Raw genomic sequence first — 72,089 nt, 5'->3', positions numbered from 1 at the left:
GTGATACGGCCTGTTGCCTGTTTATTTTTCCCACAACCCCCTATGTGACCGTGTTAGAGGAAATTGCATAATAAAGAAACCTTTTTATGGATGTGAGTACCGATTTTTTCCATTCTAAAATAGTATTCAGTAAGAATAGAGATTACTGAAAATCAATGGCTAAAAAAGTCCTGCAAGGAGGACTTTTTTATTTTCTGCCGCTGTCAGTTTCAAAACAGAAGACATGGATATGATATAAAGGTTATAAGTGTTTAATGCATCTTACCTGTCTTTTACTCACATCCACCCATACCCTTAATTACCTTGATCGCTCTCCTCTGTACCCGTTCTAGTTCAGATAAGTAATTTCTATCTTTCCTTTGGTCTGGCCAGTGATTTGTACAGAACAGTGATGGCGAATCTTTTTGAGACCAAGTGCCCAAATTGCAACCCAAAACCCGAAAAATTATCGCAGAGTGCCAACACGGCAATTTAACCTTAAAACTCTTTGGATCCACAATTGCGGACAATTATGGACACACAAATTACATTTGTGTGAATGGGGCTTTACAGAGCTTGTACTGAAAGGTAGAGGTCTCTGCATTTGGTACTTTTCAACAATTAATGTTCACTATTTACATCACACAGGATCTGTTTTATAGTGACGGTGCAATGTTATAACAGCCTGTACTAATATCACGTCTGCTATAAAACAGATACTGTGTGATATAAATAGTGAAGGGGCCCCCACACCGTACAATCTACCCCACAGTGGCCCCCACACCATACAATCTTCCCCACAGTGGCCCCCACACAATGCAATCTACCCTGCAGTGGCCCCCACACACAGTACAACTTGCCCCACAGTGGTCCCCACACACAGTACAAGCTGCCCCGCAGTGGCCCCCACACAGGATTATACCTGTATACTCCACAGTATTCCCCCTCCCCACACAGCATGAAATGGTCCACAGTAGCCCCCTCCCCACCCATCATTAAATGGTCCACAGTAGCCCCCACCACAGACAGTACACACACAAATACACTTACCTGAAGAGCTGCCCGGCGTCCTCTCTTCTGTTCACTGTGGGCACTGATGACTTACGTCATCGTGCCTGTGCCGGTGCAAAGTTAACACTGCAGTACGCGTGGCCTACACTAATGGCTTTCAGCTGTATGTGCATTTGCACAACCAGCTGAAGGCAGCGATTGCTCTCTAACGGGGATTTCTGTTCCGGATTCCCCATTGGTGAGCGATCAGGGTGACCACACATGTGCCGGCAGAGGTGGCTCTGTGTGCCCTCTCTGGCACGCGTGATATAGGTTCGCCATCACTGGTATAGAGGCAGAACTATATAGCCAGGGCCTCATGTGGCATTCCCTGCAAAGTGAATGGGAATCTAGAAACTCCTATCCAAACATTGTGGGAAAATATATGCTGCAAACACGTTGCGATTTCCAAAACATTGCGGTTTTGGAAATTGCTTCATGTCAATTAAATCTACAGAAACGCCAGTGGTTTCCCTATAGGTATAATTGAAGCGGAACATCTGCAGAAAACCTCTGTGGACTTTCTGTGAAAAATGCTGCAGGAAAAAACCGTGAATTCATTGCCGTTGCAGTTTTTCCCGCAGTGCTTTTCTGCAGGAGTCCGCTGCATGAGGTGTTAGCCTAGCTTTGTCATGAGCATCTGCTCCTCGAGTCCGCTGCATGTGGTGTTAGCTTAACTTTGTCATGAGCATCTGCTCCTCTCTTGATGCATCCTATAATTTTGTCTGCCTTAGCAGCAGCTGCCTGGCACTGATTGCTAAAATTACATTCGGGGTTGTGTGACAAGACCAGCCCTCATAAACCCATGTTAGTACTGTGTTATAAGTTTACTATCACTATTATGTGTATTTTAGTACTTTGAGCTGGCATATACATTTACATGTTTCAGTTACAGCTAATAATTTTAAGGGAAATATGCTTCCTCTTCTATGACCCCAGCCTTTAATTGGATTGATCACTTTTTAAAAGTCTAAAATTGAACGAAGTTACAAATATAAATGTGCATATAATGTGTGTGCTATGATGTTACTGTATCCAGCTTACACACAGAATCTATGTAGGGGGGAAGAGGAGGTTGCTGTCAGATGGTTATTTTACTTATTACCACATTCTGTGCACTGTAGTGTCTATTCTGGAAAATATGGCGGTGTCAAAAGAGCTTGCCTTCACTCACCAGGTAGCAGAGTATGGCAGTGTGTCTTTTCTAGCAGCCTCATAAACTTGCATTAGACAGTAATTCAGCCTGAAAAATGGAGAAGGAAACAGATTTCTTTAATAAGATATATTGGAAAGTTTCTTATATTCACATGCACTATTGAGTTATGAAAAGTTATCTGTAACTAGAGGTATACTTTAACTACAACGTACTTGAGGTAGTGTCTGTGAAACTCATCGGCTTGGGTAAAAGGAGGAAATAATCAAGAATAAAGTATTTTGAAATAGCTGTGGGAGAAGTGTTGACACACTGAGCAGGCTGTTTCTAACAATTTCTAAGGAAGTAGGTAAAAATAATCTAGTAAGAAGAATACATGCGAATGGAAACTGAAGAAAAGTTGAGTTTACAGCATGTGCAGGGAAGACATAATAGAAAATGAACAATGTTTGTACAAAGATCATCTTAGAATGATGTCATTTATGCTGCTATTAAAGGGGATTCTGAGCTTTTGTTATTGATGCGCTATCTTTATGAAAGGTCATCTACAATGAACCAACACCTGAGATAGAAATATACAATGAATTGAACCAGATACAGACAGAACCATGTATTGTATAATGGTAGTGCCGGGTTACCGCAGCTCATCCCTCATTCACTAGAATGGGAGCTGAACAGCCGTAAATTACTTATGACTATTACACAGTGGATGGAGCCATCTACTTCCAGCTACATTTACTATATTATTCTGGTGACTGTAACTTCCCATATCAGGTGATCAGTGGGGGTGCCAGGATATCTTATCGATATCAAAAGCCTGGAAAATAGCTTTAGGGCCCCTTCACACGAAGGTTAAGCCCCGTGTATTCTGTATATGCTCGGTGTATTCTGTACATTTTACACGTGTAAAAATACACGTATAAAATCTAGTTAGACATTGAGTTCAATGGCATGTTCGTATAACCCGCGTCTTTTTGTTTTGTAAAAAACAATATACTAATGAGGCTCACCAAGCACCCTGGGTATTCCCTAGGGCCAGCGTGCACCCCCGTGTCATACCTCTGAAACGCCCCTCGGTGGCTTGTGCTCAGTTATGTCCTCCTCCTCCACACTTGTTGTACCAACCACATCCTCTATTGTCTTGATGCTGGTGCTTCAAATCCCGTGCTTGCGCAGTAACGCTCGTTTCTGAGCGCTACTGCGCAAGCCCGAGAGCCATTTTCTTGTAGCTCGCTATAGAACAGTATAGTGAGCAATATTCTGAGTTCTATAGGTATCTACACCAAAATGGCACCCAGGCATGCACAGTACTGCATTTAGTGTAGTAATATAAAGAGCTACAAGAAAATGGAGCTCGGGCATGCGCAGTAGCGCTCAGAATGGAGCGTTACTGCGCATTCACGGAATTTGAAGCACCAGGAGCGAGACAACAGAAGATATAGGCGGTACAGCAAGTGTGGAGGAGGAGGTCTTTTGGACATGGTCATAGATGTCATAGATGTATGGAGTGGACAAGTTTTGGATGGCTTTGTAGTGGAAAGCATAAGCTGATACAACCGAAGAGTTAGAATCCATTCACATGACTGATCTTCCTGTCCGAGGGGGGTTCTGATGCTCAGTTCTAAGGAGTATGGAGCATTTTCTCTCCAGCCCCATGACAATGGAATGGAACACCCCATTGAAATCAATGAAGGACAGAAGGCACTTGGAAGACACTCAGATGTCATCTGAGTGCCTTCTGTTAAAACCTCATAACCCGCTTAGTCATGTGCATAAAGCCTTACAAATTGCTGAAGGAGATTATTCTGGTTGAATAGAAAGGTGTTATTACACATAGTGTATTACTATTTGCTATGTATGAGGCTTTTTACGGTATGTGCTGGCCAAACTTCATCATGGATAAATAGAAGAAGGTGGAATGGTCTGATGAATCACATCTTCTTTTACATGTGAATAAGCAAATAGTGAAGAGAAGATACTAAGATGCACCATAGGACCACATTTAGCTGGTGGAGGCAGTGTGAAGCTTCTGTAGAACCTTGGGTTTAGGGTGTCATGCACAGTAGATGGTACTTTGGCATCTCATCAACCTAAAAATTGTTGTAAACTCTTTCATGGCAATTGGATTTCCTAATATCAGGGACTTTTTTCCACAAAATAATGCTCACGAATGGTTTGAGGAACATTAAAACAAAGAGTTAACTTGGCCTCCAAATTCCTCACATATCAACCCAATTGAGCATTGAACTTACACAAATAGAAGGAGCCACTACTTACATGACAGATACCACAGGACACTATCAAAGGTAGAGTCCATGGCCCAGTAGGTCAGAACTGTTTGGTGGGATAAGAGAAATCTACACAATACTACACAGGTAATTTTCATTGAATTTGAGGCTAGTTCAGGTCAGATGCAAACATAAGGTAAATAGCTGAATAGTCCATGTTAAATATTATGCCCTATTTACTTCGGCCCTGTTAAGTTGTTTCCATTCCCACATTAATTTATACAAATACCTCAAGCACACACCACACACCTGAAAGAACAACAACGGAAGCAGGCAGCAATATTTGTGTTGGCGATAGGCCCAGTTTAATCCCTTCATAGTAGCCAACATTGAATATATGTTGCTAAGGGTTTAGTGCTTCATAAATTACATATTAAAAATCTTCAAGTGACATTTAGATAATAGCAGAAAATAGTGTAATGCTACCTATAAATACCACAAACATGTTATATATACGGACAAAAATTCACTAGTCCCTGTATGTAGTTATATTAATAAACTAATATATCTTTCCAAAACAAGAGGATACCTAATTCTGATAACATCCTGTGAGGGGCAAGTATAATCATGTATCTCTATATACTCCATTGTGTTCTATATACTCCATTTTGTTCGATATACTCCATTTTGTATATGTCATCTATTTTGACAGTTGAGTAAGGGAACAGTAGGATTACTCGAAACGCATAAGCTTGTCTGCTGATGTTTTTTATATTATGGATCCATGTTTGTATTATTTTAGCATCATTTAGTAAAAGTTATATATTAATGAGTGCTCTTAATACTGAGCGTTTAAATACTATCTGGATATACAGTATATCCATATACTTACCTCACGTGATCAAGTAACTAATGGACGGTAGCTGGGTTTTTATCTGGTGCGTTCCAGCAGTATCTATCTAATTTCCACTGCCTATATCTGACACAGAAGTATGGAGAGCCCTCTTATCAAATGAGAGCTAATTCCAGTAACTTATTTAATAGGGGGTTGTAGGTGTGAAGAAGTATATTTTGTTTCCCATAGGGGTCACACACTACTTAGAGGCAATGTAAATAAATTTTAATTAAATTGAATAAAGGTTATATTTACTTAGTGGGGCTTTCCCTTTTCGTGATTCATGTTTGATACAGATTGCCCGAGATCCTGTGTTATATTATATATTAATGAGACTCATCAAGAACCCTGGGTATTTCCCAGGGCCAATGAGCACCCCCCATGTCATATCTCTGTAATGCCCCTATGTGGCGCGGCTTCCGCCCCCGGCAGCTCCCTCCTATGTCGGCTCATTCATTTGAGCCGACAGCGGAGGGGAAAGCCGCGACCGCGATGGTCGCGGCAGGCGGGTTTTGACAAGAGAGAGACGTGGCTCACCGCGTCTCTCTCGGTGTCAAAACCCGCGCGGGCAGTTCACGTGTGAACTGACCCTAAAATGCACTGCGTGCCACAAGAGAAGCTAAATATAAATAAATATACAGGGTGGGTCATAAGTATGGATACACCCAGGTGGCTCACAAGTATGAATACACCCAAATAATATGGAAGTGGTTGCTGATATCACCTTACCATTTGTGGCATATTAGTACATGGGAGGGGGGAAACATTGCAGGCTGGGTGGTGCCCATGGTGGCCATCTCCAAAGCCACCATTTTGGATTCAGTGGTGTGCTCATATTTAATGCTTTATTCATTATCGAGTTATTGACACATTTGTGACACAGAGCAACGACACTAAAGGATGTGCTCAAGGTACACCACATCCAGGGTCTTCACGGAGTACCCCTTTGCCTTGAAATGGCCCACAGAGATAGAAGTCCAAGGGAGTGAGATGCGGAGACCTTGGGTGTATCTATATCTGGGTGTATCCATACTTATGACCCACCCTGTATCAATAAATAAATAAATGTTATCCAAAAGCTATTCCCACTATATATATCAGTCTGCTCAGCTCCTCCTGCTCCATAACATGCTGCCTTGTAGATCACATTTCTTTTCCATGTGTTAGGTTCTCTTTAATAACTCAGCTGCATTGCATCTGTTACATTTAGCCAAAAAAGTTACTTTTTAGATTTGGCTTCTTCAGTTTTCCTACTTTTCAAACAGAATATAAACTTTCAGCTATTGGATGAGTGGTGTGTGCATTCGGCTTGCAGTATAAGTGCTGGTGGAGCAGATGGTGCGTGGATTACTTGTGAAGACTCCATGTAGTCATATAGCCTTGCGGTACTTTATGAATTAATTAACAAGTTAGACAGCTGCCTATTATTTCTCAGTGATATTGTTTCTGAATCCTGTCCCTGGTCTCCAGCTGTATAAATATCAGCATCTATCACGCCGCCAGCCAGTGAATGGACATAATATACTGCAGGTTTGTAGAAGCTGAACACTAAGACTATAAATCAGAATAAATAAGCCATAAATGTATGACTTTATCAGTATGGGTTTTGAACAGAGGTCTAGACTCAGCAGGATGAAAGCAATTTGTCTAGTAAATTATTTGGTAGGCAAGAGTCGCTCGTACCCTTTATCATTTTAATTAGCTAATTTAATAAAGTGACACAGGATCCATATTCCTTCAATGAAACCTTAATATTCATACCAAAGAATGTTAGTGTTCATGTAATACAAGTTCTATACCACAATGCAATTCCTTACTGCTAAATATAGGAAAAAGTCAGGGCCAAGTTGAAGCAGTATTGTGTAAGAGGGCTACAGATGTCACAAGGGATGTTTTGCTTCTGTATCTCTATTTTTTGCAGAGTACAAAAATAATGGACATTGTGTCACTCCGCACGACCTGTTGTGTAAAACATTAATAAAAATGACATTATGCATTATGGAAAGTAAAAAAAAATTGCATTGAAAAACACAAGTGTGTTCCTCAGTAGCAATGCATACATGGATACCTCCTAGGGCTTTGCAACAGCTTTTTCTGCAGTATGTGAATGGGATCTGTTGAAATCTCACCCGATTTCTGGGTCTCTCTATGAATTCCTGGTGTCTTCTGCATTTGTTTACATGGTTCAGATTCTTGCTATGTAATTTCCTCACTAATCACTCTCACCTCACTCCCCTCTTCCTCCTTTCCTTCCATACACCCTCTCCCTATCTCTTTAGCTAACCAACCCACTACTAGCCCTTCCCTACCTACTCAGCTCAACCCCTGACCCCATTATATACTTACCTCTCTTGCTGCCTTCCAGGCTTCTACCGACACGTGCTCTTGTCCCAGAGCTCTACAGTGACAATCCACCTCTACCGCGCAGGCGGGGGAGTTGCGCAGGAGAGGTGGATTTTTGGCAACAGAGCAGTGCTGGGACAAGCACCCACAGTCAGAAAAGAAAGAGGAGCCATCCGGCAGAAAGAAGCCTGGAAGGTAGGTTTGATGGAGTGGATGGGGAGAGTAGTAGTGATGTTCTGTTACCTGAAATGGGGAAATGGATTGTAACCAGATAACCAGCAAATGTCCCTGGGGAGAAGGGGGGGAGGGGTCAAACGATTCCTCCAGGAATATGGGTAAATACACATTTTTGATTATGTTATGTATAAAATAGGAGGGGGCAGGGTGTTTAGATTAATGTAGGGATTTCCATTTATCCTGGATTACCCCTTTAATATATTTTGCATGTACATGTCTTTCTGGTGCTGGGGTGTAATTGCAGGGGCTGTATTGAAAATTAGAAGGTTTATCAGGGATAATGCTAGCAACCATGAGGAATGAAGATAACATAATTCTACAAAAAGCGAACATATGTTGTCTACTACGGAAACATCTATGACCGGGGCAACACGGTGGCTCAGTGGTTAGCACTGCAGCACTGGAGTTCTGGCTTCAAATCCCGCCAGGAACAACATCTGTAATGCTAGGTTCACACCTGCGTTCTTCTTTCCGTTCTGTGCTTTCCGTCTTCTGCATGAAAGAAGACGGAAAGCACAGACCGGGTCCGGCCGTGTGCGGCGGTGAGCGTTTTATGCTCTCCGCCGCGAAACCGGATTTTTTTATCCGGACATAGAGTACTGCATGTCCGACTCTGTGTCCGGATTATAAAACCCGGTTTCGCGGCGGAGAGCATAAAACGCTCACCGCCGCTCACGGCCGGACATCTCTCTCACCCATTCAAATGAATGGGTGAGAGAGACTCCTGCAGGTTTCCATCTCCTGCCTCTGTTTTAGGCAGGAAACGGAAACCTGCATAACGGAGTTCACAACACTGATGTGGACGAGCCCTAAGGAGTTTGTATTTTCTCCCTGTGTTTGCATGGATTTCCTCACATTCTAAAAAAACATATTGATAGATTAAAAAAAAATGTACATTGTGACCCCTATCACATAAAAAAAAAAGAAACATCTATGACCTCTCTGCAGTTACTTCAGTAGGTAATGGCCTATTTAAAACAAACAAACAAAAAAAAACATCATAGACCCTTAATATCCTGGGTCCTGTATCAGCTGCTACTGCAGCTACCCCGGTAGTTACGCCCCTGATTCGCAAACAAGCAAGTGACTTTACTGACTGTGCTCACTCATAGATAGCTTTTCTTATATTTTATCTGCTTCTTCGCATGTATTTGCCTTCCAGTGTTCCTGGACTTTGGTCACTTGGGTTTCCTGGATAATATGGCAGACTGCTCCTTATTGTACACGGCCTTGTACATCCTGAGACAGAAATACTAAATGTGTTTCAGCCATAATCTAATTATTAGCAGCAGAAAATCTGATAGGACATCATGTAGGAAGGCTTATCCTATTAATATTATAAATGTGAAAGTTTGTGAGTTTGTGGGTTTGTGTGTTTGTGTGTTTGGATGTTTGCATGTTCGGATGTTTGTTCCTCAATCACGGAAAAACCGCTCCACCGATTTGGCTGAAATTTTCCACAAACATAGTCATTACACTCGATTAAACAATAGGCTACTTTTCGTCACAATAGCGCACATACGTTTGTGCCAGGACCCCACAAAACCCAAACTCACACCACCATCTCTGCAATCTCACACACTTTGGACCATAGCAAGCCACAAAATTCATATTGCCCTCTACAGCCTAGCCCCTAACCCCACACAATCACATATACATATACTTTACCACTTTGCCCCTCACCTTAACGATTCTCCAGGAGGCGCTCTTTAACGCTCCAGAGCAGCCATGTTTGCCGACCCCCACCACTCTGACAATCCGCAACACCGCCCACCCATGTCAATACCCCTAGGCGGTCTAATAAATGCAAAAAAAAAAGTTTAAAAAAAAGTAAAAAAAATATAAAAATAAATAAATAAAAAGGATTAAAAATTCAAATCACCCCCTTTTCCCTAGAACACATATAAAAGTAGTTAAAAACTGTGCAACACATACATGTTAGGTATCCCTGTGTCCCAAATCGCCCGCTCTACAAAGCTATACAAATATTTTTCCTGTTCGGTAAACGCCGTAGCGGGAAAAATGGTCAAAAGTGCCAAACCCCCGTTTTTTCACTGTTTTGATTCTGCTAAAAATTTGAATAAAAAGTGATCAAAGCAATAACATTTCCCGAAAATGGTAGAACTACAAAGTACACCCGGTCCCGCAAAAAAAGACGCCCCATACATCCCCGTACACGCATGTATAAAAAAGTTACGGCCGTCGGAATATGGCGACTTTTCAAAAAATAATTTTTAACACAGTTTTGGATTTTTTTTAAGGGGACAAAATGTAAATAAAACCATATAAATTTGGTATCCCCAGAATCGTAACGAAGCACAGAACACAGGGGACAGGTCATTTTGGTTGCACAGTGAACGCTGTAAAACCAAAGCCCGTAAGAAAGTCGCAGAAATGCATTTTTTCTTCAAATCCACCCCATTCAGAATTTTTTCCCTGCTTCCCAGTACATTATATAGAATAAATAATGGCGGCATCATGAAGAAAAATTTCTCCCAGGAAAAATTAAGACCTCATATGGCTCTGGGAGCGGAGAAATAAAAAAGTTATGGGGTTTAGAAGGAGGGGAGTCAAAAACGAAAAGCAAAAAATTCCATTGGCGGGAAAGGGTTAACTTCAAATACCTCTGTCCCAAAGTCACTATGCAAAGTTTATACCAACACTGTATATATAGCAGCTCAAATACAAATTACATGCAACACAAAAGTCTCACGTATTCTCTGAATTAAAGCAAAAACAATATACAAAGTTACATTTCATATACCATCCCTTATACACAGAACGAAAACCTTACCCGTGCCTTACCCGTGCCTGTACCTTACCCGTACTACTATAATCACTGCAGACGAAGTCGCGGGTACCAGCTAGTACAGTCATAAAACAGACTGCCCAGCAAGACCATGCACATATTCAACTTTTCATGAAAACGCAGGTACCCTTTAACCAATTGCAGAAGTTCAGGTTAACTGTGCTACCAATATATATATATACAGTCCTATGAAAAAGTTTGGGCACCCCTATTAATCTTAATCATTTTTTGTTCTAAATACTTTGGTGTTTGCAGCAGCCATTTCAGTTTGATATATCTAATAACTGATGGACACAGTAATATTTCAGGATTTAAATGAGGTTTATTGTACTAACAGAAAATGTGCAATATGCATTAAACCAAAATTTGACCGGTGCAAAAGTATGGGCACCCTTATCATTTTATTGATTTGAATTCCCCTAACTACTTTTTACTGACTTACTGAAGCACAAAATTGGTTTTGTAACCTCAGTGAGCTTTGAACTTCATAGCCAGATGTATCCAATCATAAGAAAAGGTATTTAAGGTGGCCAATTGCAAGTTGATCTCCTATTTGAATCTCCTCTGAAGAGTGGCATCATGGGCTACTCAAAACAACTCTCAAATGATCTGAAAACAAAGATTGTTCAACATAGTTGTTCAGGGGAAGGATACAAAAAGTTGTCTCAGAGATTTAACCTGTCAGTTTCCACTGTGAGGAACATAGTAAGGAAATGGAAGACCACAGGGACAGTTCTTGTTAAGCCCAGAAGTGGCAGGCCAAGAAAAATATCAGAAAGGCAGAGAAGAAGAATGGTGAGAACAGTCAAGGACAATCCACAGATGACCTCCAAAGAGCTGTAGCATCATCTTGCTGCAGATGGTGTCACTGTGCATCGGTCAACAATACAGCGCACTTTGCACAAATAGAAGCTGTATGGGAGAGTGATGAGAAAGAAGCTGTTTCTTCAAGCGCGCCACAAACAGAGTCGCCTGAGGTATGCAAAAGCACATTTGGACAAGCCAGCTTCATTTTGGATGAAGGTCCTGTGGACTGATGAAACAAAGATTGAGTTGTTTGGTCATACAAAAAGGTGTTATGCATGGCGTCCAAAAAAACAGCATTCCAAGAAAAACACTTGCTACCCACTGTAAAATTTGGTGGAGGTTCCATCATGCTTTGGGGCTGTGTGGCCAATGCTGGCACCGGGAATCTTGTTAAAGTTGAGGGTCGCATGGATTCCACTCAGCATCCGCAGATTCTTGAGAATAATGTTCAAGAATCAGTGACGAAGTTGAAGTTACGCCGGGGATGGATATTTCAGCAAGACAATGATCCAAAACACCGCTCCAAATCGACTCAGGCATTCATGCAGAGGAACAATTACAATGTTCTGGAATGGCCATCCCAGTCCCCAGACCTGAATATCATTGAACATCTGTGGGATGATTGGAAGCGGGCTGTCCATGCTCGGCCACCATGACACTGAACTGAACTTGAATTGTTTTGTAAAGAGGAATGGTCCAAAATACCTTCATCCAGGATCCAGGAACTGATTAAAAGCTACATGAAGCGAGGCTGTTATCTTTGTAAAAGGAGGATCTACTAAATATTAATGCCACTTTTCTGTTGAGGTGCCCATACTTTTGCACCGGTCAAATTTTGGTTTAATGCATATTGCACATTTTCTGTTAGTACAATAAACCTCATTTCAATCCTGAAATATTACTGTGTCCATCAGTTATTAGATATATCAAACTGAAATGGCTGTTATAAACACCAAAATATTTAGAACTAAAAATGATTAAGATTAATAGGGGTGCCCAAACTTTTTCATAGGACTGTATATATATATATATATATATATATATATATATATATATATATATTATACTGCACAGATCCCTCTAGCAAAACAGTATGGATGACATCTAGAGGGCATAACATGGTATTACACAATATGTAGCCTTAAAGGGAATTTACCACTACGAAAATCGCTTCATAACATATGATATACTGTTATAAGAGTAGGCAGTGACACAGTGATTATACCTTATTGTATCAAAGTTTTTGCTGCCAAGCAAATCAAATGAACTGTTCTCCGTGTGACCTCCTGACATAGTCCCTGCTTTCCCCTGTGGTCCCCATCCAGCACTACCCTATAACATGAACGTTGAAATGTCCCAATGCATGGCAAACACATTGGCATACAAAATAAAATTAGATTTTCTTTTTGGTAAGACCGTACTATAACACAAAAATGGTATGGACATAATGCCACTAACAGCATGTAAGTGGTTGAGGATCTTGGTCGCGGTAGGGTCCCTTTAAATTGTGCTTACAAAAAATATGATAACCAGAAAACAAGGAATTTTAGGCTCCATGTTTACTGCACACACTAACATCACAGATGTGAAGCTTGAGCAAACACAGGCTTTGTTTACCTGGAGATTAACTCCTATATGAAAGGATGTAGCCGATAAGAATATAGCACCTCTATTGAAGTATATTAATATGGGAGACATCCTGATTGAATGTATAGAAACTTTCCTGGAAAGCTATTGTCAACAATCAGTACGTGACTTACATTAGTTACTCGCTCAGGACGGGCTTGTGTATACTTTATACATACGCAGGTGCTGTCTATTACCTGTGCACTATGTTCGTGAAGTGTTCTGCTGTGTATTTGCTTACATTATTGTGACCGCTGATGATTTTTTCCTGCACTGTGTGTTCTTGTATCACCGCCATAGTAATTGTTGCGCTGGTCAGTCTCATCTTCTACTGTTTTGGAGCTTTACAGATGGAGAGTGTTGCGATGATGTTTCCAAGTGGGTAGAACCCTATTGCATCCTTTGAGCAGTGAGTCTTTGTACAGCGAGTGTCTTTGTGCAGCTTGCATTAAAACTTTTGCAGGACTTTAGGACTCCCATGCTGTTAACCTATTTAGACCACCTCAGTAAAGTGCCAGTGACAAAGTCACCTATGTGTGTTTGCGCGCTTTTTTGCATAACTGTTGGAGACCCTGGAGAAGTTTCTCTGTTCATTCCTTTGGGTAGGCTGGAGTAATGGACAGTGTAGTCACAACGCCTTGGACCGTTACATCTCTTCAGATCTTGCAGATGTACTGTTGACTTTTTGCAGCATGATAATTTGTTACAGTGTGATATCTAATTTCAGCACTAGAGGTGGGCGAAACAGATTCGACCCAAATATTCCAAATTGTTTCACTTTTAACAAAACAATTAAAGATTAACCTGAAATGGTGATTGCCAGTAAATTATTATACTCTGGTGACTCTTCAAACCCCAGAATATAATAGCTGGAAGCCCGAGGAGGTGACAAAAATAAAACATTTATACCCTCCTTTTGTTACCTGTTCTGGGCCCCCTCGTGGCATCCGGTGCTCTGTGTCTTCCTCCTTGTGGTGTCTGACACTCTTCTGTGACATTAGGGTCACCACTGAGTCCTGTATTTGTACCTCAGTGGTGACATGGGCATGCTGAGTATCATGACAGCCATTTTGGTTTATCTAAGGTAAATCCCCAATTTGGGATATCCAGGTCGATTCTGGTTCCTTGTGAACCAATTTGTGTATCTCTTGTGCTGAAATAAGACATCAAGCTGTAGCAGGTTATCATATATTAAAACTGTGAAACAATGTCTAGAACCTATATATTGGTAAAAAAAAACAAAAAACAAGATAATCTCCATAAGACTATACTAGAGCATATCTTGCATATTGATCAGTTTACATTTGCCTTTCTTTGAACTACAGATAGCAGCCAGCTCATTCCAAAGATATTATGCAGAAATCCCATAACAACTGATCATAAAAAAAATCTAAATATATTTTATGATGTGTTTATGGACTTATCACTGTGTAAAAGCTGCCATTTTATCATATTCATTTTCAGACTCTAACACCATCTTCAATCAATTTTTCAGCCAAAAATAGGTACTGCTCTACCGCTCCTGTAACCAACTCAGCCTGCCTGATGTTCCCTTTTGGATTTCCCACTGCGTATCTCTCTTGTTGATGACCCAGACTGTACGACTACGATTCACTCTCTGCTGCCTTCTGCTGACACCCCGCCACATCCTTCTAGATCCCTGGACCTGCACTGCAAACCAAAACATCTGCTGGTAAGAGATCTCAGTGTCTGGTTTAGCGTGATTTGTGGTGCGCTGTGTGTTTGGCATTTCCCGACCCGTGCCGCTCTGTTCAGCAATGCATCCCCACCAACTGAGGATCTGGTGAACACCATTGTGGGGTTGGAATTGGTGTGGCCTGGGTGGTGTTGGACACACAGTGCCATATTTAACCATTTATATTGGTGTATCTAGTACTGGTTGTCACTATTGGCTCAGATCTGCATCTGCTATCCTAACAATAGAATTGTAGGGAATTTGAACAGAAATAATAGGGTCCCATAACAGAACACAGTAGACTGCGGCCTCCCCCAAATTCTGAAAAAGCTTCAATTTTTTTAATTAAATGGGGGAGTTTTCTTAGGTTGGAAAATAAGTGGAATAGATGCTTTAGAAAAATGATGACCATTCTGATTACTTATACCACAAACTGGCATAAAAACATTGAGAAATTTCCCCTGCACAACTGAATGTCGAGCTTTCTGCTACTAGGGGGAGCTCAGTGCTTAATTCATTTAGCTGCTATTAAACTTGATAGAATCTGAAAAAAAATCTTTGCTCTGAGTTCCCCTTAGTGGTGGCTACAGGAAACTGCTGTGGATTTATGCCACTAAAAAGTAGTACTTTTTTTCCTGAAGAAATATCATCATATATATATATATATATATATATATATATATATATATATATATATATATATATATAGGCTTTGCATTCCAGACCAAGGAACTATATTGGCTACTGAATATTAGGAAATGCCATAAATTTACAATAGCACATAGTCCACTGACTCATGGTCCCCGCTGATCTCATCCTCTTACATCTCTTTTGCATCTTTTATTGCTAAGGAAATTGTGTATTTTTTATATAAATCAATAACATAGACAACCAAGGTAAGAGAGGGAAGAGCATCAAAATAGCATGGCCAGAATGGTTTTCCTAAATTGTGTGCTGCAATTGTACATAGCGATGATACAAGATCAGAATAGTCTGACAGTGTGGTCCAGAGTCATGAAGGGAGAGGTCCAACAAGAATACAGGATGGAGTGTCCAGGAGGAACTGGGTATTATTGTGCATAAGGACTCTGGGTGAACTGGAGGATTATAGGAGGTGGCAGATATTTATCAACCTTGTCTTCTTCTTTGGTCCTATTGGCGGTATAAGCTGTCTACTACTACTTGGATTTAAGAAGGGAAAATTAAAAATAATTTTAAAAAGTGTAAGGGGGAGGGGAGACCCAGAACTTCCTGCTGTAAGGGGGAAGTATAAACACTTAATACAGGTTTATTGGTGGGTGACCTCAATCAGATTGTCCTAAATGCTATATGTTATTTCAGCAGTAGGTTTCAATGCAATTCTTAATATGTCTTAGCATTATGTATAAGAGGTTGCCAGTATAGGCCACATTCACACAGGGTTTTTTGTTCCGGAATTTGAGGTGGAGGCACTCCGCTCCGGACTAGGCCCAAATAAATGGGCCTAGTCGGGAGGGAGTGTCTTCAGGCGGATGTCACAAGGTGAATCCGCCTGAAGAATGAGCATCTCACTTCTTTTTTCCAGGAACCAAAACAAACCGCTCCCGGAAAAAAGAACTAACCGGCTCACATTGATTTCAATGGGAGCCGGTTTTTTTTGGTCAGGATTTTGAGGTCAATTCTGCCTCAAAATCCTGAGCAAAATACTCAGTGGGAACTCAGCCTTAGAAAGGTGTTTGGGACTTAGAATTTTTTTATATATATTGACCCAGTCCATACTGCTATCCTATCTCTATATACCATATCATGAGGCTACTAAATGTGTGTGGAGCATTTTTAGTTGGTAACTAGGCCAGCTAATAAGTGGTGTAAGGTTAGACTAGACAGTGTAAAAGTGGACCAGATTATCAAACAGCATTAGACACTGTGCACAATTTGCATTGTTAAAAGGCTTGTTCACACAGGGCAAGAGGGGGCGGATTTTGAGGTGCATTCGGCATAGAGGTCTGTGTAGACTGCTAGCGTTCTTTTTTCCATGAGCGGATTGTTCCCGCTCATGGAAAAAAAAAGCGAACTGCCCTTTCTTCAGGCGGATTTCGCGGCTGATTCAGCCCCGGCGTCCGCCTCGCGACACCACCCTCCAGACTAGGCCCAGTAATTTGGGCCTAATCCAGAGTGGAAAGCCGTGACGGAATGTGTTCACGCGGAGCCCCGTGTGAACTAGCTCAAACAGTATTAGTTTATCTGTCCCAATATAACTACAGTATATAAAGAAGGATAAAAGCAGAAGTCCTGAACTGGCTTCAAAACATCCACGACTAGAAAAACTAGTTGAGGTGGTTTCAGTTGAAGGGCCTTTCACATCCCTTAGTAAAAGAACGGACCATTGTTCTTACTAATGGATATCACATTCAGCTAAAGGACAGAATAACAATGAACATTACATTACTGCAATCATTTATTGAACAATAAACACTGTTGTACAGTCATTTAAAGAGGATTGTTATAGCGCTGTATGATTATATTATAGTTATATTATACTTACAGAGAAGTGGTGGGTGGACAGGAGCTATTCCTGAACACAGCCTGTTTGCATCTTCTATGTTGCTTTCTGAACTTTGACCCCTATTCTGTAGTACCAACTGGGAAGACAATAGAAGATACGCACAGGCTGTGTGCAAGAAGAGGTCCTGCCTGGCCCATCACTGCTCTGTAAGTACAATACTTTTACATTTCAGTGCACAGGGAGAATGCAACTCAGTACCAAGTGATCCATGGCTCAGTACTGGGCATTGGCACATGGGTCGGGGACTTTTTGTCTGGGGAACTTTTTCTGGGATTACTCATCAATGTGGAAGGCACATTATCCATTAACCATTATTGCAGATGACATACACATACATGCTGTTTGTCTTCTCTGAGTCAGATGGATTCTTTTAGTAAGCCAATGTGACATATCACTTGGTTAGAAATGTTCAACAGTAATTTGAACTAGCACAACCAAGCAGTGGCGTAACTAGGAATGGCGGGGCCCCAAGGCGAAAATAAAAGTCACAATGCTCTGCTGTGTTAGTAAATGCAGAGCAAAAATTGTGCGCTGTGGGCTTCATGGTATGGGGTTCCATGGCCGAGCAGCTGCATGCAAGTCTTAGGGTGCGTTCACACGGAGTAACGTGCCGCGTGATGTGGCACGTATACGCCGTGTGAGATTTTGCGGGCCGCAAAATAACGCGGCGTTTACGATCCACGCTCCCATTGAAATCAATGGGAGCGTATACGGCCCGCACAATCTCACACGGCATATACGTGCCACATCACGCGGCACGTTACTCCGTGTGAACGCACCCTCAGGCTTAGCTCACACGTAAATTATGTGTGGCTTATTTTGGCACCGGAAAAATACGCTTCCTAATTAGGAAGCTTTTTTAAACTTTGCCACACTTTTTGGAGCTTTTTTTTTTTTGGAGCGTTTTTTTGTAAAAACCGCTTCAAAAAACACCAGGCTGTTTTCCCCTCCCGTTAAGTGAATGGGCTGAAAAAAACGCACGTTTTTCGACTCCCATTCACTTCTATTGCTTTCTTCAGGCAGAAAACGCCTGAAGAAAGGTCATGTCGCTTCTTTTTTTTTCTGCTAGCTGAAAAATCTGCTAGCAGAGAAAAAAAGCTAGCAGTCTACATAGACCACTATTGTAATGGAGTGGATTTTGAAGCGAAATCCACTGTCAAAATCAGCCTCTTTGCCACCGTGTGAACTAGCCCTTACAATGCCAAACATCAGATGAACTGGCATAAAGCACGCCACCATTGGGCTTTGTAGCAGTGAAAATGTGATCTGTGGAATGATGAGTAACACATCTCATACTCCTTATTGACATTTATAATACAGCCTGTCAGACGTGACCCCCTTACACTGTCAGGAGATAATGCCTGATGTGCTATTTAGTCTCTGTACTGTCATGATGGCGGAGTTAGGCAGCAAACAAGGGGTGTGATTCTGAGCGCTGACACTGGCTGCCTCTGATTGGATCTCTGAATCTTGCCTCCTTCCTAACACTGCCCTTCTAACATTACAGAGCTGAAATAACACATCAGGAACCAAAATTAACTGCACTTGTAGCTCGAGAACGGTGGAGGTTAGAGAGAAAATTCCAACTGTGCTGGAATCAGTGTTGCAGTCCCTATTAAAGGGGTGTCCCATCTCAAGGATCCTATCTATATTGCTAGCTTATGTGGATTTAAGACTTTTCCTGAATACATTACATCATCAAAACTGCTTTGTTTGGCTATTATCTAAGATTATTCACTTTATTGTTTACACTGTGTTTCCATAAGCATGGACCTGGGGATGATCTTATCTCTCCACCCAGGACAAGTGATGTAGCTCCCTGCTCTCAGGACTGAGTGTTCAGGACTAGAGCAGCTTGTATTTCTGAGCTGTTTATCGCCCTCTTCCAGTTATCATGTCGGCTAATTGAATTTTGCTGATAAGGGCTGAGTCAGGGAGTCTGTTACCTCTGTACGTAAGCACAGACCTAAAAGTGAGTTTATTGCAAGCTGACTCTTAGTCCTGTACCATGTAAGTTTGGGATTCTCATCACCTATCAAATACAGCTCTGCTACATCAGCTTCATATTGTGCATCTTCCAGTGATACTGTGCTAATTTATTTACAACCATCCTTCATTACTGACTGCAAACATGTACTGCTATGAAGAGAGATAGCAGAGCAACCCCACCCACCAATTTACCAAGAAAACCAGGAAGTGAACAGAGCACACAGCCTGCAAGTTGGTGAACAGGCAAGTTGGGAAAACCCCTTTAATAGTTGCTAAGGACTTGAATTGGAGGAGGTGGTAAAGGTTGGCTTTAAGCATACAGTTGTAATTCTTAGTGGGGAAAGCTATTTGTCTTTTTTTATTCTTCAAACACATTAACTTAAAATTATCAAGAGAAAATACTTTATTTCTACAACCACTGTTTTATTTACTCTGGCTTTTTTTGGAAAAGTGGGGCTCAGTTCTGAACTTTTCTGTGCGGCTCCATGATTTCTGCTTGTGCCCTTGCTGTTGGGTTATTTTCCAGGGGTTTTCCAAGACCCTTTCATTACAGTGAAAGGAAATCTTAATGAAGGAAAGACATTTTGGACAATTGTATACAAAATGTATTTAAGGTCTGGACCAACTCTGTCTATTCACTGCGTATCTGAGATATTATACTGATTTAAGAAACAACCTGGTGGATACTTACCTGCAGCTCTAATTTAAAGGTCAGGTCAACATTGATGTGTCAGCAATAGCTCACCCAGGTGAAATACTGAGGTCTCTGTTTTTGAATTTGACACTGATCAGCTGAGACAATCCACCCAATATATTAGGCCACTTCCCTGGGTGTTCACCTCGTTCAATATAGCTTATGCCCTGTTCACATTAATCATGTGGACATGATTTGTGCGGGCAGTGTGCAGCAAGCACACGGACCTTATTATAGTCTATGGGGTCCGTGTGCTTTTACACCACAGCACTTGCAATTGCATTTGTATTCCGTCCGCGGGGTCTCCATGCGGACTTTCTCTGGACAAAATTCAAAAGCTGTGAACCAACCCTTAGCTTCTTGTTTGTTTATTACAACATGGGGGTTTAATCCATATTCCTCTTTCACACTTGTATGTCTTTTTTATATTTTTATTTTTAACCTAATAAATAACAAAATTTGCTTTTCAATCTAATCTAGCTAGGTGTTTAGACAGTGTGGGAAGAAAAGGATAGTGACTTTCTCTAACGTCTAAGCCTATATTTGAATAATTCCATTAGATGTGGTTTCAATTATAGTGGTGTAGGAAAAACAAAGCCCTCTTCATTTTACACAAGGATCTTTATACACTCAGAAACAGTCACTGCTAGTAAACACAAAAGTTTGTTATTAGAATGAAGATTTCAGATGGCAGAAAAAGTAGTAGTGATGTTAACTCTGGAAATGAATTGCCTACAAAATTTACCTAGACTTTATATGTCTATTAAAACTATAGGAGGCAGCTTTAACAGTTTGATTACATACACAGGAATGGATACAAAAGAAAGAAGCATCAGTCTTTCCTTATTTCATGATTCATATATAGAAAGCAATGGAACCGCACACTTCTAAATAGTATGGGTGCTAGCAGACAAAGAGTCCTGCGACTCACGTACAGTATAGATAAATGCTGCTGCACACCGTATGGACGTGAAAAGTGAAAAATTTATTGGTACATATACGCCATGAATTAGTTTGTAAAGCATAAAGAAAGCACTAGATCATTGTAGTAAACATAACGTTTCGGTCATTTTAGACCTTCCTCAGATAAGATCTAGAAGCTAACAGAGTGCGCAGAGGAATCACGCCATGATTCCTCTGCGCACTCTGTTAGCTTCTAGATCTTATCTGAGGAAGGTCTCAAATGACCGAAACGTTATGTTTACTACAATGATCTAGTGCTTTCTTTATGCTTTACAAACTAATTCATGGCGTATATGTACCAATAAATTTTTCACTTTTCACGTCCATACGGTGTGCAGCAGCATTTATCTATATTATTTCATGATTCAGTCACTAAAAGTAAGTTAGGGACTAGAGATGGGTGAACTAATTTGTCATGAGCCGGATTCAAACTGAATATTCTAAATTGTTTGGTTTTTAATGAAACTAAACTAATGGCAATTCGACTTGAACAAACTAAATTGATCACAACCACAAGTATTGTGCAGGAAAGATACAGAAGAGACGTGTCCTGTAAGTCATTATGACATTCTAGCGTCATCTGAGAGCCTGACAACCAATAGTTAGTAGTAGGTGGACACCTTACAGTGCTGATGTCCTATACTGCACACTATACCAGGTGCTACGGAATTGAACACAAGGTATTGTTGTGCAATAGATCAGTTTTGCCAGTCTACAGTGTTTAAACATAGTTTTTACTGAAAAAATCTTTTATTAAGAGTTATTTTGGGGCAAGAGTTAAATTTTTTTGCATGAAATATATACAAACTGCCCTTCTGACCACAAAATGCTGATAGTGCCTGTGCTAATCTGAAAATGTAAGCATTTTTTTTTTTTTTTTGCTGCTAACCCAATAAACCCATGTTGTCAGAACATGCTAATCTTAAAAACAAGTATTTGCTTCTTAAGCGTTTTTTTTTTTCTTGTTCATCCAATAAACAGTCTTGTAGCCTGGCTAATCTGAAAATAAATCTCTGTTACATAAGGGTTTTTTGTGCTCACTGTGCATACTAATCTGAATAAAGTATTCTTTTCTTAATCATTTATTAAATCACTATTATAATTAAGCAGCGTGCAGTAAAATAAGTGGAAAAAACAGGTCAGGGGACAGTAAAAAAGAAGGGGAGGAGGAAACACTTGTGTAAGTACTAACAATAAGAATGTGGATGGCAACAGTAACACTGCTTCTGTTCTAGACATCCCCACCAGTAGCCACAGTGTTGATGTACTTCCTGAGAGTAAAGATGTTTTTGAAAGCAGTGAAACACAAATGTTGAGTCAGAGATCTGTGTGTTCCTCCTCCTGCTCTATTGTTAGCACATAATTTACCATGCTGTCTTTATGTACTGTCAACCATCTATTCTTTACTGACACAGATGCCATTCTCTAGCAATCGTGTCATCCACTGAGAGAGATATTCCTCATAGGAGAATAACTTTCTCTTCTTCCTCCTCTTGATGAGTTAGATGAAAGTTACTAGTGTTTTTTGGATGTAGAGGAGATAGAGGTGGAAGACATGAGTATTGGTGGAGATAGTAGTGGCAGGAGTGTACTACTGGCAGTTGTGCTGGTAGAGGTACTAGTGGGAAATCTATTAGGAATCTTGAGGGCATAGAGGAATCCCCTTGTCATGATGGGTTACAAAAAAGTGGGGAAGATGATGACATTACTGATTCCAAAGATGATTTTGTTGCAGATAAGACATGCCAGTGTGTCAGGGAGACATCAAAGGAAGAGAGTACTGGCAGCTGCCAGTGAGAATTCCATCCGATGTGCAACCCCAACATCCAAAACACCAGCTTGGGGTAAGTTCAGGTGAGGTGACACTAGCAGACACATTTCCACTGCTGCTGCTGCTTTTGCCTAGTGCAGTCATCTCCCTGTGGGAATTTTTTGTATATTACCAAATGACAAATCTATGACAAGGTGCAAGATCTGCAAGCAGATAGTTAACCATGGTCATGCATGCACACATGTAAGAATTGTAGTCAATGGGGCCCGCTGGTATCCAATTGAAAATTTAAAGAACTTATAAAATGCATAATTGCGAGTGGCAGGTTAAACTAGGAGTACCCACTGCTTACCAATCATTTTTTCCATAGACATACATGTCACTTTTCACTTTGACATTGAGACATGTGTTTGTCTTAGAGATATAAAAATTGGATAGATAGGTTTCAAGGAAACCTGATTGTTATACATTATATTTTGAGCCAAGTTAAGAAATTAAGTTGTGGTTCATAAAAAGTCTTGGTCCCAAATCAACTGAACCCAGTTTTTATTTTATAGGTATGCCCATATCTAATAACTACCTTAACAATACAACTCAAAAGAAAAAACTGCAAAAAAAAAAAAAAAAATCACTGATACATGGCAGAAAACAATGTATTAACAATACAATTAATGGCGGGTTCACATCTGTGCCCCAGTCTCCACTTTCAGTTTCCATTTTCTGCTGACAGGAAATGGAAACCCGGCAGACCGTGTCTGCCATGAGTGACTGTGAGTGTTTTGTGGTCTCCGCGGTGAAACCGTTTTTTTTTTTAACCGGACACAAAGTCGGACATCCGGTTAAAAAAAAAAAAAAAACGTTTTTGCCACAGAGACCATAAAACGCTCACGAGTGTTCACGGGCGGACACTTTTCAAACCTATTCAAATGAATGGTTTGAAAAATGACTGCCGGTTTCCGACTCCTGTCCAGTTTCTTGGGCAGAAGACGGAAACTGAAAGCGGAGACCAGGGCGCACAAGTGAAACAGCCCTAACCAGTTTTGGCTTTAGACTGTGACAATTGAAATCTGAAAATTGTTTTGCCCCTTATACTTAAAACATTGTTTAAACTTTTCTATTAGAATGGGGGATGATAGTGAATACATAAATCAATAGTATACAGATCACACTCTAGGAACATTATTGTTGGTGTGAATAGCTGGAATTCTATGCATATATTCCAAAGATATCCACAGTATTCAAGGCTAACTTGCTCAGAAAAGGCTTTTATTAAAGGGATCCTAACATTCAAACACATTTTTTTCTCAATAACACGTCGGAATAGGCTTAAGAAAGGTTATTCTTCTCCTACCTTTCATTGTCTTGTCTGCGCCGCCGTTCGCTTGAAACTCTGGTTTTTGTTGGTATGCCAATGAGTTCTCTTGCAGCACTGGGGGTGGGCCCCAGCACTCAAACAGCACTGGGGGCATCCCCAATGCTGCGAGAGAACTCTCCAGCACCGCCTCCATCTTCTTCAGCAATGTCCTCTTCACGTGTCTTTTTCTGGCACAGGCTTCAGACTTCTAGGCCTCGGGCCTAGGGCAAAGCCGAATGTGCATGCCCACAGGCCACAAGAAAATGGCCGCTTACACAGTATTATGTCTGTTTGCCTTTTTTACGCCTTTGTCATAGTTGCTGTGAATAAAAATTTAATATATGTAATAATTCAGTCTCTATTTACAATATATAAAATATGTAGAAAGCAATGGTGCTGAACTTGAAGGCCAATCCTCTTGACAGGGGCGCATACCCAAAAGTGCGCTACATTCATACCGCGCATCGATGAGGACATGAAAGGTCCTCTTTAAGTTGTCAAAGTCTAGTGACTGTGATATCTAGGATAGAGAGACCTCCGTTGTTGGAATTCTTCACATCCTTGTCTTGTTAAATAGGAGAATTTAGCAGATATTAAACTCTGATCTCCACTGACAATGGTAACATTTCTTGTGTTTCTATAATATGATGTGTGGGGATAGCACCTTTATACATCACAAATTAACATGCTATAAAATTATGCAGACAATTTAAAAAAATTATACTCCCTTTCTGTAGAAAGTATTCAGAATTGCACCAACAAAAATAAAGGATTAAAAGAATGCTGCTTCTGTGCAGTGGATGTTAGATAACATTGGAGAAAAAAAACAACATACCATAATAGTATCTTTATGATGAAACACAGCGTCACATACGGACAGGGTGTACAGCTATCAGCACAATCTTGCACTCACTCTTCACTCAGGCTGCAAATTGAGCATAAGTGGTATCACAGCACAGTCCTTGCACCCCAAATACACGCGCTGCCACCACTGCTGATTCCGGTTAGCAGACACCTTGTGCATACATACACTTCAAAAAGATAGTAGGTTCATAGAGCATGCACAAGTTAACCTTAACACTTTAATACCAATTTGGTTCAGTGCTACAGATATAGAGGGATAACAAATGATACACAATACAAACAGCTATAAAATAAAAAGAAATAAAACAGAAGAATACTTAAAAGTCTTTGGTTCCAGGAGCTTCTGGCTGTAGTGAAGCGGACATACCCAGATGTCTTAGCTGATTCCATAGATGTGACAAAGAATCTAGGTCTTCCTCTTACTTAAGGCCAGTATCCAACCACACCTCCCTTCCAGATAGCCCCCCTCCTCTTATCCCTTACTGTAGGATCGTGCGAAAGAATGATGTTTTCCTGGCTGTGGGAAAGTTGTGTGCCTCTGCTAGTTCTGGAGGTCAGTCCAGTGTAACCCCCTTCTTCTCTCAGGGTCACTAAACCAAAATGACATAAAGCAATAAAACAACATCTGATCAGCCAGAAAAAGGCAATTTCTCCTCTGACCCTCTTGTATACACACAAACCAGTGAGGCAGTTTAATAACACAGCATTAAGACTAACAGAATTAGGGAATTTGTATATAAAACAACACATATAAAAGAAAAATACATAACTGGGGGTTCTGATCATCACATGAACGATGAACGAAACTCTGCCTACTCCAGCACACTCAACATAAAAGAATAATGGCATTTTATTTACCAAAATTTTAATTTCCTCTAGTCTGGAGGCACCACACACATGGGTTAATAGTTCCCTGAATACAATTACAATGTTCAAAATACAATGTTCACCATTTGGTGAACTTCAGCAATGTTTTCGTTCGTGCTTGCAGTTTTTGGCAGTCCCGAACGTTCATCATCAACCAAGCTTGTATGGCCACGTTTAAATTCAGCTGCCCAAAATTTGGCAGTGGTACATGTTGGTGCAGAGTCCCTGTACACGGCGTCCAACTCATCTTTAATTTGCAAAGGTGTATTGGTCGATATTTGATTTTATCTATTTTCACAAAATCACTCGCATCAACTCACTACAACGACTGTCAAGGAAAAAACGCTGGTGCAAAATGGCTAAAATTTTTACATTCCAACGCATGTGCGAACACATTCCCCAAGTTTGGTTGACGAGTGTTGCCATTTACATGTGGAGATCAGAACTTTTCAGACTACCCTCGTATTCTATGGTTCTGAGATAGAATATAGTTGAAGATAGTTGACATGAGTATGACCAACCCTTGCTGGAAGAGAAGGTCCCGCTGAACTGGAAGTGCTGAACATTTGCACCTTGATGTAAAAAATGACCATAGGAGACAATAGCATTATGTCTATGGCATCCAGTTACTTGCTCATCTTCCCAGCAAGAAGAGAGAGCATTATCTTGACAATTTGTGGTAGGACCAGAAGATTCAGGCTCTACTCTGTAAAGTGGAGGGTGAGCCAATCAGATTACCCATTGTGAGCCAAATGTCAAAGCCAAATTAAGATTGACCTTAGACCAGCACAATGACTCCATTTTATGGAAAGAGAAGCTCATCAAGAGAATGCCAAGAGTTTGCAAAGCAGTAATCAAAAAGGTGGCTACTTTGAAGAACCTAGAATATAAGACAGATTTTCAGTAGTGTCACACTTTTTTGTTAAGTATATAATTCCACATGTGTTAATTCATAGTTTTGATGTCTTCAGTGTGAATCTACAATTTTCATAGTCATGAAAATACAGAAAACTCTTTGAATGAGAAGGTGTGTCCAAACTTTTGGTCTGTAGTTTATCTGAAGTCTATTTGGTGTAAATTCTGATAAACTTGAGAGTGGATCCTTTCACCAAGTAGAAGACCCCTTACTGGTGTCCCCTGAAACCTGCCCTCATTGTTCCCCTCATGACTTCAATCCATGTTTGTTCTGGAAACAGACTGCTTCTCTAGACTTCTCTAATGTCCCATGTAGGTGATTGAACGGTAGGTGTAGAAACACATGGCCATTGCCATCTGACAAGTTTTCTGGAGGTTTCTCCCATTGAATACTGAATAGATAGTCTGGAAAAGCAAAATGGAGAAGCTGTCTATGATGAGATATTGTCATTCATGACTTTTTTAATTCAAAGATTTTTATTGGATTTTCAACAGGGACAAAATCATTAATACATGAATAACTGATCAAAGAGGCATTTACATAGTAACATGTGAATGTGTATAAAAAGAGAGTATACCAAAATAACAGTTCACATAATTTACCCCAAACAATATTGTCAAAAGTAGGTAAAAGAAACCTTAGGAAAAACAGTATAGTCATGCCAGAAAGCTATACACATATGAAAGTTCACTACATGACTTTGTGCAGCTACTACAGTGAAAGCCACCATAAAAACATGACATCTAAGGAATCATCCTACAGGATTCAGCCCTATAACTCATGAATAGCAGATCCTAGAATCTAATTTGGAGGCACCATCTTGATAGCCTTGTGGTAGTTGGCAGAGTCATATTCTCAAAGATCTGCAAGAGAAGATGTCAATGTACATATTACAGGCCGCAGCTGACAGAAAACATTTTTAGGTCCCATCTGCCTTTGTGCCAATCTTGTTCTAGACATTCAATAAGCAGGGTGATCTGAAAAACTTTTATGTAGAGTTTTGTGACAACAAAATTCCCTCTTTATTAGTTTTACCTCTGTCACATATCTACATGTGACCATCATCTGCTTATTCCTCCGTTAACACATTTTCAATCAGAGAGGGCACCCCAGAAGAAGAAGAGGCTACTTCAGATTTCTCCTTTCTTTATGTGAGGATCTGACACCATGGAAAGTGAGAGACAATTTGTAAACCACAAAATATGCAAGATCTGATTTTTGCATAATGATCGGGAACTGTCATTACCACCACCCTCACTCTACAGGACTCTGACAGAGGTAGCCAATAGCTCGATTCACGGACTGAGCTTCACTTTATTCCTCTATACTCCTGTCTATAGATGACAACTAGGAGTAAAGACACAGAAATTCTACTATATAGTATATGCCTGCTTCATATGAGATCAGAACACATCCAATATCATCAGTAGTGTATATGACATAATATATGATACCACAGAGAGTACCTGTTCAGAGGCAACCAAATCACAGCAGATATTGCCTGAAAGTGGAGGTAACCAGCTACATCAGACGTCCCCTGCAAAAAATATGATTCAGTAGCATAGCTAGCAGGAGGACAGAGGGGGCGGCTGCACTAACTCTGTGGGGCCCACCCCAGGGCTGCATTAATACCTGCTTTACTGTTTGCTAGATCAGTGTCTGCAGACACCAATCTAGTTAAAATGTATCCTGCAACTAACGGTCTTGTATGCCTCAGGCCGATGAGGTTTAATCAGCCATGCATCTCCTCACCGTTGAATAATGAACTCAGTGTCGACGTTGGCAGTATTTGGGATTATTGTGAGTGTGCCGTGTTTTCCCTTTGTTTTTTGACTGCCATTAATACCTGCTTTACTATTTACTAGATCGGTGTCTGTAGACACCAATCTAGTTAAAATTTTTCCTGCAACTAACTGTCTTGTAAACCGCAAGCCACTTCAGGCCTGCGGTTTGCAATAAGCCAAGACCACAGACAGCGGACGTCTGCTTTTCAGCACATATGGGCATGATGATGTCATAGCACTGATCCTCCTGCACCAAGACACAGATTTGTACAGGGAGGATGCAGCATCTCCGGCCATTATGGGATCTCAGGTAAGTGAGTTTCTTTTTTTCTTTTTTTTTTTTTTAGCGTAGTTGTGGGTAATTTAATAGTATAAGGGGTCATTGGGAGGAGGAATCGTAACTATGAGGGAGGATTCATTAGGGAGAATTAGGGAGATATGGGGGTTTATTTATATAAGAGCTATAGGGGAGTCATTTTATAAGGGGGCATTATGAACATAAAGGGGGGTCACTTATATAGTGGCTATTAGGGGGCATTATGAATATAAGGGGTCATTTGTGGGCATTATGAACATAAGGGCGAGGACCAGATATTTCATTGTATACAGTCCACAATACAGACATAGGTTTTATACAAAATAAAAAGGACTCAGAAGAGTCAGACCTGTCCTGTTCTTATGCATCTAAACAGAAAATAAAATACAAATGTGGTGTGGTCTTTCCAGTCTTATATAGGTGGTTCATAATTAATTAATTGATCTTAATTACAGTTTACTAACCTGTCTCTTCTGATTGTATCCAGGAAACTATTAACTCATATTTGTGCTGCTGAGAGACGACCAGGAAAAGAAGAATTACCAAAAATCTATGCAAGTCCTTATCTTTTGAAAAGGAACTGAATGTAGGGAAACAGATATATTAGGTAGGTGAAAAGAATCCTACATCATCAAAATAAATGTAATAAAAAGAATCATGAACCATAAGGTCAGATAAAGCAAAATGGACCGCCACCACCCTTGACATAGCAACTGCACTCGCAGTTACAACTCCTCATTATTATTTATTTATTATGCTTACTTATATAGTGCTATCATATTCCGCAGCGCTTTACAGACACCGACCATTACCGTCCCATATAGGGCTCACAATCTATATTTCCTATCAGTATATATTTGGTGTGTGAGAGGAAACCGGAGTACCCGGAGGAAACCCATGCAAACATGGGGAGAACATACAAAATCCTCACAGATGTTGTTCTTGGCAGGATTTGAACCCAGGAATCCAGCGCTGTAAGACTGCAGTGCTTACCACTAAGCAACCGTGTGTTACATGTGGCTGGATAATTCCTTTGTTTTTCCTTAGAATTTGCTTGCAATCTCTTATTCTGCGTGAATGATGCCCAAGACTGTGTTTATAAAGTTGTGGAGGCACAATAGTAACAAACGTCGGATATGGCTTTATGGCATCACCTAAATCAAATTGTATTTTTCCCATTACAAGATTCACTACCAGTCACATCTGACATTCAATCTTTCATCAAACATCTACCAGCTGAGCAAAACTATATACTCATGCATTGGTATTGCCGGTGGGAATCCATTACAGGCTTGTCACCAACATGGAGTTCGATCCCGTGCTGGAAATGGCCAAACAGGGTTCCCCCAGTACAGGAGCCTAATCTGCCTTCTGCTTCACACAACACTCACACAGACTAACTCTCCTTTCAGCTGCCAGGGCTTATAAAACTTTCCATCTCTGGAGCAGACAGTGAGAAAGTCAAAATCCCTTCCATTACACTTCCTAGTCATAACAAGCATTAACCTCCGGGGCAACACGGTGGCTCAGTGGTTAGCACTGCAGCTTTGCAAAGCTGGAGTCCTGTGTTTGAATACCGCCAGGAACAACATCTACAAGGAGTTTGTACGTTCTTACCGTGTTTGTGTGGATTTCCTCCTATTCTAGAAAGACATACTGATAGGGAAAAAAATGTACATTGTGATCCCTATATGGGGCTCGCAATCTACATTAAAAAAAAAAAAAAAAAATACATTATCCTCTGTATTACTCACTACATATTGTGCCTAGATGGACCCAAAGTACTTGTGTAGTCATATACAAAATGACTCAGGCAAAACTTACATTAAACAGAAATATAAAGGATATAGCATGGGTAAACGGCATGTCCTGAGTAGGGACTGACTTCTGTCCCTGAATGTGTCATCTAATTAGGGCTGAAGTGGCCACCCCCTTTAAGATCTAAAGACTTATATACGCAACACAGACCTTGTGAATGGTCATGGTTAAGGATAGGCGAACCTCTGAAGATTTGTTTAGTCTGGAGTTCGTATTTAGCAATCCCCCATTTTGGTTTGGTCCGAACTTGTTACGATAAAACAGGGCATTAAATTTTTATATGTTGGGGTTCCTTTAGACTCCAGAGTATAATAGGCGTACACCCAAAAAAAGGTGTAAAAATTTATATTCACTTTTCCTCACCTCTTTCGGGCCTCCTTGTGGTGTCTGGCAATCTGTGTCCTCCTCCTCAAGACTTGCCACTTTTTCCTCCAGCTCACATGCTCATGTGACTGCTGAGACCCAACACCAGGCATAAGATGTAACAGAAGTGTGCTCAGGGCGCTCCAGCGTGCCCTGAGGAGGAAGACATAGATTGCTGGATGTCGTGAGGATGCCTGATATAATGGTGAGGGAAGGGAGTAGATTTTTTTTTTTTTTTTTACACCACCCTTGGGCTTACACCCATTATAGTCTGGGGTGTGAAGAGACCCCATAGTATAATAATTTACTATAAATCATATCCCGGTGGCCATTTTAGTTTGCCTGAGACGAATCCCAAATTGGTTTTGTTTGGAATATTCAAGTCAAATGCCGTTCGTTGCAAAACTATTTGCCCCAACACTAGTCATGGTGTTCTTGTCATTACACATAACTCCAGGTTCACACTAAGGTTACCACATACCCCCTTTCAGACTGAAGGTGCACATGAAAAGACTACTCCACATAGTCTATGTTTGGTTCTCCTTCACTAGTGTACGCATGCGGACCCAAAAGACGGAGAGCCTGTCCACTTAAAAAGTGCTTACTGTCGACACCCACTGGCCCCATAGTCTATAATGCGGTCAACTAGGTTTCCTCCAGTTTTATGCTGATTTTAGGTGGAATCTCAGCGTAGGCTCCTATGGAGACTCCAACGCAGATATGAATCCAGCCTTACTGAGCTTTAGGGACTCTATGTGCTACCTTTGTGTAGGACTATGTTTTTCCTTGAAAGCAATGATTTTAGTGGAGAATATCTCCATAACCTGATGTATGGCGCTACGTGCCACAATGGCCAAAATGTATGTGTGAGCTATAGTACAGGCCCATAATAATCCATAGATCTACACAACACTAATTTAATAACACAATCATTTTATTAAGCCTAAATGTGTAGAATATGGTTTTGCTTTACAACATATGAACATTTCAACAGACTTTTCTGGTGAATTGCGTACTTTGATTGTGTAGTAACATTTTTTACAGTGCAATTTGCCTCTTACGTTATCACACGTTAATTTATTTCTCCTGAAAGAGAATTTTCCTTTCTTTTTGATATACAGCATGCACAGTATTTCTGTAAAAAGAATAGTGTGATGACAAAACCTGGAAAACTTTTATGTGAGGTATCGCAAATACATTTACTGTGTTTTTCGCATGATGAGATGTGTCTGATTAAACAACGCACCCCAGGTTTACAGAGAGCAAGTGTTAGTGTGAACCAAGTGTCAGCAACAAATCCCCCCCAAAAAAACTTAAAGAGGACCTTTCACCTCCTGGGGCACATGCAGTGTAATACACCACTAGAAAGCCGAGAGTGCGCTGAATTCAGCGCACTATTGCCTTTCCCGTTCTGTGCTCCCGGTGAAGAGCTATTGGTGCCGGTACCGTAGCTCTTCACCGTCAGAAGGGTGTTTCTGACAGTCAATCAGAAACGTCCTTCCTTACAGTAGCGCCTATTGCACTGTACTGTGAGAGCAGTTCCTTACCGCTCAGCGTCATCGCTGGGCGGTAAGAAAAGCCCCCTCCCACAGTACAGCACTATAGGCGCTGCTGTGAGGAAGGACGTTCCTGACTGACTGTCAGAAACACCCTTTTGACGGGGAAGAGCTACGGTGCCGGCACCGATAGCTCTTCACTAGGGGCATAAAACGTGAAAACCGATAGTGCGCTGAATTCAGCTCACTGTTGGCTTTCTAGCGGTGTATTAAACCACATGTCCCCCCAAATGGTGAAAGATCCTTTTTTAAAATAATCTTTTGAAAAACTTTTGATTTTATGGCAGTATTTGTGTCATTAATAAGTTTCATAATATATTTTATTAACAGATTTTTTTCTCCTTTCTGTGAAATCCTGCATTTCTTTATTCTTTCCCGTGCTTATCTTTTGAGAGCTGTATCCTGCATCTCACTATGAGTCTAGTGGGTTAATTCAAGCAATTATATCTTGGGCATTATAAGATGGAAAAACTGAAGAAAAATGGAGAATCTCATCTTTCATATGGCACTAAGGCTGCAGCCCTTCCTGAGCTATTTCCAGAGATATCACTGGTTGAAAATACAGTCTGGACTGAGATATTTATAGGCAGCACATAAATATCCTAATCCCGACTGTGCTTTCAACCAGTAATATCTCCGGAAATAAACAGAAAATTAGTAATAGGATACACAATAATCACAATTATTTCAACAGGCCAGCTCCTTTCTGGTCACATTTAGGACAATTTGTCTTTCAAAGTTATTTTTCCAGCCTGCTTCATATCAATTGACGTCTAGTGCACATCTTCCACTTAATATGAAGTGCGGGATTTCAAGTCAATTGAATTATTTATTTCTCTTGTAGTACTTTACGTATCCAAGAGATTGTTAACCATTGATTCATAGCTAGAAATGTTATATGGAAATCCTTATGTAGAAAGATATCTACTGCACTGCCTCCCAGGGGTATCATCATTTTCTATGAGTGGTGGTAAAAGAATATAGGCATTTAATTGTTTTAATGAGTCTTCAAATCATCTAGAGTACTAAAGTAGTTATAAAGTGAGTACAGTGAATATAAACTATGTAGAGTATTCTTTCATGTGCATCTTCAGTCTAAAAGTGGGAGGGGGGGGGGGTAAAAAAATCATTTAAGGCCAGGGCCCCATGTAGTATAAACTCGGCAAATAACGCTACGTTTTACAGTTTAGCAAATCCCATCCACACATTGTGGAAAAAGACGCACACTTGTGGTTTTAGAAATCACAGCATGTCAATTATACCTATGGAAATGCTGGCAGTTTCCGTATAGGTATAAGAGTGCATTCACACGGAGGAAAAGGGCACTGAATTTGCTGTGGAATTTCAGCGCTGAAAAAAAAAACCTCCCATTGACTTCAATGGGTTGCTTTTTCTAGCAGAAAAAGTCTCAAGCTAAAGGATTGTCACAAATTTTATCTTGTATGGTTGAAACATAACAAAATAAACGAAAAAAACAAAACAGCCAGAATGGCTATTAAACAAGCACCTCATTGTCATATATTTATATATACAGTAGGTATGGCAGTAAAGCTCTTGGGACTGTTGCAACTTTTTGGGGTATGGTTGAGTCCTTTTTGGTTTCTGCATGTGACTCATCTGCCCAAGGCTGATTTTACCTGGGCCATAATATGGTTGAATTACACTCCCTCTGAATTCATTTGAAGGCCAGGGCTAAGAGAGTCACCTTAGTGTAGAGTCCCATTATATATAGATTGCCTTGTCACTGGCAGATGGGCAACTTTTTGTGTTCACATTTCTTTGCCAATGGTTGCTTCTTCTTCAGAAGAGAAGGAAATTATAGCAGTCTGCAGTTAAGTTGGCTGTCGTAAAAGAAAGAGAATAGGTAAGATAATGTGAGGTTAATGTGAAGATAAATAAGATACTTACTGTATATGACACTCACATCCAAGTAACCTCAAGAAATTGTCTTAAACTTCAAAGCACGTTCCCACTGTCTGGCATTAAATTTATGACGCTATTGTAACTCTGCTACTTTAAGAATTTCCTTACTAAGCCCACCACCTCCTACCGGATACTAACCCTGATGAAGCAGGATATACAGTACAAAGTCTTTGATGTTCAGTGCCAAGTCCCTTGTGGTAAACTCGAGGTTGTAGTGATTGGTCATGTGTGGTAAATAAAATATCAAGCAATAGAGCATTCACATGCAGTATTGTAACATCATGTGAAAATGCTAAGGAGCACTATAGGGAAGAAGTCTGAGGATTCATTATGATCTGCACTGGGTAAGTCAATATCATAGCCACGTGGGGCTTCAGCCTAAAACACAAAAGAAATAAGGTTGAGGGGCAATATGGTGGCTCAGTGGTTAGCACTGCAGCCTTGCAGCGTTGGAGTCCTGGGTTCAAATCCCTCCAGGAACAACATCTGCAAGGAGTTTGTATGTTCTCCCCGTGTTTGCATGGACTTCCTCCCAGTCTAAAAAGACATACTGATAGGAAGAAAAAAAATGTACATTGTGATCCCTACATGGGGCTCACAATCTACATAACAAAACAAATAAATAAATAATCTTTAGGCTAGGTTCACATCTGCATTCGGGGGGGGCTACTTGGTGACCTGTGGATGACATAGACTATAATGGCGCCCGTGTGGTTTCTGCTCGAATAGAGCAATAAATGCAGAGAGAAAAGCACATCTTTCAAGTGGTAAGTGGAACGGAATCCCATATGGAGAGCCAACGCTGGTGTGAACCCAGCCTTAGATGCGATGGATCTCCTGTAGAAATCCTATCCATACGTACAAGAAAATTTCAGCATAGAAATCAGAGCATGCTGCACATTTTCAAATCCATGCCATACAATTGAATAGTGGAAGGGATTTTTGGTAGATTTCATCTAGATTTGCAGCTAAATCCTGTGTGAAAGTCATTCACTGCTACTGAACCAGGCCTAAAACTCTGTTATCCCTATGGGTAAATTCACATGGGACTGAACTACTGCAGATTGGTGGGAAAATTTATATAACAGAAAATTTCACCAGGTGTGGACATATCCCAATGGTTTAGCAGTTGCACTAGCTGCTTTTCCCAAATTAATTTTGCAACATTTTTTCTTCTGTATAAATGTAAAAAATACGTAATGAAGCAATAGTGAAAATGTAACATGACACAAGTGAGCAAACTTTTTAGATTTCGAAATAAATAATGACAAAGTATTGCTAAACTGGTAATAGAAGTATTGTTAAAACACTATGGCACTGTCATATTGTACTTTATGGTGTTATTAGTGGGAATGAGAGTGGAGCTTCTATATTGTATAAGCTACTATTTGGAAACCATATAGTGGTGTTGTTTGACCTCTGTATGGAATTAACACTGGTCCACAAAGTAAAAAAGTTACCTATACAGATGTGTGGTTCCCTAGCTTTTATTTTTGGCGTGAGATGGCCACCTTTAAAAAAACACTATTGTCTAACTCTGTTGGGCATTGTAAGTAAATTATCTTGGGGTGTCTCAAACCAAGAAGAGAGGTAACTAGAGATGAGCGAACACTGTTTGATCGAATACATACGCGATCAAATATCAGACCATTCGAGGTATTCGATTGGAATCGAACACCATGAGGCAAACGCAGTAAAAATTTGTATCCCCTCCCACCTTCCCTGGCGCTTTTTTTGCACCAATAACTGTGCAGGGGAGGTGGGACAGGAACTATGACAACGGAGGCATCGAAAAAAAATCGGAAAAAGTAATTGGCTGGCTAAATTAGGTGACCTCCAATTTTTATGAATGGTGGATTTAACATTTGATTAATTTGAGACTGTGAACTATGTGACTGTGGGACAGGGACAGATCTACAGGCAGGGTTAGCTAGGGATTACCTTTATTTAGGTAGGAATGTTACTCACCCAGCTCTTTGGGGCTCTATCTGGTCAGGATCCCTGTCAGCTTGCGATATGCGCAAGCTGACTTTTTCCCATAGGAATGCATTGACCAGCGTTGATTGGCAGAATGCAATATAAAGTACAACATTCGGCTAATCAACGCTGGTTCTGCCAGAGGAGGAGGAGTCTAAGATCACTCCACAGCAGTTTCCATTGTGGTCCGATCTCAGATGTAGAAGTGCTGAAACAGCTCTGCTACACGGAGAAGCAGCAGAACTCAGCACACACACCAGAGATGCAGCAGAGCTTAGTGTGCAGCAGGGTTCAGCGCACACTCAGCTCTGCTGCATCTCTGATGCAGCAGAGCTGAGTGTGCAGCAGAGTTCAACGCACACTTAGCACTGCTACATCTGGTTTGCAGCAGGGTTCAACGCACATGCAGCACTGCTACATCTTGTAGAAGTGCTGAGTGTGCGTTGAACCCTGCTGCACACTCAGCTCTGCTGCATCTCAGATGTAGCAGTGCTGAGTGTGCGTTGAACCCTGCTGCACACTCAGCTCTGCGTGGAGCTGAAAAAGTCAGCTCCCTCATATCGCAAGCTGACAGAGATCCCGACATAATACAGGTACTTGGGCTTGTTAGATGCCCACAGACACGCTTCCCCTGCTGTCCCAGGTGCATTCCAGGGTGTTGGCATCATTCTGTGGTGTGATAGTGGACTTGGTGACCCTCCTGAGTCGAATGGTGGGATCCCCTGAAACGAAGCATTTTTCCCCATAGACTATAATGGGGTTTGATATTCGTTCGAATAGTCGAATATTGAGCGGCTATTCAAAATGAATATCGAATATCGAATATTTTATTGTTCGCTCATCTCTAATGATGATATACTCATGATATACAAAATATTCATTCATGATGTGACTGCTTCATTTACAACATAAAATGCAGGGTTTTTTTTTTTCATTATAACATACTGCGTGCATCCAGAAATTACCAAAAAAAAGAGCAACCTTCATGAGAAATCTGATATAATGTGAACAGTCACTTTTTATTTATAGATGGATGTTGTAAAGCCCATTTCTTCCTGTTTCTAACCACAATATGAGTTTGGCCAAATAGACTCGATACTTATGCTTGAATTATTAACTAGCGTTACTCAAGATATGCAAATGAGCCTATTACAGCTGCTCTCCGCTATACAGAACTGCACCCAGTCACAGGACTTACACACAGTGTCACAGGCTGGCAGGGGACTGTAAGCATCAGGTTCATCTGATACAATGGTAAGTGATGCTGTAACTTGTTCCCTGACAGGCTTTGTGTTGTGTAATGTAACATAATGTAATGTTAACTGACTTCTTGAATGATTTATTTCTACTAGCACATGTATGGTAGTTTATTATTATTGCAGCAGGCTGAAGGGTAGCTTAGATAAAGCCAATACACACACTTAGTATTCATTCCTGGATGATGCAGCAGGTTGGGTGTCCAAGTGTCTGAGCTCCTTTCACTTTATAGATACATATGGTTATAAGTAAAAGGTTTCTAAAGAATTACAATTGGTTGGACATGTTTGACTTTTGTGAATTGTAGTTACTAGTTTAGGTAGTCTTCTAGAACCGACATTAAGCTAGTGGCGTATTATGCAATTGGGTTTATTAGGACATATATTGGATATTAACTCTGTGTATCCATCTATCTGTCTGTTTGTCTAGCTATCTACTTTTAAAAAAGTTCTTTCAAGGTGGGAATCTGTGACAAATATGTAGTAAGAATGATTTTATTATCGATTACCCCCTTTAAACAAGAGCTCTAGTGCTTGGGTCGCTATATATGTGGATTATGCTAACTAGGATAAAGTTACTTATTTGACATTCTAATATTACCTGTAATGTACAATTTATTATGTATTATGTACAATTTGGTATTATGTTTTATGGATTCTATTGTAGCATACTGCTCATTGTCACTAAGGTTATGTGGTCTAACCACTTTATAGGGTTTGGCACATCCAGAAATTAAAGCGTATCTCCAATTCAATTTATTTTGCTTACTTATACAACGCAATCATATTCTTCCACATTTTACACTTATAGTCAATATAATGGGAGCCCTACTGCCCCAAGTAATACAATCTAAAATCCCTATTAGTATACCTTTGGAGCGTGGAAAAAAGCCCATAAAAACATGGGGAGAATATACAAACTCCATGCAGATATTGTACTTGACTGGATTTGAACCTGGGACTCCAGTGCTGCAAAGCAATAGTGTTAAACACTGCCCATTACAATTGTAGAACAACTTTTGATAAATGAACAGTACTGGTGAATATAAGAAACTTATATATCTTATAAAATAAATTATTTCTCTACCCCCTTTATCAGACTAAGCTACTTTTTACATAGAACTCTATGGAGAGGAGAGGGGGAGTGGGTGACTACTAGAAAAGACATGCAGTTGCTAAACTCTATTACACCGTGAATGAAGGAGCTCCTTTAACACTGCTATGTGTCAAGATAAGATCCTACCACTGCATGGAATGAGGCAATAAATCAATTAACAGCCTCTTCCTTTCCCTTCTCCTCTCCATAGATTTGTGTGTGTAAGTTGAATGCGGATACTGACTGAGTAAAGATACGGAGCAGGAGAGCAGCCCAATAAGTAAAACAACAAAAAACAAAACAGATTTCTGACACTTTTTGATTTTCGTTTTTGACTCCTCACCTCCCAAACCCAAAACTCTTTGATTTTTCCATTCACAGAGCCATATGAGGGCTTATTGTTCTTCATGATGGTACCATTAATTATTCTATACAATGTACTGGAAAAAAAAAATCTGAATTGGATGGAACTGGAGAAAACGTGAATTTGTGCAACTTTCTTAGGGGTTTTGTTTTTACGGTGTTCACTGTGCAGCCAAAATAACATGTCACCTGTATTCTTTGTTTTGATACAATGCGGGGAATACCAAATTTATATAGTTTTATTGAAATTTTTCTAAAAGTTGCCTTATTCTGACACTATGCATAGAGCATCTGTTTTTTGTGGGTCCAGATGTACTTCTTAGTTATACCATTTTGAGAAATGTCTATTGCTTTGATTACTTTTTTTTCAACTTTTTATCAGGCAAAACTGCGCAAAAATGGCAGATCTGCACTTTTGATTTTTTTTTTTCCAGCTACACTGTACACCATACGGGGAAAAATATTTTTATATGTGTGTAGAGTTGGCATTTTCAGACATAAGGATACTTAATATGCATGTATTTCACAATATTGAAGTCCTTTTATATATATTCTAGGGAAAGGGGGAGGGGGAATTAAAATTTTTAATTTTTTTTTTATATTGTTTATTGCACTTATTAAGCCCCCTAGGGGTTTTGAACCCTAGGGGTCTGATCAATAATGCAATGCATTACAATACTTATGCATTGCTAAATATCGGTACAGCCTGCAACAGAAGGTAATGACAAACACATGATAACAGGACACCGACCCTGGCGCTCACGCCAGGTGTCGGCAATCTCCAGCATAATGGTGGACATGTACTGCCAGCAAAATGGCGCCTCAGTCAGCTTTGATAGAGGCACCAGGGAGGTTAATGCCCGTGATCAGTGCAGGCAGATGTTGGGAAGGGGTTAAAGTGGGTTTACAAAGGATAAGTCATCAATATCAGATTGCTGAGGGTCTGACACCCAACACCCCCCATTGATCAGCTGTTCTCCACAGAAAGCTCCATTTTCTGTGTAGTGCCCAGACCAGGTTATTGCAGATCATCTCTAATGATGGGCAAACCTCTGAAGATTTGGGTTTGGCCTGCACTCAATGTGAAATTTTACACAGAGTATAATAGGAGTAGACCCACGGGGGGTGTAAAAAAAAAAAATCATTTTCTCCCTCTGTTACCATCTTTACGCATCTGGGGTCTAAGCTGAGGTGTGCGATTGGGCCTCAACAATGACAAATTGGGCCTGTACAATATGGAATATTTGGGAGGAATTAGTCGGCCCGGCAGTAGTTATCTCCCATTCGCTAAGCTGTAATAACTCTGTTCAGCCACTACACAGAGAATAGAGTCTTCTATTTCTGCTCCAGCTGATAACATCTGATATGTAGGGGGGTGCTGGGTATTGGACTCCCCACCAATATGATATTCCCCTTAGGATAAGTTTTCAATATTTTAGCCTGTAAAACCCACTGAAAGGGTTATACAAAATTGTTGTGTTTCTAGTTAAGAATAGAAGATTATTATGGGTAGACTTTTTAAATGTTTTTCTTAGGTTATTGATGTATGTATACTTTATTTTATACTTTAAGCCACCTTTACCAAGCAAAATGTATCATAAAAGTATTGTGCCTTAAAAGTGAAGTGTCTCCTATACTGTAGCTGACAAAGTAGCAAAGCCATCAGTAATTCCATTACAGAATCCTGTCTGTTGTACAAATTGCAAATAGCTAATTCATTAGCTAATAGCTAATTCAAAAAACAATGCTTTTTCATAAGATTGTTTCTCTAATGTAACGTGATTAAGCATGTCCCAAAGGCCACATTTACTAAAGCTGTCTAAAATTTAGCGCAAAATTGGACTTGACAGTCTTAAAATGATCCAGATTTATCACAATGGCTGATGCTGGATGATAAATTTGTCACTTTGCTACATAACCTAGTACAACTTTACACCTCATATCAGTTGGTTAACCATAAAAGTGTCTAAAACATTTGATAAATTTGGCACAAAGCACATTACATATTTTTTGTCACAAATTACTCCAGAATTATGGCACAATTTGCTTAGTACACCTAACCCAATTTGTCTATTATATGATTGTACAGAATAGGTCCGTGGTATGCCATGCGTGCCATATTACAGATTGGTACAACAATTCAACCAACTATCGGGACCCTCACTGATTCCAAGAATTGATAAGATCAGTCTGGCTTCCAGGCCACTGTGTTACATGTAAGGTCACTGGATGATGTATTGTAAATCTGAAAAAAAACATTACTTTAAATAACTTAGTATTTGCACCATTGCACGGAGAAAAAGGAGAAGTTTCTTTAGTTTGCTATCAGTTGAGGATTTTGCTGTTGTAAATTTCCTCCAAAATAGAAGAATACACCAAAAAAAAAAAAAATTCAGTGCTTCCTCACTTCAGCTTCTCCATTCCTTACATCCCGTTTTTCTAAAATTACAATTAAAACTGAGAAATGTATAAATGAGCGAGAAACATAAAAATAATCGAGAAATATATAAATACATAAGTAATATATGAGTAAGCCTTTGCTGTGCCCTTCCTTCTCCTGCTCACAGTCCTATGACAGACTGTAAGACATTTGTAGATTAAAGCAGCCTCCCTTCTTTGTCCACTTTGGAGTAGGACAAAAGACTTCCCAGTACCAACCCTCAGTCTGTCTCTAGCGGAAGAAGGAGCAGATCAGCAGGAGATTATCCCAAGGATATCTACAGTGGTAGAGTCAAACTCAGGGTTTATCTCCTATGTAAACAGACCATGCATATGCTGTGGGGCCTGTGATGGAAAGAGGAGCATCTCCTGCTCCCTGGCTGAGTGAAAAAGTTTTCCATCAGCCATCACTAGGGGGAGCTCACTACACAGAGATTTTTGCAGTTCCTATTAACTTCTATCACACGGCGGGGGAGCTCCTGAGCCATTCACAAGAGTATACATGCCAGGAAGTCTAGGGACAAGAGGTGTCGTAAGATTTTGGAATGAGGAAAGCCATTGAAAATCCCTTTCAGCTTTAGCAAGCACACTGTAAATGATGTACATTATGCCAAGATGTCAGTAAATCTATTGTATCTTCATCATCGTTCTATTGGCCAAGCAAATCATATCCTGGCAGGAATTCTATTATTACATTGAAAAAGATCAGATTATTTGGAAATGAAGATATTGTGTTTATGCAGTAAAGTGTTAGCAAACACTCAGAAGCCTACGAATATAAATTGACTTTATTTGCTAAACCACTAAACATTAGATCTCAGGTTTCCTGTAGTGTCAATAAGTTCCTACATTTTAGTCATACAGATACAGCGTTCCCACGTAGGAGAAGTGCGTGTTCACAGGATATGGCCCTATTTTTTGCCATCATTGTATAATTGCTCAGCTAAAAATAACCAACAATGCCAAGTGAACCAGGCAGTGCAATAAAAGTCATAGGCTCAGTTTACATTATGTTTTCCCAAATGCTAACACATCATCAATAGGGTAAAGCTAACCTATCTCACAATGCTTTTCCATCATAACAAAGCCATGAAGTCTATTTTCAACTGAATCCAAGTGAATCCATTTTCTATAAAACAAACCCAGTACCTAATGTTATTATTTTATCAATATATGATTATTATTTTGATGTGTTATACCTATGCATTTATTATGAGCCAAATTATTTTGGGGTGGGAATAAATTGGGATTAGGTTTGAGCGATCGGGATCGGAAAAGATCGGATTCCGATTGGCGATCGAGTAAATTTCACGATCTTTTTAGGCGGGATCGAGGTCAGAGGTTGTTTCCCACAATGCTTTGCTACTGGCCAAGCATTGTGGGAAAAGCTAACAATGTTAGCAAGTCCCATAGGAATGAATGGACGCAGCCGGCACACAGCCTGTGCCGGCGTCCGACCGCTTAAACCCCTGCACGCCGGCTGCATCCATTCATTCTAATGGGAGACTAGCTAACATCTCTAGTAGCTTAAGACTTGGTTCACATATGCAGATGTGTTCCATCAGTAAGAGTCCGCATGAGGACCCCATGGACGGAACACAAGCGCAATTGCAAGTGCTGTGCAGTTCAAGCGCACGGGCCCCATAGACTATAATGGGGTCTGTGTGCTTGAACTGCACAGCATTTGCAGTTGCAGTTGTGTTCCGTCCATAGGGGTCCTCATGCGGACTCTTACTGATGGAACACATCTGCATATGTGAATCGGGCATAACACTTACCTGCACAGAAGTCCTGTAGAAAACCAGATTGTCCTATTTGACTACACCAAGTCGTGGAGATTTGAATACATTTGCAGACTCCTGGAAACCTGTGTATACTCACGTATTAACTTGCTGTAGACAAACCACAACTTCCACAATTACGAAATCAATATCAGAAAGCAAGCTGAGACGTGAGTAACAAATGTATCATAGATAGTAATGTAAATGAGCGTAGACAAATATACAGCACTCACGGGGGTGCCCTGTTTAGTGCGGAGGTGTAATAAAATTTAGTACAATGGGGCTTTTACTGTACATTCATATGTTAACAGGTTTTTTTCCTGTTAAATTCCATTCAGAGCAGATCATTTCAAATCAAACTGTAGTAACAATCTGACTAATTTACAGGAGTTATCTACCCTTTGTTGAATAGTCTGGGGGAGGTGAAAAGTCTTAAAAAAAAAAAAATCATAGTCAGCAATGCTATGGTGCCTCCCAGTGCGGTCTGTACGGTCCCTTGTTGTCTTCCGGCAGAAGTCACACGTGACGTCACTACCTGTGACATATCGGGGTCACTTCCTGATGCTGCTGATTGCCCTCAGACATCTTGTGACCGCTAAGACCAATCAGAAGCTCCAGGAGAAGGGAATAGACAATTAAATATTGAATACCTTAGGATAGGTCATCAATATTTAAAGGGGTTGTCCCATCACAAGGATCCTATCTATACTGCTTGTTAGTGTGGATGTAAGACTTTTCCTAAATACATTGCTTCAGCAAAACTGCTTTATTTGTCCACTATCTTACTTTATTCAATTCATTGTTGACACACCCTTGACTTATCTGCTCAAAAGTCATTGTGATGTATCTGCCTGCTCTCAGGGAGGGAGGAGGGGCTAAGTGCACGGGAGCAAGCCTGTGTTTCTAGCTATTCCTGTGTCTTTGTCCTGTGACCTAGCTTTCTGCTCTCAGATAAAGGAGGGGAGGAATGAGTGCTGCTTTCTTATATAGAACAGTCTAAATCCTAGTGGGCTAATGGACCTGGTCCCTCTGCTCACTAGGACTTAGCCGACTCTATATAAATTCTATATTATAGAACAAGCTAAATCCATGTTATAGGACCTTTGATGACATCACAGGTCCTTCAGTCGTCCCATAGGATCACGCTATGTGGTGGGCGGAGCTACACATCAATTTGGGGGTGGAGCTAAACTGGAGGTAGTCGGACAGTATGGCTTTGCATATGAAACTCCGCCCACCAATGACGCAAAAAAAACAGGAAGAAAGAAGATTTTACAGCAGAGAAGACTGGTGAGTATGCGATGTGGGAATCAGCTGGGGTTGTGGGATAGGGAAAATTTAAGTGTGGTGAAAAATAATTGCTTATAAGAGGTGAATGAGAGTACTGCCTCTTTATACCTGAGGAAGTCCTCCTGGGAGTGACTTTTTTTCCAGAGGCGTTCTGCAACCTATGAGGAACGTCTCAGTGTTTTAGTCAGGTTGGTGTGCCAGGGTTGACTATTGATCGGTCAGGTTCTGATGTTTGTGAAGGGGACCACAGAGTCGAGAGCTGAAGTTATTGTGGTATTATAGAAGGCAGCAGCGGCATCTGCGTCCTGGAATGAGGATATGTCAGCGAGTGGTAGGAGAGAGTCTGAGAGCGAGTGGATGTCAAGGCAGTTAAGGTTCCTGGGGAGCGTGTTGGTTTAAGGGTTGGGGTGTCTATTATAGAGGAGAGGATAGAGAATATCAGCAGGTTGTGGTCAGAGAGCGTGGACAGAGAGTTAGAGTTCATATTCAACTCTATGTGCTGATACAAAGTGTTCAAGTCATGCCAAGCCACCTACCGCCCAGGACAGTGGTTGAGGCGAGGGACATATGCAAGTGGGAATATGGCTACAATCTTTACCTGGTTTATTTTTTTACTTTATGTTACAGTAGATCAGTACATGTCTATCACCTGAGGGATCAGTTTGAGTTCACAGTAGCAGTGAATATAGTTGACCATATAAATCTATTATATCAAAATTAGAGATGAGCGAACAGTGTTCTATCGAACTCATGTTCGATCGGATATTAGGCTGTTCGGCATGTTCGAATCGAATCGAACACCGCGTGGTAAAGTGCGCCATTACTCGATTCCCCTCCCACCTTCCCTGGCGCCTTTTTTGCTCCAATAACAGCGCAGGGTAGGTGGGACAGGAACTACGACACCGGTGACGTTGAAAAAAGTAGGCAAAACCCATTGGCTGCCGAAAACATGTGACCTCTAATTTAAAAGAACAGCGCCGCCCAGCTTCGCGTCATTCTGAGCTTGCAATTCACCGAGGACGGAGGTTTCCGTCCAGCTAGCTAGGGCTTAGATTCTGGGTAGGCAGGGACAGGCTAGGATAGGAAGGAGAAGACAACCAACAGCTCTTGTAAGAGCTAAATTCCAGGGAGAAGCTTGTCAGTGTAACGTGGCACTGACGGGCTCAATCGCCGCAACCCAGCTTTCCCAGGATCCTGAATGGAATACACTGTCAGTGTATTCCCGTATACCCGATATATACCCCCGATACCCGTTCCAACGGTGTGCCCCCCCACCTTCACCCCAGAAATACCCTGCAAGTCCCCTAGCAATAGAATTGGGGCTATATACACCCACTATTTTTGCTACTGCCATATAGTGCCATTGTCTCACTGGGAATTCAAAGAATATATTGGGCTTACATATAACTTCAATTCCAGGGAGAAGCTTGTCAGTGTAACGTGGCACTGACGGGCTCAATCGCCGCAACCCAGCTTTCCCAGGATCCTGAATGGAACACACTGACAGTGTATTCCCGTATACCCCATATATACACCCCAAATCCCCGTTCCAACGGTGTGCCCCCCCACCTTCACCTCAGAAATACCCTGCAAGTCCCCTAGCAATAGAATTGGGGCTATATACACCCACAATTTTTGCTACTGGTATACAGTGCCATTGTCTCACTGGGAATTCAAAGAATATATGGGGGTTATGTGCACCCACAATTTTTAATACTGCTATACAGTGCCATTGTCTGACTGGGAATTCAAAGAATATATGGGGGTTATGTGCACCCACAATTTTTAATACTGGTATATAGTGCCATTGTCTGACTGGGAATTCAAAGAATATATGGGGGTTACGTGCACCCACAATTTTTAATACTGGTATACAGTGCCATTGTCTGACTGGGAATTCAAAGAATATATGGGGGTTACGTGCACCCACAATTTTTAATACTGCTATACAGTTCCTTTGTCTCACTGGGAATTCAAAGAATATATGGGGGTTATGTGCACCCACAATTTTTAATACTGGTATACAGTGCCATTGTCTGACTGGGAATTCAAAGAATATATGGGGGTTATGTGCACCCACAATTTTTAATACTGGTATACAGTGCCATTGTCTGACTGGGAATTCAAAGAATATATGGGGGTTATGTGCACCCACAATTTTTACTACTGGTATACAGTGCCATTGTCTGACTGGGAATTCAAAGAATATATGGGGGTTATGTGCACCCACAATTTTTAATACTGGTATACAGTGCCATTGTCTGACTGGGAATTCAAAGAATATATGGGGGTTATGTGCACCCACAATTTTTACTACTGGTATACAGTGCCATTGTCTGACTGGGAATTCAAAGAATATATGGGGGTTACGTGCACCCACAATTTTTAATACTGGTATACAGTGCCATTGTCTGACTGGGAATTCAAAGAATATATGGGGGTTACGTGCACCCACAATTTTTAATACTGCTATACAGTTCCTTTGTCTCACTGGGAATTCAAAGAATATATGGGGGTTATGTGCACCCACAATTTTTAATACTGGTATACAGTGCCATTGTCTGACTGGGAATTCAAAGAATATATGGGGGTTATGTGCACCCACAATTTTTAATACTGGTATACAGTGCCATTGTCTGACTGGGAATTCAAAGAATATATGGGGGTTATGTGCACCCACAATTTTTACTACTGGTATACAGTGCCATTGTCTGACTGGGAATTCAAAGAATATATGGGGGTTATGTGCACCCACAATTTTTAATACTGGTATACAGTGCCATTGTCTGACTGGGAATTCAAAGAATATATGGGGGTTATGTGCACCCACAATTTTTACTACTGGTATACAGTGCCATTGTCTGACTGGGAATTCAAAGAATATATTGGGCTTACATATAACTTCAATTCCAGGGAGAAGCTTGTCAGTGTAACGTGGCACTGACGGGCTCAATCGCCGCAACCCAGCTTTCCCAGGATCCTGAATGGAACACACTGACAGTGTATTCCCGTATACCCCATATATACACCCCAAATCCCCGTTCCAACGGTGTGCCCCCCCACCTTCACCTCAGAAATACCCTGCAAGTCCCCTAGCAATAGAATTGGGGCTATATACACCCACAATTTTTGCTACTGGTATACAGTGCCATTGTCTCACTGGGAATTCAAAGAATATATGGGGGTTATGTGCACCCACAATTTTTAATACTGCTATACAGTGCCATTGTCTGACTGGGAATTCAAAGAATATATGGGGGTTATGTGCACCCACAATTTTTAATACTGGTATATAGTGCCATTGTCTGACTGGGAATTCAAAGAATATATGGGGGTTACGTGCACCCACAATTTTTTATACTGGTATACAGTGCCATTGTCTGACTGGGAATTCAAAGAATATATGGGGGTTACGTGCACCCACAATTTTTAATACTGCTATACAGTTCCTTTGTCTCACTGGGAATTCAAAGAATATATGGGGGTTATGTGCACCCACAATTTTTAATACTGGTATACAGTGCCATTGTCTGACTGGGAATTCAAAGAATATATGGGGGTTATGTGCACCCACAATTTTTAATACTGGTATACAGTGCCATTGTCTGACTGGGAATTCAAAGAATATATGGGGGTTATGTGCACCCACAATTTTTACTACTGGTATACAGTGCCATTGTCTGACTGGGAATTCAAAGAATATATGGGGGTTATGTGCACCCACAATTTTTAATACTGGTATACAGTGCCATTGTCTGACTGGGAATTCAAAGAATATATGGGGGTTATGTGCACCCACAATTTTTACTACTGGTATACAGTGCCATTGTCTGACTGGGAATTCAAAGAATATATGGGGGTTACGTGCACCCACAATTTTTAATACTGGTATACAGTGCCATTGTCTGACTGGGAATTCAAAGAATATATGGGGGTTACGTGCACCCACAATTTTTAATACTGCTATACAGTTCCTTTGTCTCACTGGGAATTCAAAGAATATATGGGGGTTATGTGCACCCACAATTTTTAATACTGGTATACAGTGCCATTGTCTGACTGGGAATTCAAAGAATATATGGGGGTTATGTGCACCCACAATTTTTAATACTGGTATACAGTGCCATTGTCTGACTGGGAATTCAAAGAATATATGGGGGTTATGTGCACCCACAATTTTTACTACTGGTATACAGTGCCATTGTCTGACTGGGAATTCAAAGAATATATGGGGGTTATGTGCACCCACAATTTTTAATACTGGTATACAGTGCCATTGTCTGACTGGGAATTCAAAGAATATATGGGGGTTATGTGCACCCACAATTTTTACTACTGGTATACAGTGCCATTGTCTGACTGGGAATTCAAAGAATATATTGGGCTTACATATAACTTCAATTCCAGGGAGAAGCTTGTCAGTGTAACGTGGCACTGACGGGCTCAATCGCCGCAACCCAGCTTTCCCAGGATCCTGAATGGAACACACTGACAGTGTATTCCCGTATACCCCATATATACACCCCAAATCCCCGTTCCAACGGTGTGCCCCCCCACCTTCACCTCAGAAATACCCTGCAAGTCCCCTAGCAATAGAATTGGGGCTATATACACCCACAATTTTTGCTACTGGTATACAGTGCCATTGTCTCACTGGGAATTCAAAGAATATATGGGGGTTATGTGCACCCACAATTTTTACTACTGGTATACAGTGCCATTGTCTGACTGGGAATTCAAAGAATATATTGGGCTTACATATAACTTCAATTCCAGGGAGAAGCTTGTCAGTGTAACGTGGCACTGACGGGCTCAATCGCCGCAACCCAGCTTTCCCAGGATCCTGAATGGAACACACTGACAGTGTATTCCCGTATACCCCATATATACACCCCAAATCCCCGTTCCAACGGTGTGCCCCCCCACCTTCACCTCAGAAATACCCTGCAAGTCCCCTAGCAATAGAATTGGGGCTATATACACCCACAATTTTTGCTACTGGTATACAGTGCCATTGTCTCACTGGGAATTCAAAGAATATATGGGGGTTATGTGCACCCACAATTTTTAATACTGCTATACAGTGCCATTGTCTGACTGGGAATTCAAAGAATATATGGGGGTTATGTGCACCCACAATTTTTAATACTGGTATATAGTGCCATTGTCTGACTGGGAATTCAAAGAATATATGGGGGTTACGTGCACCCACAATTTTTAATACTGCTATACAGTGCCATTGTCTGACTGGGAATTCAAAGAATATATGGGGGTTATGTGCACCCACAATTTTTAATACTGGTATACAGTGCCATTGTCTGACTGGGAATTCAAAGAATATATGGGGGTTATGTGCACCCACAATTTTTAATACTGGTATACAGTGCCATTGTCTGACTGGGAATTCAAAGAATATATGGGGGTTACGTGCACCCACAATTTTTAATACTGGTATACAGTGCCATTGTCTGACTGGGAATTCAAAGAATATATGGGGGTTATGTGCACCCACAATTTTTACTACTGGTATACAGTGCCATTGTCTCACTGGGAATTCCACAAATAATTTGGGGATTCATTCACCCTACATCTCAGGCTCTTGCCATATTCACCCAGGTTGTCAGTGCTGCACCAGCTCGTTCCCAGACAGCTCGGCCCGAAAAACGCGTTACCTATATAGAGGATTTGGACAATGAAGACAACATGTTCTAAATCTAATGTCTGCACCTTCTCCAGAATTAAAATAAAGGCAGCGTTTAACTTTCAAATAGCACTGCACAAAGGAAGAGCTTATCAGCTTGTCTCATGACCTGCTACTAAAAAGTTTCATTTGTGTATCTTAATGTAAATATAGTTGTATAAGCTTTTTGGGTTTTAGGCACTGCCAAGTTATTTATTACCACCCACTCCCTTATAATGATGATGACGCCAAAGTCACTGTGGGTGTTCAGAGCTCACAGCTTTGGGTGACATTTGTCTTGCTCTCTGTCAGTACCAGCTGTCTTTTTGGATACCGTAAAGTTATGTTGACTTTATTAACAGCTATAGAAGCTTTAGCCAGGTTGTGACGGTGTGTAACCCTAACAACACTAAGTGGGATACACATTAATAGTCAGTCTATGTACGCTAAACGTATCACTGAAGTAATTTTTTTTCCCTCTCCCCTAATATAAGAAAGGAACAGACATTAGACCTAGACCGGGGTTCGAGGCTTGAAAAAATCCAGTATTATTTGTTCTTCATGATGTGAAATATGTGTTGAAAAGCAACCCAAGATGAAGTCAGCCATGTGTGCCAGTGTGTTACTTGGCATGCCTTTGCTGGCCCCAACTGTAAGGGTCACTCTCCATTTCCTCCATTTTCCACTCCCCTTCACACCATTTGTGGTGAAGCAATGGGATGCACTGAAGTGCACCCTCTAGCCTCGTGTGGGATAGGGACATCAGATGCCACTCCAACCCCCTCGTCTTCCTCCGCCAGCCAACGGTGCAAAGATGAGAGGAGTGTGCTCTGAATGTTTTCTGCCTAGCAGAGGCTAGTTCTCACTTACGAAAATGGCCCCACTTTGACCTGTATATCAGGCACAATGGTGTAGGTTTCAAAGAAACATGGCACCAACAAGTTGGAAAACGTGGGCCATGCGTGGACCGTGTTTGAGTCTGGCAAGCTCCAGATCTGCTACCAGGTTCCAGCCATTATCACAGGCGCAAAAATGCCAGGCCCCAGGTGTAGCAGGGAAAAAAAAATGCCATCTCAGCCAGGATGGCATCCCTGACCTCGGAGGCACTGTGCTGTCTGTCCCCCAAGCTGATCAGTTTCAGCACGGCCTACTGACATCTCCCCATGCCAGTGTTACAGTGTTTTCCGCTAGTAGCTGGGGTGGAGGTTGCAGCTTCGTAGGGTTTCAGTCTACTCCTGCCATGGCCTGGGAGAGGAGATAGGCCACCCCAGTTTGCACCCGGGGAACAGACTCCACCACATTCACCCTGCCTGTCATTAAAGATAAGCACTGCAGCATCCCTGACCACAGGCGCTTGTCCATGTGTCGGTGGTCAAGTGGACCTTGCAGCAAAGCGCAGAGCTCTGGGCCCGACTGATGTTATGGGACACATGCAGGCGCAAGGCAGAGACAGCACACCAAGAGAAGTAGTAACGGCTAGGCCCAGCATAGGGAGGTGCCCCAGCTGCCATCTGCTGACGGAAGGCCTGGGTCTCCAGAAGCATAAACAAACACCAACATCTCCAGGGCCAGCAGTTTATCGATGAGGCTGTTACAGGCTTGGGCATGGGGGTGGGTTGTATTGTACTTCTGCCTGCAATGAAAAGCTTGGGAAATGTGGAGTGGCTGGGAAGAGGCGCATGATGGTGCAGGCCAAAAGGGCGCATGAGGGTGAACTCCCCAATGTGTCAGAGATAGGTGTGTAGGTGTCCTTGCATCATATACTTGCACCATATTTGGCTTTGGAAGTTAATTTTGTGCCAAAAAGTGGTTAAGACAGCGATCCCTCAGCTACTCCCGTTACACTGTCTATTGAAGTTACCATCTGTGGAAGTGGACCACCATTTCTAAGATCCCAAAGGAAGCAGGCAAGAGATGTGCAGTTCAGAAAAAAAGATGAGAAAATAAGTTTAGGCTGTAGAGCACAGAGGGATCAGAGAGGACAGAGCTGGTGTCGGCCAGGTATTCCCACAACATGCGCCTATACTTGTCCCTCCTGGTGACACTAGGCCCCTGAGTGGCAGTAATTTGTCCAGGGGGGCCATTAACGTGTTCCAGACCTAGGAATAAGTCTTCCAACAGGGTAGAGTTTTGCATGCCTTTGCTTCTACCCACTGTTTTTGCTGCTTAGCTTCCCTCCACATCTACTCTGCTTTCACCCCTAAACATCACCCCAGTTTATGCCTTTGCTTCTACCCAGGTTTTTTGTTGATTTAGCTTCCCTCTACATCTACACTGCTTTAGCCCCTAGACATCACCCCTGTCCATGTGGGGTCGGTGGCCTCGTCATCCACCAACTCCTCTTCCAATTGCGCACTGCCCCCTTACTGCAAACCGCACATGACCACAGCTTGCCTTGATGGCAACTGTGTCTCATGATCCCCACTTAGGTCCAGACAAGTCGGTGGCGGGTCCAAAACCCCAAAATTGGAAGGAAATGGCAGATGCTGCAGTATTTCTAACACCTGTTCCTGGTGCTCGGGCCTGGTCTGTGTTGTACCCTGCACCCTGCTTAACGCATCTGCCATATCCGAAGTTGTGCTGAGCGCATGCTAATGTTTCGTGTCCAGTGCAATGGATGGGATGGGATTTCACATAAGTCTGCCACCCATGGCCACTCATGGTTGAGCAACTGAGGGAGTTGACTTTGACGAACCCGAGGGTTTTGGAGTTGGAACTACATCAAAGGTCTGTGCTGCTCACACACTCTGCTCAACACATGATATGTTTAGTGCCAGCAGTGTGGAGACGTCGCACAACAGCCGTTGTTCCAGCAGGTACAGGCGTTGTAGGAGTGCATAGAGGCTAGCAGCGGCAACTATACACTTTAAAAACTATCCGCACAAGCGCCACACTTTCACCAGTAGCTCAGGAACATTGGGGTACCTTTTTCAAAAGATTAGCAGCAATGAGTTAAAAACGTGGCCCAGGCATGGAATATGTTGCAGGCTGCCAAGCTACAGAGCCAATCCCAGGTTACGGCCATTATCACACATGACAACATGCCTGGGCCCAGGTGCAGTGGCAAAAACCACATTGCCGTCTCATCGAGGATGGCATGACTCACTTTGTAGGCAGTGTGCTGTCTGGCCCCCAAGCTGATGAGCTTCAGCACGGCCCGCTGACGTCTCCCCACACCAGTGTTGCAGCGTTTCCAGCTCGTAGCTGGGGTCAATTTAACAGCGGAGGAGGGTGGTGTTTCAGCCCTCCTCCCAGGAATGTTGTGTGGGGAGACAAGTCAGGCCACCACATTTTGCGACCCGGTCCACGCCTCAACTACATTCAACCACTGTGCCCAAATTGAAAGGTAGCGTCCCTGTCCGCATGCACTTGTCCATTCGTAACTGGTCACATGGAACTTTAGGGCTAAGCGCTGAATTTAGGGACCGCCTCATGTTTGGGGGAAAGTGCTGGTGTGGACGGCACAGTGCGGTGGCGCAGTAGACACTCTGCCCAAAAAGGGCAGAGTGTCCCCCAGCCGGGATTCCAACATCTCCTGGGCCAGATTTCTTGAGATGAGGCCGTTGAAGCCTTGGGCATGTGGGTGGGTTGCGCTGTACTTTAGCATGAAATGAAAGGCTTGGGAGATGGGGAGTTGCTGGGAAGAGGCGCATGATGGCGCGGGCAAAAGGAGAAATGGCAGGAAAAGGTGAGGATAAGGGTGAACTCCCCAAAGTGTCAGAGGCAGATGTGGAGGTGTCCTGGCTCCTGGTCTGGACTGCAGCGCCAGCCCTGTCAACAGTGGAAGAGGCAGTGGCCGCCAGGCCAAACGACGATTATCCTGCGCTTGCTCTCACCCACTGAGCCCAGGGCTTGCCTTCCAAATGATGGCACCCGCAAGAGGTGGTGAGATTCCTCTCCGCAGATCTCCAAACCATCTTGGACTTGCAAATTGCACTAAATTTGTCATGTAACTGACATGTATATGATGAGTCTATCCATTGTCTGTTCATTTTGGTGAAAGTCAGCCTGTCAGCTGACAGACAGCTGTGCTTGTCAGTGATGATGTCACCGGCTGCTTGTACCCCCAGTTTTTGCTGCTTAGCTTGCCTCCACATCCACACTGCTTTTGCCCCTACACATCACCCCTATCCATGCCTGTGCCTCTAGCCATAAGTCTGCCACCCATGGAAACTCATGGTGCAGAAAGTGAGGGAGCTGACTCTGAGGAACCCTTGGGTTTTGTAGCTGGTACTCCATCAAAGGTCTCTGCTGCTCACACACCCTGCTGAACATACGGTATCTAGGGTTAGAGCGTGTGGTGACCTCGCACAACAGTAGGTGCTTCAGGCAGATGTAGGCCTTGCTGGAGTGTATTGCGGCTAGCTCCAGGTACTGTAGACTTGGGAAAGTGGGTGTCCAAGTGCCGCACTTTCACCCTTAGCTCAGCTAATTTGGGGTATGTTTTTAAAAATCATTGCACCACTACATTGAACATGTGGGCCAGGCATGGAACGTGTTGGAGGCTGGCAAGCTCCAGAGCCCTCCAACAAGCTAAAAAACCTGGCCCCAGGGGCAGCGGGGATAAACAAATTGCCATCTCATCCAGGATGGCATCCCTGACCTCAGAGGCAGTGTGCTGTCCGTCTCCCAAGCTGATGAGCTTCAGCCCAGCCTGCTGACGTCTCCCCACACCAGTGTTGCAGCGTTTTCAGCTCGTAGCTGGGGTAAATCTAACAGCGGAGGAGGAGGAGGGTGGTGTTTCAGCCCTCCTCCCAGGAATGTTTTGTGGGGAAACAAGTCAGGAAAATTCTTGAAACGGGAGAGTTTTGCATCTTTGCCCTTGCTGCCTATGGACATCCCTTTGCCTCTAGCCACCATTTTCCCTGCTTTGCTTGCCTCCACATCCACACTGCTTTTGCCCCTAGACATCACCCCAGTCCATGCCTTAGCTTGTACCCCCAGTTTTTCCTGCTTAGCTTGCCTCCACATCCACACTGCTTTTGCCCCTAGACATCACCCCAGTCCATGCCTTAGCTTGTATCCCCAGTTTTTCCTGCTTAGCTTGCCTCCACATCCACACTGCTTTTGCCCCTAGACATCACCCCAGTCCATGCCTTAGCTTGTACCCCCAGTTTTTCCTGCTTAGCTTGCCTCCACATCCACACTGCTTTTGCCCCTAGACATCATCCCTATCCATGCCTCTTCCCCTAGCCATAACTCTGCCACCCCTGGAAACTCATGGTGCAGAAACTTTGGTTGCTGACTTTGAGGAACCCTTGGGTTTTGTAGATGGAACTCCATCAAAGGTCTGTGCAGCTCACACACCCTGCTCAAGATATGGTATTGTAGGGTTTCAGCGTGTGTGAATGACGGACAACAGCCTGTGTTTGGACAGATGTAGGCCTTGCTAGAGTGTTTTTAGGCTAGCAGCGACTCCTGTGCACTTGCAAAAGTGGGCGCACAAGCGCCGCATTTTCAACAGTAGCTTCGGTACATTTGGGTATGTTTTTAAAAAACTTTGCACCACTAGGTTAGACGTGGGCCAAACATGGAACGTGTTGGAGGCTGGCAAGCTCCAGAGCCGCTACCAGGTTCCAGCCATTATCACAGGCGTAAAAATGCCAGGCCCCAGGTGTAGCAGGGAAAAAAAAATGCCATCTCAGCCAGGATGGCATCCCTGACCTCGGAGGCACTGTGCTGTCTGTCCCCCAAGCTGATGAGCTTCAGCACCGCCTGCTGACGTCTCCCCACACCAGTGTTTTAGCGTTTGCCGCTAGTAGCTGTGGTGGAGGTTGCAGCGTCGTAGGGTTTCAGTCTACTCCTGCCATGAATTTTGGCCTGGGAGAGGAGATAGGCCACCCCAGTTTGCACCCGAGGAACAGACTCCACCACATTCACCCTGCCTGTCATTAAAGATAAGCACTGCAGCATCCCTGACCACAGGCGCTTGTCCAAGTGTCGGTGGTCAAGTGGACCTTGCAGCAAAGCGCGGAACTAAGGGCCCACCTGATGTTGAGTGACACGTGCTGGTGCAAGGCGGGGACGCCACACCGGGAGAAGTTGAGACGGCTAGGGACGGCATAGTGAGGTGCCACAGTTGCCATCAGGTCCGGGAAGGCGGGAGTTTCAACAAGCCGGAACGCCAACCTCTCCTGGGCCAGCAGTTTAGCGATGTTGGCGTTCTAGGCTTGCGTGGGTGGGTGGTTAGCGGTGTATTTCTGCCGGCGCTCCAATGTCTGAGAGATGGTGGGTTGTTGTAAAGAAGCGCCTGATGGTGCCTTTGATGGTGCAGGAGAAGGAGATAAGACAGAAACAGGGGAGGATGAGGGAGAAGTCAACAAAGTGGCGGAGGCAGATGAAGTGATGTCCTGGCTCGTCCTCTGGAGTGCATCGCCAGCACTGTGAGCAGAGGCAGTGGCATGAACGGCGGGCGACGTTTGTCCTGCCGTTGCTGCCTGCCACTGATTCCATTGCTTGGATTCCAAATGACGGTGCATTGAAGTGGTGGACAGGTTGCTCTTCTCAGGGCCCCTACTCGATTTCGAGAGGCAAATTGTGTAGACGACACTATATCTGTCCTCGGCGCATTCCTTGAAAAAACTCTACACCTTCAAGAAACGTGCCCTCGATGGGGGAGTTTTTCTGGGCTGGGTACAAAAGGGAACATCTTCGGACATTCCGGGTCTGGCCTGGCTTCGGCAAAGCAGCTGACCTCTGCCTCTGGACATGTCTCTGCCTCTAGCTACCCTTTTTGGTGCTGCACCTGCCTCAACATCCACACTACTTTCCCAGCTTGACATCTGCCTTGTCCAGGTGGGGTCGGTGTCCTCGTCGTCCACCACCTCCTCTTCCAACTCCTGTCTCGCCTCCTCCTCCTGCACAATGCGCATGTCAACTGGCTGCCCTGACAGCAACTGCGTCTCATCGTCGTCGATGAGGGTGGGTTGCTGGTCATCCGCCACCAAATCGACCGGAGATGGAATGGAGGAGACTCTAGTGTTTGAGCATCTGGACACAGATACTCGTCTGTTAGGTCCGTGGAATCGCGAAATGGAGGGGCAGGTTGCGGTACAGTCAAAGGAAGGGAGAACAGCTCTGGGGAGCAGGGACAGTTGGGGTTATTGTTCTGAGAAGATTGGGAATTTTGGGTGGAAGGAGGACAAGACTGTTGGGTAAGAGGAGGTAGAGGCTGACTGGCTGGTGGACAATGTGCTTTAAGCGTTATCCGACAGCCATTGCAAGACCTGTTCCTGGTTCTCGGGCCTACTAATCTTTGTACCATTCAGCCTAGTTAATGTGGAACTTTTGTGCAAAGCGCAGAACTTAGGGCCCGCCTGATGTTAAGGGACACACGCTGGTACAAGGCTCAACTCACCCTAAGTGCCAAAAACACTGCTGGTGCAAGGCTCTACTCATGCCAAGGGCCTCAATCTCTGCTGGTAGCTCAGCTTAAGGTCATGTAACTTTGTTTGGAAGGGCTCATGTTAAGGGCTAGAAAAGTGAATTTTGGAAGGTCTTACCACATCACACACACACACACACACACACACACACACACACACACACACACACACACACACACACACACACTCAAAATGACAGTTAAGGGTGAGGGCTTTTGGAATTCCCATTGCCTATTCCATTTGTGGTTGTCATGGGGAACGTGATTTAAAGGGGTGGTTGTTACTGTTTGTTGAGCTTAAATTGGGGTTTGTGTCCATCCATTTGGGGAGTAAAGAAGGTTTCCAGGTATTTTCCCACTTTGATAGAGGTTTTTTTGAATGTGGAAAGTGTGTAGTTGTTAGGCAGTGATGTTGGGGTAATAGAGGGTCTTTGGTGTGTTAGATGCCCCCAGGCATGCTTCCCCTGCTGTCCCAGTGTCATTCCAGAGGTGTTGGCATCATTTCCTGGGGTGTCATAGTGGACTTGGTGACCCTCCAGACACGGATTTGGGTTTCCCCCTTAACGAGTATCTGTTCCCCATAGACTATAATGGGGTTCGAAACCCGTTCGAACACACGAACATTGAGCGGCTGTTCGAATCGAATTTCGAACCTCGAACATTTTAGTGTTCGCTCATCTCTAATCAAAATGTGTGCTGTCAGACCAGAATATTATTGCATATATATTCTTAGAATTTTTCTTTGCATTGATCAGTAGTGTCATAGATGTAAATATATAAACACTTGTAACACACTTTATTGGTGGAGATTGTAATCTTCCTTATAACCCAGCCATCTGTAGTATACGCTTTCTACCCATAGGCTCACTATAAATGCTCACAACAAACATTTTCGCAACCATAAAAATGTGTCTAGTGTGAAAACAGAAATAAAAAGCATTGAGAAGGAAGAGGAGGGGGATGCTGCAGCACTTAGAGTTGGCATTTGACTGGCACTTACGGTAACTGGCAGAGGAAAGGAGAATTACCCAGGATGTTCTGGGTGTGTACAACTTCATATTTGATAATGCTACAGTTGCTTTATATTTCAAGCTATTATCTGTACATAGCTGCCAGTGTTTTAACCACATTTCCCTCAATATGACATAAAATCTAATATATAATAATCTAATATATAATTTCCTTATATTTTACATGTATCCTTGTCTCTTCTCTCTAGGGTCAAGAAAGTTTCAACTGTTCAATTGATTGCCTTCTTGAGAAATATTACCTATCCACGGTATATTCCCTGGAATTCATATTCGGAATTCTTGGCAATGGTATAGTGATGTTCGGATATATTTTCTGCATGAAGAAGTGGACAAGCGGAAGTGTGTACCTATTCAACCTGTGCTTATCAGACTTTGCCTTCCTATGTACCCTTCCTCTATTGATTGAAAGCTACACCAGTGGGAGTTGGATGTTTCAGGAGGTTCTGTGCTATAGCAATAGATACTTGCTGCATGCGAATCTCTACACTAGCATCCTCTTCCTCACCTTCATCAGCATTGACAGATACTTGATTATTAAATACCCTTTTAAAGATCATATTATGCAGAAGAAGGAGACGGCCATTTTTATTTCTTTCGGTGTTTGGATTGTGGTCATCTTAGAAATAGCGCCAATTCTGTTTTTTATAGAATTGCGTAACAACAGTCAATGTCTCAGCTATGGAAGTTCCGGGAAGGCACATAACAGCTTTATCTATAGTGTGTGTCTTACCATCACTGGCTTCGTCATCCCGCTCTGTACCATGTGTGTATTCTACATGAAAATGGCGCGCTTTCTGAAAACCAGAAGTGAAACCCTTACAACATCCTTCTCCCTGGACAAACCTCTCAGATTGGTATCTATCGCAGTGATTGTGTTCTTTATTTTATTCACCCCATATCACATCATGAGAAATGTCAGGATTGCATCCCGTATGAAGAGCTGGCATCTGAGTGAGCAAACAATGACCACCATTAATTCCATATATATCATTACACGACCTATTGCCTTCTTGAACAGTGTAATAAACCCTGTGTTCTATTTTCTGATGGGGGACAATTTCAGGGAAATGTTGCTAGCCAAAATACGGCACTGTTTCAAGACCAGAAATTGTCGCTGCATATACAATTCTGAATCTGACAGTAAAGCGAGGGATTATAGGACAGATTCTTAGCAGCAACAATCTATATGTTATGTATACTGTATATATAGTATTGTAGATCATATTCAGTATTTATCTGTTAAACAGAATGTTATTATATATAATATATATTTTGTAGAACTTTTCTTGCCAGATTAAGGCTAGGGCTATGTGGCGACTTTGGCTGCAGCCAAAAATCGATGTTCCACCCTGCGACTCATTCACTCATGTTAATGAATGGAGTTGCATTGTGATGCCACGTGTAGCACGACCATGACTTTAAAATCAAATATTGCATGACCTTTTTTTTTGCAATGGTCACAGCACCATCAGGCCTCAATGTGATTCCACTCACTTACATGAGTGAAGCTGTTGCTGGGCATAACGGTGGTCTTTGATCACGCAATGAGAGTCGCGACCAAATTCGCCATATAGTTCTTGCTTCAATGTGATATAAAATGCAAAAAAAAATTATCCGTATTTCACATTCTCAAAGATTGTAACAAGATGAAGAAAGAAGAAATAGAAATAAATTGTGTAACTGCAGATGTGTGCACCCATATCTTACATCTAAGATCTACTCTAAACCACCAGCATGCAGTAATCATGCGAAAAATCATCCAGCAACGAAACAAAAGTTTCTCCAATAAAAACTTTTCTTTATTTCATGTCCACAGGATAAAATATAAACACGCAGTCACAGGAAAAGGCAAAAAAAGGCTAACGTCAGACGACGCGTTTCGGATCTTATGTCCTTCCTCAAGGTCAAGGTCAGACCTTGAGGAAGGACATAAGATCCGAAACGCGTCATCTGACATTAGCCTTTTTTTGCCTTTTCCTGTGACTGCGTGTTTATATTTTATCCTGTGGACATGAAATAAAGAAAAGTTTTTATTGGAGAAACTTTTGTTTCGTTGCTGGATGATTTTTCGCATGATTTCTGGATTTCACTCCCAGCCAAAGGAGACTGGCATCCGGGCAAAGTTCAAGGATACGTATTTCAATCGGATGGTATACACTTGAAGACGACTGCAGGAGAGCTGAGTATAATTTTTCCTATCTCCCCCTTTCCTAGTTTGTGATACACCAGCATGCAGTTATGCAGTTGGAGATTAGGGACCCAAAACTTTGTTAGTTACTGCCAGCCATAACTGGAATCCGAGAGACCCGAAAGAAAGAGAGCCTGTCCACTACAAAAGTGGTTACCCACAGACACCAGCAGACCCCATAGTATGTAATGGGGTCTGTCAGGTTTCCACTGGTTTTATACTGAAACTGGCAAAGAAAAATCCTCCTTGTGGGACTTTCTCTCTGACAATTTTAGGAGGAATCTGCTGCAGAGTCTCCTACAGAGACTCCAACACAGATGTGAACCTAGACTTAGTTTGCTGCATATGCCCTGCAGAAATGGCATCTGTGGCCAAAGCAAACTGTAGAGAGTGGACCCATGAATAGTTTATTTTTATTCTTTTCTGGGCAGCACTAAGTTACACAGGTTTTGGATTGTGTTCCTCAACTGAATAATGAAATGCTGGTGGTTTAGGGATCCCAAACCATCTGTAAAATCTGTAAATGGATTCCAGTTTCTCATAAGCCCAGTTCAGTACAATACTGTACTATTCTATTATAGTCTGCAACACATAATACATAGTAGATTACTTTGTAACATAATATTTTGAAACATTATTATCTTGAAAAGCTGTTATTCTTGCAATACACATAATCTGGAGAAGTCCAAATAATAATAATAAATTTTATTTATATAGCGCCAACATATTCCGCAGCGCTGTACAATTTGTAGGGTTCAAATACAGACAGAAAGATACATTACAAAGAAAGTCACTTCATACAATGGGACTGAGGGCCCTGCTTGTAAGAGCTTACAATCTATGAGGTAGAGGGGGTGACACAAGAGGTAGCAGGAAAGGTAAGAAGGGACATATAGGTTTCTCCACAAGCTCTTTGCTATGTTTCATGTGGTGTTCTCCAGGAATTGAATAATAAAAACTAAATAAATCCTTTTAGGAAAATACAGGAGCTTGTATATAGTCTATGGGGTCCGCGAGTTACTGTGGATAACCGCTGTTTAAGTGGATTGGGTTTCTGTTTTTCAGGAAACCCAAACAGTAGTGTGAAGCTAGTGTCAGAACGTTGTTCTGTTCCACCATATGTGTGTGTATATATATATTATTTTAATAGTCATATCCCTAGAGGCAAAACAAGCACCTACATCTTACAAAGAGGTTGGTAGTAGGCATCAGGGCAGGTACTCTGACATTTGTTTTAGTTTTTTGGCCTATTCCCAAAGAACCCCCTTAATGAGATTTTCCATAAACTACTTATAAAAGATTCTCTTGGGGTTAAACTGTTCACAAACTGTTAAACAGTGGTCTGCTGACGTTTGTGTGAAAACCTGGCAATAAGTGTCCAGTGTCGCTGTAGCCACCACAGGAGACAATAAGCATTACACAAAGCCTACTCTTTAATCAGAACAGGGGACCTCCTATAGTAACTTTCCTAATAGGGTATTTTAAAAGTGGGATTTCTAACCTGGACAAAGCCATTATATTCACTTCTGGTCTTACAGGCTTTTCCACTGGTCTCAGTCCAACAACCAGCGACAAGCCATTGGAAAATTATCTGGAAATCCAACACTGGGACAGTTTTTGCCACATGTCAGATTGCAAGGGATTGTGGGTCTTCAGGTTTTGCAGTACTTTTACTATATTTTGATGGCGTCCCCTCCTACTGGCCACTGTGTGTTCTCTCTCTCTCTCTCTCTATATATATATATGTATGTATATACTGGGCATAAATATAGGGCATAATTTTAATCAAAGCAAAAGAGATACTTAAAGGGTTTAATATCATTTAATAATTTAATAATATCAAAATTAGAAAACGGCCACTTGAACAATATAGATGTGTATATTTTTAACTATTCACTGCACATTCTTTTCTACCTTTTTACATCATTTTGTTGTATGTATGTATCTTTCCAAATTCATTATGCATATGTATGTATGTTCATTATGTAATATGTATTATTATTTTCTGTGTAAATAATGTGGTAGATCTTTTTATTTGCTTATTTTGTTGGATTCCCTTTCGTCTTAAGATCAATTAAAATGTTTATGTGCTAGACATAGCCAGTTAATAGTATGCTGATAGGATACTAGAACTTAGAACACCTTAGAAAATGCCTTTAAAACTATATACTCACAACAGTGTGATATGCAAAGAGTCATTTCAGGAGAAAGATGTTTCTGCGAAATCATTTTACATATGCAAAAGAGTGGTAAAGATATAAAAGATGAATACAGAAACATGTTCATGAACATCATGAACATTTTGGATATTAAACAACGTATACATGTATACATTTGAGGTCTTGCTGCTGGGATCTACAGATGATATTACTGGAGAAAACACCCATCTAGTTCCCAGTGCTCCCAAAGTGCTAAAGTACAATGCAGCATTCTTTACAATGAATAGGACTGTTCATTTAATACACAGACAAGCCAGGAGCTTGAGAACAGTAGCCCTCTTTATTGTACCTGTAAATTATATATTGCACCTGTAAGCACATGTGAATATGGACCACCTATATCCATTTTTACACTAAATGAAACTTCGGAATGTTACATCTTAATATTTTATGCCAGATCTATATACATGTGTTAATTTGTAATGCCAAACCAACCATTTCCCCTATATGGCCACATTTCTGCTGTGCCATAACCATTTTGGATACCTGTGGATTAATCATATCTGGACAGTTGTGAGGCTATAAACAGTATTAGACAACAGTATGTGCATTGTGTATTTCCATGAAGTGACTATATCAATGTGTCATTCAGACTACAAAATACATGTTGTATTGTGCGAATAGTAAAGTTAGCAATAATCAGTTTGCCTTCATGTGTGTATGCTGCATGTTCTCCAATTCATATCTTAATATAACCAATTCACTACTGGGGGGGGGGTATAAAGTTGTATTGTAAGATTCTATTTGATGGTAATTTATTGTGTGCATTATGTGGAAATAAAAAGAAACTGAGTAAGTAACAGTATAGCACTGAGTTCACTGAGGAGTAATACAATAAAATTAATCATGAAAGTGATTTCCTTTTATAGAAGGAATGGCCTAAGGCAGAGGTTTCCAATAAACAACTACTGCGTTGGTGTAGGCATGGGTTTTTCACACCTCACCTCAGTGGCATCCATTATATACATAAGCCTGATGATGGACCCAGTGCGATAAAAGCCTACATGTACTCTGAAGTCCAAGACTAGAGAAAGCTTGTGCTTCTGGTCTATTGCTTAGTCGGACACTCTGTATCAAATCTTAGCAGGGTTTCGGACTCTGAAGACAAATAAGCATGTAATTCACTAAAGACTGTTTCCTATCAGTCCTATAGGCTTCAAATAGAGCAGAGGGCTTAGTTAACCACTGCTCCAAATGTGGGACCCTGCCCTTGTCATCGGTGGAAGTTCCAACAATGGGGCGCTAGAGACCAGAGATTTATTACTTATCTTGCAAACCTTTTGAACATGGTGAAGATTTGGTTACAAAGTATAATGGAAAGGTATATAACTTTCCATCAAACAGTGATTCAAGCTTATATAGGTAAAGATAACCTGTCAGGTGATCTCTAGTGCCTTATGTGGAACAGGATATGATAGAAATACATAAAGTAGAATACTGCGATTTAGAGAAGGATTTTTCAGTAAGGCTAAGGACCCACATTGCAGAAATGCAACTTCTTTTACTGCAGATTTTGTAGGAGTTTTTTTGAGCCAAACACAAGAATGACTTCAAAAAGAATGGGAAATATATAGGAAATACTAATATGTCTACCTTTTGGTCAATTCACTCCTGGCTTTGGCTCAAAAAAATACAACAAAATCTGCAATAAAAAAAGCTGCGTTTCCGCAATGTGGGGCCTCAGCCTAAAAAGCAGAGTAAATCTTGACTGGACTCCTAGGACAGAGTGTGAGAGTCCTGGTTACCCCGCCCACACTCAGTAATTGACAGATTTTCCAAGAACTCTTAGGGTAAGTTCACACGGGGTTTTTTTTGGTCAGGATTTTGAGGCCATATCGGCTTCAAAATCCTGACCAAAAAGACGTCTCCCATTGAAATCAATGGGAGCCGCTCAGGTCTTTTTTCCGGGAATTGGAACAAAAGAACGGATATGCTCATTCTTTAGGCCAATTCGCCTGACAATTCGGCCTGAACACATTTGGGCCTAACCTGGAGCAGAGTGCGCGACAGGATGTCGATTCAGTGCACCAGCATTCAGTCGCGGCTACCCTCCGCTTCAGGTTCCAAAAAACCCTGTGTGAATTTTCCCTCTCTCACTGTCTTGCACACGAGCCTTGTTAGGATTTACTTAGTTTTTTTATTCGGAAATGCTGCCAGAAACTCCAAAGTTACAATATGCATAGCCTCATACATATGAACTGCAGTATGTCCACATTTTCAAGAGAAATGATAATACAATGTTTGGTGCTTATACGTGACTTTCTCACTATGGGACTTCTGATTCTGAACGTGTGTGGCTGCCAAAATTTGAAGAAGTTATGTGTTGCTGTTTCACCAAGTTCCTTTATTAAGAATTAACTCTTTACTAAGAATTAAACGCTGCATATTCATATTTACTTTTAGTCTAAAAGTAATGCTTACTGATGACAGAAGAAGAGCACAGTCCACCTAGTATGCCCTTATAGTATTTCCTTCTTATCTTAGGATAGACATGTGCTTATCCCAGATATGTTCTGTTCACTACATCTGTTGGAAGTTCATTCCAAGTCTCTACTCTTACTTCACCATTATTCTACTAAAATAACATTTCCAGACATTTCTTCTGATTTTCCCTCAACTAATTTCATTGTGTGTTCTTGTTCTTGTTTTTAGTTTGTCATACAAAAACTTCTCTACGGGTCCACACGGTGGCTCAGTGGTTAGCACTGCAGCCTTCCAGCGCTGAAATCCTGGTGTTCTAATCCCACCAAGGGCAAAAAAACATCTGCAAGGAGTTCGTATGTTCTCCCCATGTTTGTGTGGATTTCCATCCCATATTCCAAAGACATACTGATAGGGAAAAATGTACATTGTGGGCTCATAAAAAAAAAAAAAAAAAAAAAATCTTCCCTAGTCAGTGACCTTATCTATGCATGTAAAGAAAAAGGTAAAATCCAGTGTCCACAGGAAGGATGCACATGCATTCACAGATAAATGTAAAATATAGCCTTCAGTTCCAGCCTGTTAAAAAGTTATAGCATAACTGGTGGATTGAACTATGTCATGTAGGAGCAGCTACTCGTTTCAGGACTTCTCGTCCCTTCCTCATGGCATGGCACTTTTTGTTATACTTATCTAGACATGCTGTATTTTAACATATGTAAAGGGTTTGACCAGGCTCCCCTTTTTGCTTAGCACATTCAGGTTATATAGAATATGTTTCCCCAGTCTTATGCTTCAAATCCTACATCACTTTGTACCTTGTCTTTGGACCCATCCCATTTTATCTATGTTGTTTTGTAGGAAGGCTCTTCAGAACTGGGCACAATATTCCAGATGTGGTCTCCCCAGACCTCTATACAGCAGGATCACAATCTCTCTCTCCTATTGGTTATTCTTCGCTACGGCCTGGCTCCATTGAAGCTGTCAGAAATCAGGACCACTAAGGCTAAGGCCCCACATTTTGTGGCAGGTTTTGTTGCGTTTTCTTGAACTATACCTAGTAGTGGCTAGAAAAGGAATTAAAAATAGGAAGGTCTTATACTTCTCCTTTCTGCTCATCCCACTCCTCAAATACCACAGCAGAATCTGCAACCAAAAAAGCAGCATTTCCGCAAGGTGGGTCCTTAGCGTAAATCCTACTGTTCTGAAGCCCCTGGGAGAATTCAGTGGACATGTACTGTACTTGATCCCTATTGCTGTAAGTAAAGGTGTTGCTGAAAAGAGGCCATTGGATAACTCATCACTGAACACTGGGATACATGGTATGAAATTGAAATATAGGGCAGGGTCATTCAGCATTTACAGTCCTATGAAAAAGTTTGGGCACCCCTATTAATCTTAATCATTTTTAGTTCTAAATATTTTGGTATTTGCAACAGCCATTTCAGTTTGATATATCTAATAACTGATGGACACAGTAATATTTCAGGATTGAAATGAGGTTTATTGTACTAACAGAAAATGCGCAATATGCATTAAACCAAAATTTGACCGGTGCAAAAGTATGGGCACCTCAACAGAAAAGTGACATTAATATTTAGTACATCCTCCTTTTGCAAAGATAACAGCCTCTAGTCGCTTCCTGTAGCTTTTAATCAGTCCCTGGATCCTGGATGAAGGTATTTTGGACAAACAATTCAAGTTCAGTTAAGTTAGATGGTCGCCGAGCATGGACAGCCCGCTTCAAATCATCCCACAGATGTTCAATGATATTCAGGTCTGGGGACTGGGATGGCCATTCCAGAACATTGTAATTGTTCCTCTGCATGAATGCCTGAGGATTTGGAGCGGTGTTTTGGATCATTGTCTTGCTGAAATATCCATCCCCGGCGTAACTTCAACTTCGTCACTGATTCTTGAACATTATTCTCAAGAATCTGCTGATACTGAGTGGAATCCATGCGACCCTCAACTTTAACAAGATTCCCGATGCCGGCATTGGCCACACAGCCCCAAAGCATGATGGAACCTCCACCAAATTTTACAGTGGGTAGCATGTGTTTTTCTTGGAATGCTGTTTCTTTTTGGACGCCATGCATAACGCCTTTTTTTATAACCAAACAACTCAATTTTTGTTTCCAAAATGAAGCTGCCTTGTCCAAATGTGCTTTTTCATACCTCAGGCAACTCTATTTGTGGCGTACGTGCAGAAACGGCTTCTTTCTCATCACTCTCCCATACAGCTTCTATTTGTGCAAAGTGCGCTGTATAGTTGACCGATGCACAGTGACACCATCTGCAGCAAGATGATGCTGCAGCTCTTTGGAGGTGGTCTGTGGATTGTCCTTGACTGTTCTCACCATTCTTCTTCTCTGCCTTTCTGATATTTTTCTTGGCCTGCCACTTCTGGGCTTAACAAGAACTGTCCCTGTGGTCTTCCATTTCCTTACTATGTTCCTCACAGTGGAAACTGACAGGTTAAATCTCTGAGACAGCTTTTTGTATCCTTCCGCTGAACAACTATGTTGAACAATCTTTGTTTTCAGATCATTTGAGAGTTGTTTTGAGTAGCCCATGATGCCACTCTTCAGAGGAGATTCAAATAGTAGAACAACTTGCAATTGGCCACCTTAAATACCTTTTCTCATGATTGGATACACCTGGCTATGAAGTTCAAAGCTCACTGAGGTTACAAAACCAATTTTGTGCTTCAGTAAGTCAGTAAAAAGTAGTTAGGAGTATTCAAATCAATAAAATGATAAGGGTGCCCATACTTTTGCACCGGTCAAATTTTGGTTTAATGCATATTTGCACATTTTCTGTTAGTACAATAAACCTCATTTCAATCCTGAAATATTACTGTGTCCATCAGTTATTAGATATATCAAACTGAAATGGCTGTTGCAAACACCAAAATATTTAGAACTAAAAATGATTAAGATTAATAGGGGTGCCCAAACTTTTTCATAGGACTGTACTTTCTCTTGCAGTTAGTGGTAAATTATAGCACCCATGGTGATGAGATAAAATAAGAGTCCAAGAGACAGATGGTAGTAGTAAGGCAGATAACTCGCAGCATGTTTACTTGTAGATAACTGTAGAGGTACAGTACTTGTCAAACAACATCCAGTTTAGTATGAGAATGCAAGGAAAGGTAAACTGTCCAACACCCATGTCCTGCATTGCCCTATGTTCCCAATTACGAGGATCTCCTCCCTGTCTTCAAAAATGGTGGCTATCTTCCTAATCTTCTGTCAGCTTCACACATTCCTGTGCAAGTACATTTCCATCAGTAGTAAATGACTCAGAATAGCTTGTAGACACAATTGTCAGTATAAATATATATTTTTCCTGGGAGTCTTGTTGTAGATAGTTTCATGATGATTTGCTGGCTGGTTTTCTACTACTAACTAATAGTTGTTGATCAACTGCACCAAGATAAGGTAAGATAAGATAATCCTTTAATAGACCCCCCCCCCCATGGGGAAATTCAGTGTGTTATAGCAGCATGGATAATACAATAATATAATACAAGAAAAGAACACATACAAGCTCATAATAGCAGATATAAAAAGATACTAGGAGTTGTAGCAACTAAAAGAAAAATAAGGCTTCAGGATAATTTAGTTCTCTGCACGGAGAGATCTTTGCTTAGCCTGGTGTTGATTATTGGTGTTGATTGCCAGCACTGTGACCAGGGGGCCCTAGAAGACGAGACCCACTTCCTGCTACACTGCACCAAATACTCAGCTGTGAGGGCCATCTACTACCAAAGACTCTCTGCCCACATCCCAGACTTCATATCTGCAGACGAGAAGAGGAAACTCTACATCCTACTGGGAGAAGAAGAGGCCACTGTGGAGATCGCTGCCCAATACGTGTCCAGCTGTCACCAAATAAGAGGAAGATGAGACTCCACGGACTGTTAATATTTATCCCAATACACCCGCCCCACCCCACCCTCACCTCCCCATATAGCGGTCACCAATGAAGAGGAAGATGAGACTCCACGGACTGTTATAATCCAAACCAACCGCCCTGCCCCACCCCACCTCCCTATATAGCGGTCACCAACTAAGAGGAAGACGAGACTCCATGGACTGTTATACACTAAACCACCCACCCCACCCCCCCATACCCACCACTCACCCACCCGAATCCAACTCCCCCCCACACACACACACTTTACTAGCTTTGGAAATGCCAAATATCTATTCGGACGTGCCAATAAAGCTTTTTGATTTGATTTGATTATACAGCCTGACCACAGTTGGGAGGAAGGATCTCCTTCTCACACTTGGGGTGAAGCAATCGGTCACTGACAGTAGTACTGCCCAGTGCTGTTATGGTCTCATACATGTGATTGGAAGTTGCTCTCCAACTCACCACGGACAGTATCGTTCTGTCACCCTGTATCATTTAAGTCAACCCTTTAAGCTATCAAGATGTTGGGCCATTTAATCCAGTATATCTATGTATCTAATATGCACTTCTGTAGAAATAATCCACTATCAGAATATTGCATTGGTAGTTGTATAGTACCCATCAAATGGGTTTATAACATGTTGCACTAGTTTTAAACAAGCTTTATTAACTATTTACAGGTATGATTTGCACTGTGTACTTTGAGACAGCTCTGCATGCCACATGTTGGAAGCTGGACACATCTGATGAGCATGCAAGCTACAGGTGCTCTCCAGAAGTCCCAATGTAGGATGCTTCTTGACTCCAGAGAGCCCGACAAAGATCACAAAGAGGGTGGAATATATCAGTTGAACAGTTTTTTCTACAGATTCCATCTTTTAAGAGTTCTGGTACATTCTGTAGAAGCTGGAGAAGATTCCAGAATAGGGATTTGGTCAAAGCTATAAATAGACACAACCCCAGTCAGGTCTAGTCAAACAGCCAGAGAGAGTTATATATACAGTATATATGTATATATGTATGTGGGTACTATACAACTACCAATGCAATATTCTGATAGTGGATCATTTCTACAGAAGTGCATCATTTTACATTAGGAAACATTGAACCACAGTTTCTATTGTTTTGCAAATTTTCATTCTCCTCTATTTACTCTAGCTAGTCTTCACCAGCCAAACAATGAGTCTGTCCAGCGGACACTCAGTAACATGTGGTCTGCTACTCATAACATTATTCATAGCAACATTATATAGCTGTAATGATATTAGGAAAGTGAATCTAATCTTATAACCAGAATTACTATCTTACTAGCAGCTTTAAAAGTAGGGTATGAGTCTGTTAAAACAGTGCCAGGCCTTAAAGAGGACCTTTCACCACCTCCTCATGCTCCACTGCTCCATGGAACAGTTGGAATTTTTTCTTCACCCCCCATCATTCCCATAAAATAAGTGCTGTTAGTTTTTCATATGCTGTTTAAGCTCTATAGGAGTGCGGTGTCAAACAGGAGCAGACAAGGGGTGTGATTCAGAGCTGTGACTGCCTATTATTGGGGCATTGAGTCACCCCCTTTCCTGCGTCTGTCTACCCCCTTTCCTGTTTCCTGCATCTGACAGCCTAACGCTCCGTTCCCACGGAGTAACGTGCTGCGTATTCAGACACGTATACACGTGTCAGAATGTGAGCGCTCAAAACAGAATCCCATTCACGTCAATGTGTGCTGGCTTACGGGCGCTACACATTGAAATCAATGGGAGGCTTTTTAACCCATTGATTTCAATGGGTAGTGCGCATGAGCCGGCACACATTGAAGTGAATGGGATCTGTTTTCAGCGCTCACATTCTGACATGTGTATATGTGTCTGAATGCGCGGCACGTTACTCCGTGGGAACGGAGCCTAAGTGTCATATCAGGCACCAAAACTAATAGTACTGATTGCTTGTGAACTGAGGGTATCTAGAGAAAACATTCCAGCCTAGCTGGAGCCAGTGGAGGGGCACATATTACAGATTATAACAACTGGAGTTGTTACTGGTGGAGGTGCTGAAAAGTACGCTTTAAAGGGGTAATCCATTCACACAAAGATACCCCGTCATGTGGATAGGGCATAAGTTGTTGATCTGACCACTGGAACCCCCATGATTACAAAAATGGGGCTGCTTTGCACCACTTATTTCAATGGAACCACTAGAGATAGTTGAAGTACAGTGCTTGGCAATTCCTGGTAGTCCCACTGACATGAATGGAACAGGGATACATATTTCTGCCCACCACTCCATTCAAACTGGTGTACAAAAAACCCCTCTCTCTTGATCAGTGAGTGTTCTAGCGTTCAGACCCCCATGAATCAGCACGTTGCCCACTATACAGTGTATAAGATGTAACTTGTGGCTAGAACAACCCTTTATGCTATATTTAACAAACTGTTGAACCCAGTGTATCTATCATTAGATATATTTCTGAAGACGAGGAATGATTTGGCACTAGATAAGCATC

General features: G+C 41.7%; 1 protein-coding gene across 1 annotated transcript; it reads left to right on the top strand.

Moving 5' to 3' along the window:
• Positions 1-28,468: 28,468 nt before the first annotated feature.
• Positions 28,469-60,015, top strand: SUCNR1 (succinate receptor 1). The gene is made up of 4 exons (XM_075269565.1): positions 28,469-28,586; positions 28,747-28,880; positions 29,342-29,440; positions 59,032-60,015. The coding sequence occupies exons 1-4, from the start codon at positions 28,469-28,471 to the stop codon at positions 60,013-60,015; spliced, it is 1,335 nt and encodes a 444-aa protein (XP_075125666.1).
• Positions 60,016-72,089: the final 12,074 nt, after the last annotated feature.

The sequence above is a fragment of the Leptodactylus fuscus genome, chromosome 3, assembly GCF_031893055.1.
Source record: "Leptodactylus fuscus isolate aLepFus1 chromosome 3, aLepFus1.hap2, whole genome shotgun sequence".
NCBI classification, from domain to species: domain Eukaryota; kingdom Metazoa; phylum Chordata; class Amphibia; order Anura; family Leptodactylidae; genus Leptodactylus; species Leptodactylus fuscus.
Note: the sequence above shows the minus strand (reverse complement) of the source record. Positions and strands in the feature narration are given on the sequence as shown.

What these genes read in the sequence shown, in the direction of transcription:
- SUCNR1 (XM_075269565.1), top strand. Translation starts at nt 28,469, where the DNA reads ATGTATCCTGCAACTAACGGTCTTGTATGCCTCAGGCCGATGAGGTTT. An exon ending in TGGCAGTATTTGGGATTATT is followed by an intron (nt 28,587 to 28,746) that starts GTGAGTGTGCCG and finishes GTTTGCAATAAG; the next exon opens with CCAAGACCACAGACAGCGGA. An exon ending in CGGCCATTATGGGATCTCAG is followed by an intron (nt 28,881 to 29,341) that starts GTAAGTGAGTTT and finishes TCTTAATTACAG; the next exon opens with TTTACTAACCTGTCTCTTCT.